The following is a 71,093-nucleotide window of genomic DNA, read 5'->3' as shown; positions in this document are numbered from 1 at the left end:
CACTGCTTTCAAAGCCGGAGTCAGGGGAACTTCTCCTCGTTTACCTCGATGTATCTGAAGTAGCTGTAAGCGCAGTCATGGTTCGAAAAGATAAAGGTACACAGTCTCCCATCTATTACATTAGCAAAACATTAATCGATGCCGAGACGAGGTACCCTCACCACGAAAAATTGGCCCTGGCCTTAGTCGTAGCTTCACGAAAGCTTAGACCATATTTCTAGTGCCACCCCATCTCGGTCGTCACGACTTTCCCCCTAAGGAGCATCTTACATAAAACCGAGTTGTCAGGAAGGTTGGCCAAATGGTCCATCTGTAAGGACCCGTAAAAATTTTAACCAAAATACTCGGGGTTTCGTGGTGCCAAGATAGATTCCTGCGTTTCGGACTTTTTGGATTGAACAGTACCCTACAGACTGAGAGGAAAATGTTTCGCAGAAGAACGCATTTCTGCAGCCCATTATGCGGCCGCATAATCACTCTGCGGACCGCATAATGGCCGCAGAGTGAAGCAGTAAGTTTGGCCAATTTGAGGTCAGTTTTGCGGTCGATTATGCGACTGCATAATCGATATGCGGATCGCATAATTGATATGCGAACCGCATATCGGTCGCATAATTTCTCTTGGGTTTCTGCGGAGGGAGTTCTGCGGTGTATTATGCGACCGCAGAACAAGTATGCAGACCGCATATTGGTTGCATACCTGAGCCGAAAGTTTAGGCCCTTGAGGGCCATTTCTGCGGTCACTTTGTGGACCGCATAACCATTATGCGGTCGCATATGCGACCGCAGACCTGTATCGGGGCACCATTTTTCTTAATTTAAAACCCGACCCCTATTCCGTTAAAACACCCCTTAGGTCTATTTTGAGCTCATTTTCTGATACTTCTAGAGTGTGAGAGAGGGTTCAAGAGGGAGGGCCTAAGTTTTCATCAAATTGATCTTCAATCATCACTCAAAGCCTTGGAAATATTCAAGTAGAGCACCAAAATTCTTCACCATAAAAGGTAAGGCTTCATCACCCCAGCTCTAAATTTCAAACATAGCTATAATTGGGTACTAGGGTAATACTTTATGAGTATGAGGGTGGTTTATCTTGCATGCATGTGTGATAAAGAGTGTGGGGAAAGAAAGTGAGTTAGAGCCATGAACGTTTTCCTAATTCTGGGTTCAATTTGTATATTGCTAAAATAGATTGAGGTTGTTAAGGGTTCCGGATTATTGTAGAGTCCAAAGAAGCGAAATTGAGGTATGTATGGCTAGCTCTATTCTTCTTAGAATCAAACTCCTGGTGTCCGAATAATTGGTGTAAGTTCTAACTTGATTATACTAGAATCATTTGCCTTAGTGTGTTTGATTGAAAGATTCATGTTCCCTAATTATTTTAGATGGTTACCATGTCATCATGCTATTTGAGAACGTAATTATGATTTTCCAAGCTCCTTCCCTTGTGTGTGAAATGCCTTATGTGATGGTACTTATCGACATGAATGATGATGTTATTCGAACAAATAAAAAAAAGAAAAGACTTGAATTGTAAAATGTGCCCAAGTGCCATGAACTACTTAATAAATGAGGTTGTTTGTGCCATGTAATGGAGATGGGAAAGAAATGTGAATTGAGTGGACAATTGAAAGAGGTTATGTCTCAAGTGAGATGGCTTAGCCGATCGGGTCGAGATCGGACGCTATGTTGTACACATGGTGGCATTTGTATTGGAATTATTGAATTACATTGTGGATATGGATATGTCTCACTTGAGATGGCTTAGCCGGTCGGGCCAAGACCGGACTCCGTGTAAAAACACGGTGGCATTGTGAGTTGTGGCTTTGGCACTAAAGATTATTAATCTAAGAAGATGGAAAGATTGAATTGGAAACTATGTAATCCTTACTCGGTGTTTTATTTGTATTTCTATGAAGTCTTATTGATTTTTATGACTGCCTTCTCTTTGTTTCACTGTTTATTCTACTAAGATTGGTGTTTGCCTTACATACTAGTACTATTCGACAGTACTAACGTCCCTTTTGCCGGGGGCGCTACATCTTTGAATGGATATAGGTGGCTCCATCGCAGATAGTGCCGATCGCAGATAGTCGTGCTCTCTTTCTCTCCTCACAGCAGTATTGGTGAGCCCCTTTTCTCCCAAGGGTCATGTAGTCCTTCTTTTGTATAAGTTTTCACATTTTGAGGTATAGCTGAGGCCTTGCCGGCATTGTCATGTTGCTCTTTTATATCCTTAGAGGCTCCGTAGACGTTTTTGTGGGTCATGTATGTATATTGGGGCTGTCGTTGGACCGAGTTGTATTTTGGAAACTCAACTATGGCATAATGTATATAAGGAAAACGAACTAGCAACGTTTATATATTTATATAATTGATATCTCCCCGGTTTTACAAATGGTGATGCGATCCCTTTTGGGTTATGAATGGGTTGGGTAGGAAAAGTTTAATAGGCTTGCTCGACCGGGTTCACTCGGTTGAGCGCCGGTCGCGCTCCCCGAGGTTAGGGCATGACACCATCGAACTGAGCGAGCACTATATCACATATCAACCGCGAACGACGATAAAGTCGTAATTTCTTAGTGACTTCGCCGCCGTCTTCAGCGCAAAAGTAATGCCCGAATTTGAAAGAGAAGCTGCCCACGCTTCTCTCCAAACACAGGACCTCTGGGTGCTGCACATTGACGGCGCGTCTAACGCATCAAGGTCCGGACTGGGACTCGTACTCGAAGTCCCAACTGGCAAAGTGATTCGCCAGTCCATAAGATGGCCAAATATGACTAACAACGAGGCCGAGTATGAGGTTGTCATTGCAGGGTTAAGGCTGGCACTCAAGTATGGAGCAAAACGGTTAAGACTACGATGCGATTCCCAACTCGTAGTCAACCAAGTCACAGGGACTTTCCAAATCAAGGAGCAAATGTTACAGAAATATCAAACCAAAATCTGCAAGTTGCTGTCCGAGTTCGATGAATGTCAACTCGACCAGATCCTACAAGCACAGAACGCTGAGGCGGACGGCCTTGCCAAACTAGTCGTAGCCACCAAAAACTTTGCACATGGATACAAAAGTGTAGTCCACCTTCTCAACTCATCGATAGACCAAATCGAGGTAAGAACCATAAACCTGACTTGGGACTGGCGCAATCGTATTGTTACATACTTGCATGACGGCGTACTCCCATGTGATAAAAAAAGAGACCAAGAAACTGAGAATGCAAGCATCCAGGTACAACATCATCCACAACGACCTGCATACGAGAACGTACGGTGGCCCTCTGGCGAAATGCTTGGGCCCAAATCAGATGTCGCGCATCCTCGAAGAGGTCCACGAAGGCCATTGTGGAGCTCATTCCGACAATCGGGCTTTAGTCAGATGCCTCAAACGAGCAGGGTATTACTGGCCCACCATGAAAAAAAGGGCGTGGACTTCGTGAGAAAATGTGAGCAATGCCAAAAGCACACCTCAATGATTCACCAAGCAGGCAAACACATCCACTCGGTCACCTCGCCTTGGCCATTCATCAAATGGGGGATAGACATCGTGGTCCCCCTCCCAGCAGGGCGAGGTAACATACGATTCCTTATATTTTTAACTGACTATTTCTCTAAGTGAGTGGAAGCAGGAGCGTTCGCCAAAATATGTGAACATGAAGTGATCACCTTTATGTGGAAAAACATCATATGCCATTTCGGCCTCCCCAAAGAGATCAATTGCGATAACGGACCCCAATTTATGGGGGAAAAGGTCCCTAAAGTTTTTGAGAAGTGGCGCATCAAAAGAATACTTTCGACACCATACCACCCCGCGGGCAACGGGAAAGCGGAGTCATCCAACAATTCGATACCGAACATCATGAAGAAGAAACTCGAAGACTCCAAGGGACAATGGCCGAAAATATTACCAGATGTATTGTGGGCCTACCGAACAATGCCAAAGACAAGCACACGAGAGATGCCCTACTCTTTATTCTATGGGACTGATGCAGTAACACCGATCGAGGTCAGAGAGACCAGTATGAGATACTAACACAAGAGCGGACCAAAGAACAATGAAAGCAAAAGGCAGGAACTCGATGAGGTCGAAGAACGAAGAGACATGGCCTACATAAGAATGATTGCCCAAAAAACAACAAGCAGAACGCTACTAAAACAAGAAGGCAAAGGTCAGGCCGCTCAAAGTCAGGGACTACGTGCTTAAAGCTAAAACACAAGCAAGCACAAATGCACGGGAAGGCAAACTAGGGATAAATTGGGACGGCCCGTATAAAATCACAGCAACATCGAACAAAGGGTCATTCCAACTAGAAACAATGGGAGGAAAGCTACTACCAAACAACTGAAATATTACCCATCTCAAGTACTTTAACTTATAAGAGATAAAGCGTCCCCCAAGTCGTAATCTTTTTCCCTCACTTGAGTTTTGTCCCAAATTGAGTTTTCTCAAGGAGGGTTTTAATGAGGCGACGAAGGGGACACTTCAAGTTGAAGTACGCAAAGATGAAGGCACATGACGGTCAGTTCATTGCCCGGCCTCTCAAGCCTTCTCCAGGTCGACCAATGAAGAGACTAGATAGACTGGGACTGGGACTGAAATACTAGCAAACGCATGAAAATTTGTAAATTTCTCCAAGTGTATGAACAAAGCAACAATGCATGAAATTTATTCCTATTTCACCAAATGCACAACCAAGGCAACAATGCTTAAGGTTTACGATGTCGACAAACTCCGCACCTAGAAACATATCTTTCTAAACATAGGTTATGTTCAACCTTGTTCGAATTAACACCTACTGGCCCTCAGCCACAATTAAACGTAGGTTATGTTCAACCTTGCTCGAACTAACACCTACAGGCCCTCAGCCACAATTAAACGTAGGTTAGGTTCGACCTTGCTCGAACTAACACCTACTAGCCTTCAGCCATAATTAAACGTAGGTTATGTTCGACCTTGCTCGAACTAACACATGCTGGCCCTAGACCATAATTAAATGTAAGTTATGTTGAACTTTGCTCGAACTAACGCCTACTGGCCCTCGACCATAATTAAACGTAGGTTATGTTCGACCTTACTCGAACTACCACCTACTGGCCCTCTGACATAATTAAACATAGGTTATGTTTGACCTTGTTTGAACTACCACCTACCGGCCCTCGGCTATAATTAAACGTAAGTTATGTTCGACGTTGTTCGAACTAACACCTATTGGCCCTCGTCCATAGTTAAACATGTGTTATGTTCGACCTTGTCTGAACTAACTCCTACTGATCCTTGACGATGATTAAACTTAGGATATGTTCGACCTTATTCGAACTAAGTGATTACAGCAAAAAAATACAAGTACGAACCACAAGAAGAAAATCAGATGCAAATAACAAAGTTGGCATTTCATACTTAGAACATCTTTACAAAAGCTCATGAAGATGCCACCATCTACACACAAAGATATACAGAAAAGACAAAATAGAAAACTACTTGCCACCGCCTTCATCACCTGCAACATCTTCGCCGAGTTGTCCTTCAACTACGTCACCCTCTCGACCTTCAACACCCTCGCCATCGCCGCCTTCGCCCTCAGGATACGCAGCATCATACCATGCGTTTTGCTCAAGCCGATCTATATCTTCATCTCCCTCGCCCTCGTCGGCTTCTAGCATAGCAGGATCATACCCGCAAGCGACTGGAGCTTCACGACCCTTGACACGAGCATCTTCAAGGGCAGCCTCAAAGACAGATCCCGCCGCATGTAGATCTCAGAACACATCCAACTGGGCCTCGGCATGAATCCATTCCTCGTATAATTCTCGAGGAACATTAGGAAAGTCTAAAGCATGAGAAGAGGAAGGTCACGTTAGTAAATGGGCCTTCTCAGCCTCAAGGGCAGCAACTCGGTCGTAGAGGTCAGAATTCTCTTTCTCCAACTCTCCGATCCTCTCATCAAGCCGCTACTATTTTAACCTCGTCGTTCTCCCACTCAGAACGGAGGGTCCGAATCACCACATCAAGGGCCTTTGTCTTCCTCAAAGCTCCCGACAGCGCTAACTCCACCCTATCCAGTTTGCTCTGCTTCTCGGTTATCTTGCCATAAAGAACCTCCATCTGTAGGAGACACTCATCCAATTGCCTTATGCCTCTCCGCCATTCGGGTGCATTCGATTTCCAAGATCACGATCTGCAATCACAAAAAGAAAGAGAGTCAAACACGAGAACGCCTATGCTGTCGAGAACAAAGCACTAAAACAAAGACAAAAATTCTGAACAAAGCAGACAAGAAAAAGAAGCCTTAAAAAGTTTACCCTGGGAGCGAGGCTGGCTATACTCCTCGATAAGGTGGCGTCATCTAACTCCGTAAGGGTTTCACCATCGACGTCGAAACAAAGGCAACCAAGGGCAGGGACCATGTTCTCTGTGTTTTTTAGCAGGTCACGATGGTCCGCGTAGACTCCTCCAGTCTCACTTCGAGGTGAGTAAATCCCTCTTCCACCATCCTCAGCACTGCAGCGTCAAGGTCTGAGTCTGTCTCGTAGCTATCCTCGGCCTTGCCTTTATCTCTCCCATTAGTCGGCGAAGGAGCACCGTCAAGTGGTCATGAAGTCGATGGCCCCTCTTGCCACAAAGTATCATAGACCCTTGCAGACGGCCCTTTAGTTTATGTCGTCGCAAAAGGAAGGGATACGCCCCTTACGGCCTTAGCTGATATCGGGACCTCAGACGCTAGCCCGACGTCGTCGTCAAGTACTATGGTCGCCATCTCGCGAATGATAAAATCATCCATCATGAGTCTACAGCCCGAGCAACCCCATCACTAACATCCACTGACCTTTTCTTGCAGGGTACCAAATTCCCATCGCTCGACGACGATTCCTCCTCATCGTCCACAAGACGCAATAAGGGTGAAGCCGGAAGCTCCGCTGTCAAAATATTTGCAGGCGAAGAAGAAATCGATGCTGAGGCAGCGGTATATAGGGCCGAAGACCGAGCAGGCCTAGCCGCGATCGAGGAAGGAACAAAAATAGAGGAGCGAGTAGGCCTAGCCACAGTCGTAGGAAATATATACACTGATGGGAGGCAGGTTTCCACTTACGGAATACATGAGGGGGAGCTTTCGGCCTCCTAAAAGATCCTTGGGATGGAAAAGAAAGAATTGAAAAAGGTAATCACTACCAGTAAAAGCAAACTATAAGAAATAAGCGACTAAGAGATTAAAACAAAATAGAGAAAAATAGACGAGCTCACCGGTCAAGGAAGGGGCAGGCCCAAACTTCTTAAAAAAAGTCGGCCACTCGCGAATCCTTATGATGTGAGGGAGAACCTGGCCAACCCAATCAGAAATATCCCCGACCAAAGGAGGGGGCGTAGTCTTGGCTGCATATACTAAGAAATGGGTCAGTCGAGGTCGACCTGAAAATAGCGAGGTTTGTGGTCGAGATGTCAACAACGGGCGAGTTCGAACACCATTTGCATAGTTGTAACGACTAGTTTTCAAAATGGGATATTAAAGAAAATATTTTGGTGGATATTCTCTGCATTTGTACTATTATAGTGTGTTAGGGGTATGTCTCGTATATATAGAAAAAGAGACAGTGATGAGGGCATGTGACATTAATTTGATAAGAACAGACTTTTGAGAAAATATTCTCTCTCTTTTATAAATATATAAACACTACCTTTTCATCAAAATTCTTATTCATATTATTTCACATTTTTTCATTAGATCCGAGAATAATTTGAACATTCGAGGATTTTATCTTTCATTCATCATTCTCAGGAGGGACAATTATCTAGTTCATCCTTTATTGGGTGAATCACTTTTCATATTTACTTAAATGTCATTTAATATTATTTATTGTTAGTTCTCCCCACATTATTGCTCACACTTTTCAGAACAATCAATGCATGTTATAATCAACACATTTTCAGATATGTCTAATGTTACTCGCGTTTTTTGAACTCACATATAGAAATATTATTTTTAATTAGGTTTAACCTATTATTATACAAACTCAACTATTTTAGCCCAAATTCATATTTTTTTTGTCAAACACCTTCTACAGAAAATTATTATATTTATAAGTCAAATATTATTTTTATATGCACATATACATGAATATAGATATATGTTTATATCGAACATACTTAATGATATTATATTCTTAGTTTTGCCACTGCATTACGGCTAGAAGTGAAGGAAAGTATGGAAATTTTATACAAATATTGGGACGCTAATTCAACAATATTACTTCATGACAAAGGTGGGAAACCAATGACATACATAACTTTAACTATTAGATTATGTGTAATCCTTCACAGTAATCTCTTACACGCATCTTTTTGTTGTTAAGCTCATATAAGATGTTAAAACTCATGCCAACCACGCCTGGATTGTTTGTTGAAAGTGTAAAATTATAATCCCCTTCATCAAATAAAGTCAAAGAAGTAAACATTTGTTATGAAATAAAAGCAATTTAGTAAAACATGAACAAGAAATAGAGATAGAGAGAAGGAAGAGATTTTCTTCTTCAATTATGTGTTTCTTCCTATCTATTACAAGGCCTTTATATAGACATAAAAAGTGAAGAAAAATATGTCATTGAATATGTCATTAAGCATAGAAATATATCATTAAACATTTGAGAAGATCATGGAGGAAGAGTAGACATCCACCCTAGGTCCATAATTTGATTTTTTTTTATAACACTCCCCCTTGGATGTCCATAGATAATGTGCCTCGTTAAAACCTTATTAGAAAAAAAAAACCTATGGGAAAAAAATCCTAGTGAAGGAAAAAGAATACACATGTCTAGAAATACGCCTTTTAGTTGCCTCGTTAAAAACCTTCAAGGAAAATCCAGTGGGACAAAACCTTGTAATGGAAAAAGAGTACTACGCATATTAATTTCCCCTGATGAGAGCATCAATTCACATCTTGAGCCTTCACATCCCAATCTTGTACACTAGTTTCTTGAAGGTTGACGTCGGTAGAGATTTGGTGAACAAATCAGCCATGTTATCAATTGAACGAATCTGTTGCATATTGATATCATCATTCTTTTGAAGATCATGTGTGAAAAATAACTTTGGTGAAATGTGCTTTGTCCCTATCTCCTTTTATGAATCCTCCCTTCAATTGGGCTATGTATGCTGCATTGTCTTCATACAAATTGTGGGTAGTTTTTCACACTTCAAACCACATTTGTCTCTAATAAAATGTATTATAGACCTCAACCATACCCATTATCAGCTTGCTTCATGAATAATAATTATCTCAGCATGATTAGATGAAATAGCCACGATTAATTGCTTAGTCGATCGCCAAGATATGACAGTGCCTCCACATGTAAACACATAGCCTGTTTGAGATCAAGCCTTGTGTGGGTCGGATAAATACCCATCATCGGCATAACCAACAAGATCGAGATTGCAATCATTACCATAAAATAAGCCCATATTAGTAGTCTCTTTTAGATTCCGCAATATGTGTTTGATTCCATTCAAATGTCTCCTTGTAGGAGCAGAGCTATATCTTGCTAAGACATTAACTGAAAAAGTTATGTCAGGCCTTATAGTGTTAACAAGATATATTAGTGCACCAATTGCACTGAGATATGGTACTTCAGGACCAAGAGACTCTTCATTATTTTCATGAGGTCGGAATGAATCTTTATTTATATCAAGTGATCTCACAACCATCGGGATACTCAATGGATGTGCTTTATCCATATAGAATCGCTTTAAAATCTTTTTAGTGTATGCTGATTGATGGACAAAAATTTCATCTTTCATATACTCAATTTGTAGACTAAGACAGAAATTTGTCTTTCCAAGATCTTTTATTTCAAATTCTTTCTTTAAACAGTCTACTACTTTAGGAAGCTCCCCAGGAGTTCTAATGATATTTAAATCATCAATATACACGGTGATTATAACAAATTCAGATCCAAGTCTTTTTTATAAAGACACAAGGACAAATTGAATCATTCTTGTACCCTTCTTTCAACAGGTACTCACACATGTGATTATACCACATGCGCCCTGATTGTTTCAATCCGTATAAGAATTTTTGAAGCTTTATTTAATAAATTTCTTGGAAACATTATATTCTTCAGAACAATTTAAATCCTTCAATGATTTCCATTATACGCATATCAAGTTTTTCATGTATTGCTAGATTAAAACCTTAAATGACTACATCCACCACAAGAGAACATGTCTCCATATAATCAATATGAGGGTATTTACTAATTTTTTTGTGCCACAAGTTGTCTTTATGTCTATCGACTTGAACTTTTCGTGCAAAAACACATTTATACCTCCATTGGCTTTATTCTTTTAGCTGTTGGGACTATCCATCCAACTTCACATTTTTCAGGTGAAGTCAATTTTTACTGCGTATTTTTCATTTGGCCAATCATTTATCTGTCCAAATTTCATGATAGATTTGAGCTCAAGATCCTCGTCAATATTAATAATATTGAGTGCTACATTATATTAACAATATCGTCGACGATCATTTTATATCGATTCTATTATTACCCAATAAATACATAACTTATTAAGATCTCTTTAACTCATTATTTTGAGATACCTGAGCCTCTTCCACGAGGTCTTATGAAGTGTTATGTCATGGTGCTCTTCTAGAGCACTTGCCTCCTTATTATGACCATCTTGAACATTTGCTCCTCTCCTTCTTCAAGGAGTTTTATCTTTGGAACCGATTAGTCTATTATGCTTCATGCATGCCATAGACTCTATTCATTATGAACTTTATTTTATTTGGAGCATTAGCAGCTGAATATGACATTTAGTTTTGGGTCATCAAATACGCATGGCAATATTTTGTAAATGAATTATCACTTGAACTTCAAGTTCACATTTTTTCGTACGAGGATCTAGATGTACTCATAATAATTTATTACATGCATTATTTTTTTTCACTGCCCGTTTTCTCCCTCTATTGTTGGGATCACCAACACATATCCCTAGCCTTATTTGAAGATCCATCTTTGTGCATTGTGGTGGAACAATTAAATTATATAGCACATTCATATTTATAGATGGAAATTATTTGGTTCCTGACCCTGAACCAATTGTGATAGGGAGAATTTATCATAACTTGGCTAGATGCATACAAGTGCTGCTGTATATTAAATAATACATCACATACCAAATTATATTAAATAATACATCACATACCAAATTTTATTTTGGCAGTTTTGTTCTCATAACCAATGGTTTAGCTATAATTGGAGGCATACAATTTCTGCTAAACCAACTTGGATTTAAACCAGTATTATCAAGATAAATAGTCATAATTTATATTTTGGAACTGTGCTTTAATAATTTGAGCAATCAATCTTGCAAAAGCCAAACTGCAATTTGATAACAAATGCACATGTGACCATAGAATAGATGCATCCATTAAAATCATATAATAGTAAATGGTCCACATGGCAGGTGACTGGGCCCATATATTTATCACCTTTTATTCATTCCAGAAATCAAAGGATTCAATCTCAACCTTAACTGGTATATCATTAGAACAAGCAGCACAAGAGAATTCTTGAAGAATCTTATGTTTCTTCAATATACGTCAATGTAATTCTCAATTAATTTTTAGCATCATAATTGAACCGAGATGGTCAACCGGTCATGCCAACTAATATTTGTTTCAGTAAACCTCTAGTTTACTTGTGACATATGATTCCATCATCATGCTTATATTTGTGTAGTACAAATAGAAAGAAAATCGGGTAATCTTTCATATTTACCCGTTATGATTATAGAAATATGAAGATATTCAATATATTCCTTTTATTTATAGTCTCAATATGCCAACCACTTTGACTTATACATTTGAAATTCAAAAAGTTTCTTTTGAAACTTTACAATATCAATATCGTGAATAATTTTATTCATCCGGGTAGTAACAAATTAATTTTTCCGGAGCTCTTAACAACTTTTGTACTACAAGATCTTTTATCACACAAACCTCCCTTAGAGGTGAGTTGTATGGTATTCAACCAATCATACATTGCATGTCTTTATTCATTACTTTTATCACATATTGCAACATTCACCTTTAGGAATGGGTCTGGATTCTCAATGCTTATCACAAGTCACATTCTCTTCAATGAATGAATCATAATCAGCGACGTGCTTTATTATTTTTCATACCAATTTGATGGTAAACACTGCTTTCACACTTTGAAGGACTATTTTGAGAACCCTTATTGTTCTCCTTTTATAATCATAATGATTATTATTATTATTTTGATCTTTGGAACGCCCACGTTCATTGTTCAACCACTTGTCTTCATTTAGACTTATTATGTGCCGCTACCAAATTCACTTCAAGAATGGAGCAAATTAAACGGGACAATCTTCATGTTTTTTCATGAAAAATATATTATTTTTCTTTAGTCATCATTATATCATCAATATGGTACAGTGAGACTCAAACCCAATGTCTTACCAATATAAAGGCATATTAGGCCATAGTGAATTGAGACTCAAACCCAACTCTTATCATCATGGAGCATCAGGACTTGATCCCGATGTCTTACCCTCATGGTGCATTGCGACTTGAACTTATTGAAGTTGATATTATTAATAGCAAAGGACAAAAATAATTTCAAATACAGAGAAAATACTTACTTCTTGAGTTAAACTCTTCATAATGTCATTTGGATATAATTCTCAACAATAGACTTTCGTTTACTCAAATCAGCTAAGTTTTTAGTGTCAAACAAATATATAAAAATACAAAATAATATTAAAAATTCACATGTGATCTTTGCTGCAATAAGCCTACTTTAAGATGAAAGTGATATGACCAGAACATTAAGAAAAATAATGTATAAAATAGAATAATAGTACTACTAGTTACCATGCACTTTTGTGAAAACTAAGTATTATGCTCTCTAGAAAAACAAAGAGATATAGCAAAACCTTTAAGTCAATCAGGGAATAAAAAAAATAGTGGAGAAATCTCTATCTACTACTATATGCTTTCCATATGGAAATGATTCAACATGTTAATTTGATAACAACTTTCATCAACGAAAAAGTTGGTGTAGTACGTACTTCTTGTTCTAATATTTTATCTTATTAAAATAAAATAGTTACGATTTTTTTATTTATTATTATATTATATTTGACAATAAACTAATATATAATCACTATACTAGGCATACTAAAATCGTATTATAAGGTAAAATCATAAGCATACATAATAAAGTATAATTTTAATTTTGTAGATTATTTAGTCTACCGCATGCCACCTATTATTTAGTTCATGAAAATTTAACAATACTATATTCATGAACAAGATGCTCAAGTTTATATTATGATGAAATATCACAACGAAACAAAAATGAAAGAACCAACATTCATTCGGCGGAATATACTTATATGTATATCTGATATCAAAATCTAAAAGAATTGTTAAGCTTGATAATTTCGACAAATAGATCATCGAGGTATACCTTACCAGAAGTGAAATTTAACCTTGAGGTTAGAGACTTCGTGCTGATAACGTGTTATGAAATAAAAACAATTTAGTAAAACATGAACAAGAAATAGAGATAGAGAGAAGGAAGAGATTTTCTTCTTCAATTATGTGTTTCTTCCTATCTATTACAAGGCCTTTATATAGGCATGAAAAGTGAAGAAAAATATGTCATTGAATATGTCATTAAGCATAGAAACATGTCATTAAGCATAGAAACATGTCATTAAGCATTTGAGAAGATCATGGAGGAAGATTAGACATCCACCATAATTTGATTTTTCTTATAACAACATTAATATTTTCATATACAATAATACAATATTGTTTGTATTTTTCTATTTTCAAAAAGTTTGCCTTAAAATTCCCATTCTTTCCTTCTATATCTTTTTTGGCAATGGCCTTACACTGAGTTACTCGAAGCCTAGAGGACAATTTTGGAAAGTAATTTTTTTTAACATATAGGGCCCTTTTTGTATGAAGACTCTGTCATTGACGGTGGGAAGTACAATTAATTTTGAGGGGGTCCAGTTTACGACAATAGGGGATTTGGATTACCTGAATTTTTACTATTTAATAAATGATTATCTCTTTGTTTCTCTTGTAACTTATAGACCTTTTAGGGTGCAGTCTAAAAATATTCCTTTTGAAAAAATTAAAAATCATATGAGAAAATGTTAGAGATGGTCTAATTGCAGATGTTAGACGATAATCTAATGTTTTATTGGTAAGGTGGAGAAAAGTATGAGCATAAATTAATGTCAGTCTAATATATATTATATTAAAAATACGAAAATCCTAATCGAAATGTCGTTCGCCTTATTTATCCTTTTAAAATAGTGTTCACACTAGACAAAATAGTCATTTGATTATTTTCCTAATATTTTGAAATAATTATTTAATTATTTTTCTAATATTTTGGAATATTTAATTAAGCATGTTTCTGTTATTTAAGACTTTACAGTCAGATAAATTTCAGTTGTTAAATCTCTCCTAAAATTTCGGGATTTAACATCAAAATTTTACTTATATAAATCTTCTCATTGTTTTAATTGTGTATAACAATATAAAATATTTCAAAGAGAATCTCATAATGAATAAATTTCTTCCGAAAAAGCATTCTAGGTTTGGCACGTCAGGTATGCATAGTGTTCAACTTATGTTAAAAGGTTATCGTTTCTACAAATTTGCCGTCTAATGCTTATTCTCGTTGCCATATAAAAATTGTTTTATTGTTAAAAGCATGTATACTATTATTTAGAAAATTAATTTTAATATTCTTTGCGATCTTTCATTACCATAAGTAATAACCACAATTCTTGATAACACATATTCATATTCAGACCAACCAAAAAAAAAATCTTTTTTGCTTACAAATAAACAAACGCACACATGAGAAACTAAGATGCACTATAAAAAATTTGATTTCTGCAATTTAGTAGTAATACAAGATATAAATTAATGACAAAAGATAAATTGGTAGCGCAAGAAAAGACTATGCAATGGGTAATTTAAGATGTAACTTACAATTGGCAATCTAAGATATGACATGCAATCTAATTTTTTTGATATTAATTCATGCTATTATTTTTCTTATATATTTATATTTTTAACATTATCAATTGGTACACGTTTGCATTTATTCCAAATGACAACTCCCTATATATTTTATATTAAATTATTTGTTATACAATATTGAGTTAATATTAATCATTTTAGACTTTACATTATCCATTAGTATCAATAACGCCAACCTCTTCATTCCAATTTATTACTCAAACATAATTTCTAATAATATTTATGTGACTTTTATAAACAATTTATTCACTGGAGCTAAAGTACGCGCGAGGCGCGTATCATAAGACTAGTTTGTCTAAAAGACTATATTCTCAAAGGGTTATATTGTGCAACTTATAAAAATAAGGATTAAAATTAAAAAAATAATTAACCTAAATAGCTCCTCATCCAACTACTTACAGAAAAAATTATCACTGAATATAAATAATATATATAATTAAGGCGGAATACATATACGACTACTTAAACTTGTCCTTTGTGACTTAGCTACCTCAAGTGAGGCTTCTACCTATTAAATACTTCAACTTTACTCAAAATGTGTCTATCAAACGCACAAGAGTGACATGGCAGAAAAGGTGCATTCCACTTCTCTTAGGGGTGAGACAAGCTCAAATTTCCAATTTTTCTTTTTTCCTTTTAATTTTTAAAACTATTTTTATAGAACCACCATATACACCATCACATCGCCACTGGTCCGCCATCGCAGTCCACCAAAAATCCTGCCACCGTTATTGTTTCATCTTCTCCCATCTTCCATTTTTCCATTTGATACTGGCCCAAGTTGAGATTTTCAGTAATTACTAACTAATTTTCAGGAAGAACAAGATAAAAAATGAAACAAAAACATACCGAATTAGCAACTAACAACTTGAATCTACCCAAATCAAGAAATACTCATCAAGTTTTTCGAAAAATTGTCTTAACGAGATATAACAAGATTTTTCTTATGATAAGAATCCACTAATAAAAATAATATATACCAAGAATGTAAACCCGATATCTTTGCCAAAAAATTACTTCCGGTCGGATCCGATTACTTCTCTGTCACTCTCGGTAAAGGAAACTATAAAAGGATGGACATAAGAGCTAAGAGATATGGCTGAGCCTTGGTTGAAGTCGATAGAGGAGGAGATGAATTGGTGAGAAGATGGATGTTGAAAAAGTGGTGACCGGATTTCGGCCAGTGGTCGCCGACGACGGATCTAACAAAAGAGAAGAGAGCAAGTAACCAAAATGTAATCTTTTCCTAAAACTACACCCCCAGCCGTGTCTGCCTACTTCTACAGTTAGGTTAAGAAGAAAGGTTTGTGGGGTTTTGGGGGGGGGGGGGGGGGGACGGCGCAGGCGGAGGGGCTTTATCTCTTAAAACAAATTTCTTTTTTTTAAAGGATTTTTCATTAACTTAAGTCAAAAGCTACGTGGCTTCTTTTTATTCGTTAAGTTCTGCCATGTCAGTATTTGTGAAATACACACATCATATTTGTTTTACTGATTAATTTTTTGGGTTTGATAGACATATATTGACTGAAGTTGAAGTATCTAATAGATACAAGCTTCACTTAATGTAGCTAAATGACAATATTGGATAAGTTTAAGTAGTGTTATATGTATCCCGTCTATAATTAATATATAATATACGTGTAATCTTATATAATTATTACATAATTTTTATATTGACTAGAAAAGATAAATGATAAATCCTATCGACTATTTGTTTAAAGATTTCAAAACTAGATGGTGACCTAAAAAGTGGATATTTGCGTAAATCAGCCTCGGGTTACATGATATGAGAGAGTGCCTTCTTATTTACGGCTTGGTTGGGCTTTGGAGACTTAAAAGGGCCCAAAAGCCCACATGATCCGAGTGGTGTAGCGCACGGCGTAGGAATAATTTTGGCGGGAATCCTAGAGCATAAGAGCGGCGGCTATATAGTTTTCCCGCCACATCCCTATTCCTCTCCGTATCTATTTTCTCTCTCTCTCTCTCTGAAACTTTCATTTCCTTATTGATCCTCCCTTGAGATATTAGAAGATAAAAAATGGACAGCTATGGCGGTGGGTACTTCGTCGACGAGAAAGCCGTTCGTGTCGAAAACATCTTTTTGGAGTTCCTTAAGAGGTTTCTTTCAATTTTATTTGTTTTTCACATTTTCTTCCTTTTTTTTTCCTTTCTGGATCTGACATCGTGCTATCAGTTTTCGAGTGGATGCCAACTCGCGTGAGTCATTTTACGAGTCGGAGATAGAAGCCATGAGACCTAATGAGTCCAATACCATGTTCATTGATTTCTCACATGTTCTGCGCTTCAATGATATTCTCCAAAAAGCCATCTCCGATGAATTTCTCAGGTTTTTTATTTTTTGTTTTTCCTTTTTTTTTTTTACTGTGTATCTTAAGTATAATAAAATAACATACTTCGAATTTCCTTGTAGATTCGAATCCTATCTGAAAAATGCGTGCAAGAGATTCGTGATGGAACGGAAGCCTACTTTCATCACAGATGATAACCCTAACAAGGACATCAACGTCGCCTTTTACAATCTCCCCTTGATTAAGAGGTTCACTCCAGTATAATTCTGTTCTCTTTTTGCGTGCTCTTGATTAATTGCATTTAGCTAATTTGGGGAAATTGGGCCCAGATTGAGAGAATTGACTACAGCAGAGATAGGGAAACTGGTGTCGGTAACTGGAGTGGTAACCCGTACCAGTGAGGTCCGACCAGAGCTTCTGCAGGGAACCTTCAAATGCTTGGACTGCGGAACTGTAATCAAGAATGTTGAACAGCAATTCAAATATACCGAGGTTTATTTCCTATTCGTTCATCTGTTTATAAGATTGTCATTTTTATTGCTGCTAGCAGTGACTGCAAGTTATACTACTTAATTAGGGTAAAAGCAATAATTTTTATGCATATTAAAATTTTTGAACCCCCTTTAACATACAGAAACAGGTTCAGATTCCAGATATTGCATTTTTGTATTTTCTTGAATACCCTAGTCGGAGTTTCTGCCTTTGCCATTGGTTGTTGTTAGTATGATATTTGACCCTGTTATTTGTGGATGCAATCAATGTTGGAGAGCTTATTTTTTTCTTTCCAAATGAAAAGCATAAATGAAATGAGTCTGTAGGTGTGACTTGAGTTAGGAGTGATTGCAAGTATGGGAGAAATGGAAACCCTCCCTAGGAGGCGTGCCATAGTCTTCCTGAAAGCTAAGATAGTTCTTTATAGGTGTCTTTCTTGACTTGTAGATAGATCAGCCGACTGAGTTTTGTCTTGCTGGATTTGTATAGCTTTGCTTGGTAACTAATAAGATTGTTCATAGTTACCACACAAAAAAGCATAATGGAAACTTATCTCATTCAATGAAAAAGAAAAGAAAAATTCCGATACCAAAATTTAATATCTCACAATAACAACATTACCAAGTTGAATATTGGCTGAAGTGATCAGAATAGGCTTTGTGACAAAGCACTGACTTATCCAGTGCTTATTCCTCCATGTCTACTGTTTTTACTAGTACTTGTTAACGTCTTTTGACTTTTTATTAACTTTTTCTTTGTCTATTTTTGTCTTTGTAGCCCATAATTTGCATGAATGCAACATGTCAAAACAAAGCAAGGTGGGCACTACTTAGACAAGAGAGCAAATTTGCAGACTGGCAGAGGGTTCGAATGCAGGAGACCTCCAAGGAGATACCAGCGGGGTCCCTTCCGAGATCACTTGATGTCATTCTACGCCATGACATTGTGGAACAAGCCAGGGCAGGTGATACGTAAGTACAATCACTCTATACCGGTACATTAACCTAGTACTTAAGTTGGACATGTTGCATTCTTATTGCTGAGCCTACTCTGTTGCAGGGTCATATTTACTGGTACTGTTGTAGTGATACCTGACCTACTTGCACTTGCCTCTCCTGGGGAAAGAGCTGAAAGTCGCCGAGATGCATCTCAGCGAAGGAATGCCACCGGTGGTCAAGAAGGTGTGAAGGGCCTTAGGGCCTTGGGTGTCAGGGACCTCTCATATCGATTAGCCTTTATTGCCAACTCAGTTCAGGTTAGTTGACACTTTGGAATTAGTTAATTTCTATTTCTGACTGGGACCCATACAGGAGCATCTCCTTGTTGATTATTAAATTTGGACCTATTTGAAGTTGATTGAGTGTACTATTTGTTTGCAAATGCAGTCCCTACTTCTAATCTTTACTACATCTAACATACTGATATTGGATGCATCTCCTTCACCCAGATATGTGATGGCCGAAGGGACAATGACATCAGAAATAGGAGGAGAGATGTTGATGAAGATGACAATCCAGAGTTCATGGTTGGTCTTTCATTTGTCATTTTCACTTTTCATCTATCAGAAAACATAAGTAGAGTATCTGGCATATATTTCAGTATGCATAGCTTTGCAGTTTTTATAGGGTTCATAAAGGCAATCACCATTGGGAAGACTATCCAAGTCTCCGTGCTCTAGAACTTTGCATATTTTTCGACACATCCGTAGTAAACACACACACATATATATGTGTGCGTGCGTGTTAGTCAGCCTCGTCCTTGTGCGAATAGGAGGCTGTGGCCGTCCATGAATATGTAACAACTGCATTGGAGTTTGAAAGCTCCATTTGCTTGTAGTCATGTGCATGTCAACGTTTTAGTATGCTTGGCTGAGTCAGCTTTGGTCGATCACTCTATTGGCAGGCTGAAGAGCTAGATGACATCCAACGAATGAGGAATACTCCGGATTTTTTCAATAAGCTTGTTGAGAGCATTGCTCCAACTGTTTTTGGTCACCCAGATATCAAGAGGGCAATACTGCTCATGCTTTTGGGTGGTGTTCACAAGTTTACTCACGAAGGCATTAATTTAAGAGGGGACATCAATGTTTGCATTGTTGGGGATCCTAGCTGTGCAAAATCTCAGTTCCTCAAGTGTGCTTTCTTCTCTTCCTTTTTTTTTCTTTTTCCTTGTCTCCTGGCAAAGGACTAACTTCTGCTACTTCATCTATTGCCTAGATACACATCAGGTCTGGTTCCTCGGTCTGTCTATACATCAGGGAAATCCTCGTCTGCTGCTGGGTTGACAGCAACAGTGGCCAAAGAACCCGAAACTGGAGAATTCTGTATTGAGGTAGTATGCAACTTTTTACTTTGTCGCAAAGTTGGATAATTTATTGTAGAGAGCATAATATAAGCTAGATGCATTGAGAAGTCTAAAACGATGTCACCTGTAGTGACATGGAACATTGGCCTGTGACTATGTTATCTGCAGTCCAAGTGCAAGAAGCTCATCTAGATTCTGATGTTGGCGTGATGAGATCTATTGACTTCCTAGAATCCAAGCTATTGATGTATCTGAGTTTATTTTGTTCTACACTTAATCAATGTGAATTTCTTCCTTTTTTGGGAGGGGGAGGGGAGGGAGGAGAAGTCAATGCAAATTAATATCCGGAAGTGAGTTATTCTCTCTAGACAGAACACTTTGAGTTAATTCTTCTTCCATTTTTCTTTATTTAGATTCCCTTTCAGTTTATTTTTTATTATCTTGTATTTCTACCCCATATCCTAATAAATCGGCTTTTATGATTTTAGGCTGGTGCACTGATGCTTGCAGACAATGGTATCTGTTGTATTGATGAATTTGACAAGATGGATGTTAGAGATCAGGTATTTAATCATCGTGCTATTTCTTCAGCATTTCTGTTTACTTTTCAGCAAGTTTGCCTCTGATGCTTTCTCAAACACTCTGCCATTTTAAGGTTGCCATTCATGAAGCAATGGAACAACAGACAATAAGCATAACTAAAGCTGGTATACAAGCAACATTGAATGCCCGGACTTCAATTTTAGCTGCAGCAAACCCCACTGGTGGGCGCTATGATAAGACAAAACCTCTGAAGGTGGCTATTATTGTGCTTGCTACTAACATTTCCTCCTGCTGCTGGGTTTTGTCATCATTCTTACATGTTTCATTCGTCATGTCTATTTGTCTAATGATGTTGTTTGCTTGTACAGTATAATGTTGCTCTACCTCCTGCCATCCTTTCAAGGTTTGATTTGGTATATGTTATGATTGATGACCCTGACGATCAAACAGACTACAATATTGCTCATCACATTGTGAGAGTTCACCAAAAGCGGGAAAATGCAGTTGATCCTCCCTTTAGCACTGCACAAGTGAAGCGTTACATAACATATGCAAAAACACTGAAACCTAAGGTCTGTTATGCACCTTTGTCTATCAAGGTTGTACATTCTGATATCTTTTGGTTGTATTGAAAAGAATTTTGTATTACCCAGCTAACTGCTGAAGCTAGAGAGTTATTGGTGGATTCATATGTTGCCTTACGTCGAGGTGACACTGCTCCAGGGAGTAGAGTTGCCTACCGCATGACTGTAAGACAGTTGGAGGCATTGATCAGACTTTCGGAGGCTATTGCTCGAAGTCATTTAGATATTCAGGTGCGAGAAGTGCTGAATTTTCTTGTTGGTTGCTAGTAAATCATTGTATATATGCACTGAACTGTGTATTCTGGGATAGGTGCAACCACGTCACGTACGAATTGCAGTGAGATTGTTAAAGACGTCAATAATCAGGTATGTAGGAATGCGTAGTACCTCACAATGAAATGTAAAACTGGATGTATGCACCAAATGGCTATGAACCAAAATATGCAATTTTGCGTAGATAACTGGACAATTCAATTTTTTATGCAGTGTGGAGTCAAGTGAAATTGATCTTTCTGAGTTCCAAGATGAGAATCGCGAGGATGGTGTTGGTAATACTGAAAATGGTACTGGTCAAGGGGAAAATCAACCAACTGGGGCTCCGACTGAGTCAGTATCTGGGAATGCAGGTATGTAACATCCAATTGGTCGTGTGCATTTATTTTGGGGATCTTTTTCTCATGATGCAGAGAGTATCTTGATTTGGTTATCCTTTGTAGAAAATGATGCTGGAACTACAAGCAAGCAAGGAAAGAAACTAATCATCAGCGACGAGTATTTCCAGAGAGTCACCCGTGCTCTTGTTCTGAGACTGAGGCAGCATGAAGAGACTGTATCGCGAGAAGGTAAATCAGCTCACAAAAAATTTACTGAATGTTTTGCTTAGAGTTGCCAGCAAAATTTGGGTTGTAGTGTTAGATTGCATTAAATTTTCATTGTGACATGATATAATGGGAAAGAATGAAAAGGAAACAAGAAATAACAGCAGGATGAAGTAATAAAAGCTTGAAAAGCATCGATTCAGTTATATTCCGAGTCATAAGCATTTTACTTATGTTGAATCTGGAATGCTCAACGTCATTTACACCTGCAGGGACTGGGTTAGCTGGAATGAGGCAGAAAGATCTTATACAGTGGTATGTGAGTCAGCAGAACGAGAAGAACAACTACAGCTCCATGGAAGAGGCAGCAGCTGAAGTCACAAAAGTGAAAGCTATTATAGAGGTAACACTTCAGATATTTATGCAGTACAATGGTCTTCTTGATTAGTATTTTTCTTATGCTCAACTGATATCTGGAACATATGTATGTTGTTGACAGAGCTTGGTACGAAGAGAAGGCCATTTGATAGTTGTGGATGATGGTAGACAAGCAGGCGAGGAAAGTGGAAGGCAAACATCATCCAGAAATGACAGGATTTTGGCCGTCGCTCCCAATTATGTTGTAGATTGATGATTTGGAATTCTTGTCAACTTCTGAAAGTCTGGAACCATCATATGAGCTCAAAAGCCTATATGCTCAAGTCATTTACACTATTAGGACGGGGAAATTGTGTTTTCTATTGTAAAAGCTGAGGCCTTGCACCCTTTGTGGAAATGGGCGATTATAGGAGCCTAACTAATTTCAGTTAAATTAGTTGTTGGTACTTGAGTTTGAGAATGTTGTTAAGGGATATTGGTTTCTGTACTATATTATTTATGTTTGTTTACGCTTGTATTATTCAGAATATATTGACTGACGTGCGACAGGCAAACATGAATTCAAAAAATCAATCTGCTTTGATATTAACTCTAACCAACTCATGGATTTGTTGCTATGACTTTTTTAAAAAAATATTTTTTTATTACATCGGGGAAGGAACATAAGAAATGGGTTAATGAATATTTCTTTTTGAGCGTAATAAATCTTTTACTACTTAATTTAGTTTAACAATTAGTAATAAAGCGGATGTCCTTTTATTCATTTGATCGTAAAGAGAGAAAAGTAGCTTTGGGGAATATTAAATTAAGGAGAACACAAAAATATTACCTCAACTATTAACCGAGGCTATATTTAAATCATTTTGCAAAGTACAAGAGCAAATTTGACCTTTTTCCTTTCTTATTTATTAGTAATAACTTTTAGGAGCAGTAGTGATAACAGCAATAGATTATCAGCTGAATGTTCTACTCAACAAGAAGTTTTCTCACATAAATATTATATTTCCATTTGCTGAGTTGTAAATAAGGGACACATGTGAAAAGGTATATTTCCGTTTGCTGAGTTGGAAATAAGGGACATATGTTAAAAACAAAACTTTTGACAGAGGTTATGGATAATTTCAAAGGTATTTTTGGAACTTTTTCTTTTCCTCTTTTAGAATTTGAACCTAGGGGAATCCTCCCTTTCGCCCTGTCATATATAAAACTGCATAAAGCCGCCATCGCTTCTTCACACCTAACAAATTTCGGCCATCATCTTCTCTTACCATTCCCAGTTCTTCTCATTCTCTGCCTTCTTATATTTCGCTCATTCTCTTTCTGTCTCAGCTAAGGTTAAGTTTTGGACTCAATCGGAGAAGTTGCTAGCGGGTAAACCTCAACAGCACCTTAGTAGGTAAGCTAATTGCCATATATTGACTTGCCATATACTACTAATTTGTCTAAGACGCAAAACGTTACATTTTTCGGCGTGTGCATTTTGTTCGCCGAGAACAGTTGCTAAATAGTGTTATTGTTCATTGAATTCCACTAATAGGATTGAGGAGGTGAATAATCAGAGATGAAATACGTGTTGGTAACTGGAGGAGTGGTTAGTGGGCTTGGCAAAGGAGTCACCGCCAGCAGTATTGGTCTCATCCTTAAGGCTTGCGGTCTTCGGGTTACTTCCATTAAAATTGGTCTCTGCTCACACTACCTTCTGCCTTCTTCTTTTATATAATGCATTTTTTACCTTTTCAACTAGTTATGAAATGCATATTTTACTTTGTTGTTGTTGTTGTTGTTGTTGTTGTTTTTGAGCATACGTCTTTTTTTCGTTTGTTGGAAATGAAGTTATATAAACTGTCCGCTTATGTCCTCATTTTTCACCGTATTACCCCTGTTCAGATCCTTATTTGAACACTGATGCTGGAACAATGTCTCCCTTCGAGCACGGAGAAGTATTCGTCTTGGATGATGGTGGAGAGGTTAGACAAGAATCTCTAGTATTAACAACTCATTAAACCTTGTTTCCCCTCTAAATCTCAGTAGAGGTGAGACAATATGGTCAGAGCTGGAACAAGTTCTTCAAACTTTTAACTTATTAATGTACTTACCTGTTCAAAAAGTAAAACGTCTGAACTTTTTAATGATATGGACTTTTTAGAGTTAAGCTAAACATGTTAGTTAATTTTCTGATGGCAAGTGAATGCTCTCATTGTGTTTCCCGTAGCTTGTATTCTGTGTTGAGGGGCAAAACTTCCAGAGTTCACAAATTTTGGTGGGAAGTTGCTCCTTTATATTTAGAGCAAACCATAGGCGGATCCAGGATTTGATGGCTACGGGTGCCACTATATTTAATGCAAATCTGCCACTAGCCAAGGAAATTGAATTAGAGTATACATTTGGTCGGTTAGCTCTTTCTTGAATTACTTCGGTTCGGGTCTATTTTAAATTGTTTTTTCGTTCAACAAGATTTTTGGTGCATAATTAAATATACGATAACCAAACTGAAGATATTCGGTCCTTTTTTTTTTGAAATCAAGGGAAAACTAACATTAGACGATAAAAATATATATAATTAAAATCATATTCAAATAAGAAAAGGTCTAGAAAAAGAAAACGGAAGCAAATATATATTTTTAAAGTATAATAAAAATGGGGTTGTACAAAGAGCCGAAAGACAAAGATGAAGAAAATAAAAAAAATTTAGAAAAAAGAGAAGAATTGGAAAAAATGGAAAAAGGAAAGTAGCGCTAAGAGGGAAAACAAAATTGAATTTACATTAGTGGGGCGATCTTGGGTGTTGTGCTTGAAAAAGTGAGTCCCTGACCATGGAACCTCCGTTCATTTAGTTACTTCGGGTGCGTTCATTTAGTTACTTCGGGTGCCAAGCCTTAGATACATAATATTTTCCTCAAGATAGTACTGTATACTTGAAATTTTTACCCGAGCTTGCGGGTGGCGTACCACCCCCTCTGCCTTACATAGATCCGCCCCTGGAGCAAACAACATTATTGATTTAACATGCAGGAAGGATAAAGTGGAATTATTAGTATTGATGCCATTAAGATCATGGTTTTTTTTTTCCTTTGCTTTTATAGGTAGACCTAGACCTTGGAAACTACGAGCGTTTTCTGGATATTAAGTTGACACGTGACAACAATATAACTACTGGAAAAATTTACCAGGTATGTTGTCAAAAATCAGAAAAGTTCTCCCATTGAGATGATTGATTCATGCTTTATCAAAATTCATGTAATGAAATCCATGAATGAAAAATGTTAAGTTTGAGAAACTGCTTGAATTTTGGTTTTCAGTCTGTTACTGATAAGGAGAGAAAAGGAGATTATTTGGGGAAGACAGTTCAGGTTTGTCACTGTTCCAGAATACGCATTTTCGTCTCTACCTTTAGTTACCGTCTTACTATCTGCCCACTTGTTTAGGTTGTCCCTCACATTACAGATGCCATTCAAGAGTGGATTGAACGTGTGGCTGTCATACCAGTTGATGGAGAGGATGGTCCAGCTGATGTTTGTGTCATAGAACTGGGTGGAACTATAGGTATGCTCAAATGATGTTTGGCAACTGGCAGGATAAGTTGTTTGTGAATCAGTTTTCTCAAAGTAATTGACCCTGGTGCAGGAGATATTGAATCTATGCCATTCATTGAAGCTTTAGGACAATTCTCATATCGTGTAGGTAAGGTTGCAAGTCCGAGTTTAACTTCTTCAGATCACACATAATTAATTCTCTTTTGTGCCCTAGGAAAATGCAAATGTTGAGCTTAGCACTCTAATGCTATCAACATCTTTCAATTTTTTGCTTCTTAGGTGCTGGAAATTTTTGCTTGATACATGTCAGCCTTGTGCCCGTCTTGAATGTAGTTGGTGAGCAGGTAGCTTCTAATCAAAGTGTTTATATTAACCTTTCCCATTAAAGTAACTAGTAGGGTGAGTACTTAAGCTGTTTTTGATATTCAGAAAACAAAGCCAACTCAACACAGTGTAAGGGGTTTGAGAAGCCTGGGACTGACACCAAATATTATAGCCTGCCGTAGCACAACGGTCTCTCTCTCTCTCTCTCTCTCTCTCTCTCTCTCTCTCTCTCTCTTTATATATATATATATATATATATATATATATAAGGCTTTTCATCATCTATCTATCCATGTATTTATTTATTAGTTCAGGTTTGTCAAGTTCAGCTTTTGAAGTTCGTTATCTTATTCAGGCACTTGATGATAATGTGAAGGAGAAACTTTCCCGTTTTTGTCATGTTCCGGTATTATTATTATGCTTTAAAATCTGTATCTTCATACACCCAAATCTTATTTGGGCCACCAAATTTATTATTCCATGGTGCTAAGGTTCTGTGTGCCTTGGTTTCCAGGTAGATAATATCATCACTCTTTACGATGTCTCGAACATTTGGCGCGTGCCTTTGCTTTTAAGAGTGAGTGGTGTTGGTACTCTTATTTTGATGTATTTGCTAAAATTCACTCTGAGTTTCAAGACGAATTACTTTTCTTCGTTGGACCAGGATCAGAAGGCCCATGAAGCGATTCTGAAAGTCCTGAACCTTGATGGGTTAGTCTAATGAGATCCACTCCAAGTGTCTTTCATTTCTGTTATGTACATTGATGGCCTGTAATCTTCGACCAGTTTTCTGCATCATCATTTTGTGACATTTCTTATATAGTTGTATGGTAAAATATTTGATTTTTCATTGATAGAGTTGCTAGGGAGCCTGCCTTGGGAGAATGGACATCTCGGGCCGAACTTTGTGACATGCTACATGAGCCAGTAGGTTCTAGGACATATATATTATGTTTCTTTTCCTTTTGGAGTTTGTCTTTCTATCATCCTTAAACCTTTCATAATTTGTCATCCATACAGGTTCGAGTTGCCATGGTGGGGAAATACACAGGCCTTTCAGATTCCTATCTCTCTGTACTGAAGGTGATATCTCATCTAAACCGTTCTCAAGTCAAATATAGATCAACTGGAACTTTTTTACTTGCACTTATGTACTCATGTGGCTGTTTTTAAATTTGATATTGTTAACCCTTCAAGTACCTTCGACTTTTCCAGCGCACAATAAAGTTGTTCTTCAATGGATCATAATCGACATATATCCTCTGCTTTAGTGCCCTTCTCGTTTCAATTTTGCCACACGTTTTATGATATTGCTGTTTGTTTGACGTATGTCTTTTAAAATCATTTTCTTTCTCTCATAGAGTTAATAACTGTCTGTTTGATATATAATCTGCCCTTTCAGGCTCTTTTGCATTCCTCTGTAGCTTGCCGCAGGAAACTTATTGTAGATTGGGTTCCAGCCAGTGACCTCGAAGATGAAACTGCCAAAGAGGTAATTTCGTGTCCATCTTTGTTTCCTTGCTTTATTTCTTGTATGTCGAAAGCTGAGACTTATATTCTTCATTGCAGAATCCTGAAAATTATAGAAGTTCTTGGAATTTGTTGAAGGTCTGTATGGTGTAATTTCTCAAGATCATATGATAGGCAAACTCACTCTTTAGTGCCCCTACTTAATCTCATAGATATGATTCTGACAAAGTCGTCATGTTGATAGGGGGCTGATGCTGTACTAGTTCCCGGAGGATTTGGTGATAGAGGTGTGGAGGGTAAAATACTTGCTGCCAAATATGCCCGTGAAAACAGAATTCCTTTCCTTGGCATATGTCTAGGCATGCAAATTGCTGTTATCGAGTATGCTAGATCCATTCTTGGGTTGCAAGATGCGAACAGTACAGAGTTTGATCCCAACACTCAGAATCCGTGTGTAATATTTATGCCGGAGGTTAAGTTCTGATACTTCCCTTTCATCATGGTTTTCCTATATTTTTGGTTTAATTTTAGTTGCGGCAATAGTAATCTGTAAACCATGTTTGCAGGGTTCAAAAACACATATGGGTGGTACCATGCGTCTTGGATCAAGAAGAACGTATTTTCAAGTCAGAGATTCTAAATCTGCAAAATTGTAAGTTCTTCCTTTCCTCCAACCTCACTGCATAGGCAGGAGAATGGAACTAGTAGTTTTAATTGACCTGCCGGAAAGTGATACTTTTAGTACATGCAAAAGAAAGATAAGCAGTAGCACCACGGAACAATCTCTTAAAAGATAAGCAGATGAGCACCACAGAACAATTTCTTAACATGCTGATATTTGTGTCTATGTTTAACTTGGTGGAGCTATGCGTTGTTTCCATTTGGGGTGTAGAAGTTGAAACTTGAAAATTAGATATTTAATAAACTGGGAGGAAGTTCGAGTTCTTCTTGATATAATGTTTTTCTCAACTGGCCATATGTGATCTGTACTGAAATAGGACATTCAATTCTAAAAGATTACTAAAGTTAGCATCAATTCCATATCATCCTTTATTATGTATTCCATGCCAATTTTCTGGTGTATATTTAAATGGAAATAGGGTTTAAGAAGGAAAACAGGAGCTTTGACACATAAGCTATGCGTAAAATACCCAAAGAGTACCCTTGGTAATAATGTATATGTTTGGTAGTTAGCAGGCCTTCAACAAGTCATGTCAACAGCAAAATGGAAATGTAAAATTAAATATTTTCTAATTGTAGAAAAATCTCAATCTTTTGGGATTGTCAAACGAAGGGAGGAGTGCCAAACAAATTGGGACAGAGGGAATACTTTTTCTAGAGAAGGTAACAGAATTTTATATGTAAAATTAAATATTTTCTAATTATAGAAAAATCTCATTCCTTTGGGATTGTCAAACGAAGGGAGGAGTGCCAAACAATTTGAAGGCCCGAGATGTATGTTGCATTTGTAATGTAATGTTTGAGATAAAATATTCCAACATGGTTCCGGCATTTCCCACCAAATGATCTTCCAATAGCACATGAATTTACGTGTTTATACTAATTACTTTGTGCATGTTTAGCTTTATGTGTGCTCTCCCCTCCTGAAGAGTGATTGCTCATTCACAGTCAATTGTGACGTCACCTTTTTGAATATTTTTATTTTAACTTGTAAAGATTAGACTGCCTGTTGATCTTCTATAAGAAAAACCTGCAAAGGAAGCTGGTTTTGTCCCCCTTCTTTTTTTGATTCTTTTTGGAGAAGGGATCTTTTTAATTTACACATAATGACGGACTTTGCTATTTTATGATCTGAAGCCACTCCGGAGGACTTTTCCTATTTATATTACCAAGTGGCTAAACTATATCTTTCTCAGATATGGCAACCAGAGCTTTTTAGATGAGAGGCACCGGCATAGATATGAGGTTTGATGCTTTTTTTTCTTCTAAGCTTTGGAACTATGGTGTAGCTATAGCACACCTAGGTGGAGTGCTATAATTATATGTGGACCATAAGATGTGATATCATTATTTCGTATGTATGCTAAAAACTTGTCTTCTGCTACTTAGGTGAATCCTGATATGGTGCAGCAATTTGAAGATGCTGGTCTTTCTTTCACTGGCAAAGATGAAAGTGGTCGCCGCATGGAGGTGAACCTTTGTATAATTGAATTATGAAGTCATGATAGATACTTGTATTATTGTTGTTGGTTTAATTTTCTATTTCCTCTACAGATTGTTGAGCTGCCTAATCACCCTTACTTTATTGGCATCCAATTTCATCCTGAATTTAAATCAAGGCCAGGAAAACCGTCTGCCGTGTTCTTAGGTATTCCTTCCTCCTTTAAACTTCTGTTCATAGCCAGCAAAATAACTCATGCTCGCATTGGAACTTTTGAAGTAGCATTTTAATATTTGGACTTGCATTTCACATTTTATCTGGCTGGCTTTTAGTTGATCCAAAAAAGTCATTGTTCACGTCTTAGATTGGTACTTTGTTTGAAGACATTAAGTGAATGAAGATTTTTCTGGTGGTGCAAGTTCAACAACTAATGTTATGAGTAGTCTTCCTTTTCTTATGAAAATCTCGAGAGTCGTCTTTTGTTTTTATTGGTCTTGACTCTTGGGAGACACATTAGAACCTTCTGACCTTGCTGCACTACATCGGTCAAGTCAGTTCTAGTTTGCTTTCTTTAACTAGTTGACTTCATGAATCGTGTTCTTCTATATGTCAGTTGCATTCAGCAGCATCAGCTTTGTTGAAAAGATAGAACTTTGACCAATTTTTATAACTGCATGGTTGTTCATCCTTACAGAACAAAAGTAGTTTGCATGGGAGCTGCTTTTGTGTAGAGCATCTGGTTGTGTACTCGTTTAATAAGATGAATTATGACCGACCCCTATGCCACTAGATTTTGGAGAAAAAAACTAGTTTCTTCAACTTATAGGTTCTATGTTGAGTATGCTGTCCACAACTAGCAATCTTGCAAGCCTCATTCTTTTCGTGAAGGCTGTAATTGTATTTCCCAAGTCTAGAAGTCTCAGATCAAACAGAAAATTACACCTTAAAGTCCAGGTTTTGCCTGAATCTGTAGTTAAATAAACAAATTTCGACCTTGGAGTGAGAAATATCCACGACATTTTGGTTTCTACTTCAAAGAAAGAGTTAGTTTTGCCGGTTTACTTTCTTGCTGATCACTAGTTATTGGCTCCTCATTATGATCTAATTCTTATTTTTCTGAACAGGGCTTATAGCAGCAGCATGTGGGCAGCTCGAATCTCTTTTGAAGAAGGGTGAAGCAGTGACTAATGGATTTACCAATGGTACATCAGTGGAAAATGTTCATCAAGTTGGAAATGGAACAACTGCTAATGGTAATGGATCTTTTGATGGGATTTATTGCAACGGGAATGGTGTACATGTCTAAGGAAACAGTACCACACTTTGCTGATTGATGGCCTTGTGATCTTTATCAATCAAATTTTGCTAGTGCCGTTCTTTCATTCGATATGTATAGCCACGCGAGTGCATTAGGTTTTACAGCTTCTCTAGTTAAGGTTAGTTAGAAATAGAGCTGGGTTCCAGTCTTTTATACGGAGTTGTAGCGGCAGCAAGTTAAATTTTAGGCATCAATTTTGAAAGGTAAAAGTTGTTTCTCTAGAACTGCAGAAAAAGTGTACTGTGAACAATTCCTTTATGTATTTAATGGTATTTTGAAGATCAGAAGAAACCAACAGGTTTTTGATATTCCATATAACAATTATATCGCACAAATTTGAACAAATAGACCTTTAAAATTTTGAGGCTGGAAACTTGTTAAATTCTCTCCCCCAAAATTACATGTTTCTTCCAAACAAATGTCACAGTGAATCAGCTTGTTGGAGCAAGATTAAGCTTTTATCAGAGTTTTCAATTCCTTTAATCTTCTTCTATGTTCTTGTTATTCATATGACCTTTAAGCGTAAGTGTTTCTTCACATGATGCAAATTATTGCTTCCTTCAAATCATCCCTAGCACTAAAAGAGCCCTTTAACAGATGCGGCCACGCAAAATCTCATTCTATATACGAATTAGACAAAATTAGCAATGATTACACTTGACACACTATGTAAGTGACACAGTGAAAAATAACTGTTAATGTACTTCCAAAGGAAAAGTGTAGATCAAAACTCATGAAGAGAGAAATTGTGTCAACAAAACTTGCAATCATTTAGAATCAGTACAAGGAAGAATCTGATTCAGTAGAACAAACTAGTCATATAGGCTAATACCAATTTTGTTGAGATTGAGATATATAGTAGTTATTATTGCACATTTACATTAGGATCAATGTTTGGCATGCGTATTTTTAATTTAGTTAAAATTACTACTTATATATCAGTGTAGGAATAAATTGAGAATTATAGAACCATACTTTATAGAACCTTTAATTCTATCCTAAAAGACATTAACAAATACAAAATGAAATGATTTTTGAAGATTCACATAACTAACCGTTGATGTTTTTTCCTTGTAGTAGTAGTATTATACTCGGGGGCGAATTTATAGGAAGATTTTGGGGAAGGTGAACCCTATTCTCTCCTCAAAATAAGATAATAAATGTTGGCCTTGGCACTCATTTCCTCATCTATATCTATATATTATTAAAAGGAGGGGAAACAATCCTCTCCTTATGCCAAGTGGAAGCTTAGGAAAAAGCCACATGGCTTAAGTAGTTAATAATTAGTTATTGGTTATTATTTTTGAATTTAAATATCTATAAAATAATAAAATAAAATATTTTATAATAAAAAACGAAAACTGAAACAATACTATATATTATTAAAAGGAGGGGAAACAATCCTCTCCTTATGCCAAGTGGAAGCTTAGGAAAAAGCCACATGGCTTAAGTAGTTAATAATTAGTTATTGGTTATTATTTTTGAATTTAAATATCTATAAAATAATAAAATAAAATATTTTATAATAAAAAATAAAAACTGAAACAATACTGTCCATTTAAATTGGAGTAGTTTCAAGTTAGAGTTTTTAAATTATTTTAAAATAAAAAACAAAAAATTACAAAAAATAAAAAACTGTCACATGGCTTAAGTAGTTAATAATTAGTTATTGGTTATTATTTTTGAATTTAAATATCTATAAAATAATAAAATAAAATATTTTATAATAAAAAATAAAAACTGAAACAATACTGTCCATTTAAATTGGAGTAGTTTCAAGTTAGAGTTCTTAAATTATTTTTAACATAAAAAACAAAAAATTACAAAAAATAAAAAACTGTCAATTCAAAATTTCTTTGTTTTTTTAATAATTTTTCTTTTTCTTTTTAAAAATAAAAAGTTTATTTATTCAGAAAATATTATTGAGAATAATAGAATAATATAAAAAATAAAAAAATATATCTTCTATTATATTATAAAAAGAAAGTAGCATACAAAAATATTAATTAAGTAATATGCTAATAAAAGTTTCTATTAACAATGCAATAATACTAAATATTTGATAATATAATAAATAAATATACCGAACAATCCTATTATTCGATCCCTATATAAGTGTCATTAATTTAATAGAGATTTTATTCATTAAAATTCAGAAAATATTATTGAGAACAATAGGATAAAATTAAAATAAAAAAATATGTCAAGAGTAAAAAAAGAAAATTGAAACAAATTTGTTCTTTTAAATTGGAGAGTAGTTTCAAGTTGGAGTTTTAAAATTATTTTAAAATAAAAAACAAAAATTACAAAAAATATAATACTGCCAATTCAAATTTTCTTTGTTTTTTTAAATAATTTATTTTCAAAAATAAAAAGTTTATTTATTCATTAAATACTATTGAGAATAATAGAATAAAATAAAAAATAAAAAAATCTTCTATTATATTATAAAAAGAAAGTAGCATACAAAAATTTAAATAAAGTAATATGCTAATAAAAATTTCTATTAACAATGTAATAATACTAAATATTGGATAATATAATAAAGAAAAATACCTAACAAGCCTATTATTCGATGCCTATATAAGTGTCATTAATTTAATAGAGATTTTATTCATTAAAATTCAGAAAATATTATTGAGAACAATAGGATAAAATTAAAATTAAAATTAAAAAATATTTTAAGAGTAATAAAATATATATCTTCTATTATATTATAAATATTAAACAAAGTAATATGCTAATAAAAATTTCTATTAACAATGTAATAATACTAAATATTGGATAATATAATAAAAAAAATTTATTACTAAAAGGTTATTCAATGACTATACAACTCTCTATAATTTAATAGAGATTTTATTCATTAAAATTCGGATGATATTATTGAGAACAATAGGATAAAAAAAATTTAAAAAATATTTCAAGAGTAATAAAATATATATCTTCTATTATATTACAAAAAGAAAGTAATAAACAAAAATATTAAATAAAAAGTTTATTTATTCATTAAATACTATTGAGAATAATAGAATAAAATAAAAAATAAAAAAATCTTCTATTGTATTATAAAAAAAATTAGCATACAAAAATTTAAATAAGGTAATATGCTAATAAAAGTTTCTATTAACAATGCAATAATAGTAAATACTAGATAATATAATAAAGAAAAATTCCTAACAAGCCTATTATTCGATGCCTATATAAGTGTCATTAATTTAATAGAGATTTTATTCATTAACATTCAGAAAATATTATTGAGAACAATAGGATAAAATTAAAATAAAAAAATATATTTCAAGAGTAATAAAATATATATCTTCTATTATATTATAAAAAGAGAAAATATTAAACAAAGTAATATGCTAATAAAAGTTTCTATTAACAATGCAATAATGCTAAATATTGGATAATATAATAAGAAAAAATATATAACAAAAAAGTTAATTCAACGACTATACAACTCTCTTTAATTTAATAGAGAAATATATTCATTAAAATTCAGATGATATTATTGAGAACAATAAGATAAAAAAAATTTAAAAAATATTTCAAGAGTAATAAAATATATATCTTCTATTATATTACAAAAAAGAAAGCAATAGACAAAAATATTAAACAAAGTAATATGCCAATACAAATTTCTATTAACAATGTAAAAATACTAAATATTGGATAAGTATAATAAAGAAAAATACAGAAAAAAAAGTTATTCAATGACTATACAACTCTCTTTAATTTAATAGAGATTTTATGCATTAAAATTCAGATGATATTATTGAGAACAATAGGATAAAATTTGAAATAAAAAAATATTTCAAGAGTAATTAAATATATATATCTTTTATTATATTACAAAAATAAAGTAGTAGACAAAAATATTAAATAAAGTAATATGCCAATACAAATTTCTATTAATAATGTAAAAATACTAAATATTGGATAAGTATAATAAAGAAAAATACATAACAAAAAATTTATTCGATGACTATATAAGTCCCTTTAATTTAATAGAGATTTTATTCATTAAAATTCAGATAATATTATTGATAACAACAGAACAAAATTTAAAATAAAAAATATTTCAAGATTAATAAAATATATATCTTCTCTTATATTATATAAAAAAAAAAAGCAAGCAGTCAAAAATATTAAACAAAGTAATATACTAATAAGAATTTCTATTAACAATATAAAAATATTAAACATTTGATAATAGAATAAAGAAAAATATAGAACAAAAAAGTTATTCAATGACTATATAAGCCCCTTTAATTTAATAGAGATTTTATTATTGGGTATATCATATTGACAAATAAAATGACAATTAAAATTTTTTAATGCAATACGTTCTAATATGTTCAAACAAGCCTGATCATAATTTAATTTAATTAATATTTTTTAATATTGACCGTGACTACTGGTTTTGTTTAATAGTGCACCCTTTTGTGCTATTACTTGAGTCAAAACTTACTCCTACCCTGTATTTACTGCAGGTTACAATCACTTGTATGGTGGGTCCTTCGAAGGTAAATCTAAGGTTAGGAGCTATTTGATTGCGTGGGGATAAATATAAGAGTAGCACTGTTCATCACAGGAAGTGATAAGCATTGACCATGTCGCTCGCAATTCCAACTCTTCAATCTCAGCTTTTCAGGACTTCACCATCCATTAGAGCTGAGTCACGCACGGCGGATCTTTATCTACCGCTCCCTACTACTCCTTTCGCTTGTGCTCTTCGGTTCTCCAACAATCCCACTATCTCAATTGCTACCGGAAACCAGGCCGGACGGTTAAGATCTGTTTGTTGTCTATCTGGTAAATGGATTCTTAATTTCTTAGAATAGTAATTTATTAGGGTTTTTAAATCTGTGTAGGTATTTCTCAATAAAATTACTCTCTTTATGTGTTTATTTCTTCTGTGTTTGTTTGTGTAGTTGAGTGAATTTGTGTATAAGCGTCTGATTTTTAATGGTGTTGGAAGTAAGTACATGGTAATGTCAGATTATTGAGAATTTTCTGGTGAAACTTAGATACTAAATCAAGAGGGCAAATCTATGCCTCTTTCTGGCAGATTGCCTTTTGTGACTTGAATTAATTGCGTTTTAATTAGTAGTAAGTTATAGTATCTGTTTATTGGCTTGTCTAAACCATGATCTTATGCACAATTTGGGATCGTTTTGTTTTCTAAAGAATGACTTGTTAGATTTTTTTTTTCTAAAGAATGACTTTTTAGATTCAAATAGCTGTTAATGATGTAATTCTTATCATTAATGCAAACAAAGTAAATAGCTTAGTGAAAAAGTCACTCATTTTTATAAGCATTCATAGATCGAGATCCCAAGTATAAATACTTGGCCAATCGATTTAAGTTCTTACCAGTCCTGCGAGGTGGGGAGGTTAGTCTCAGAGGTGGAGAGAGCTTGAAAGTTTTGTGCAAGGTATATTAAATACCAACAAGGTTGTTAGTATTCTCTTTGTTGGTAGAAGCTCACTTAGTAGAAGATCCTTGATTGCTAGCAGAGGCAATTCGTGAAGCAAGATCTAGATGAAAGTAGATATTATTCGAGGATATTGTACGTCCTCTGTATTGGCATTGTTTGTAGGTTATTGAGAAGAGTTTTGATGTTAAGGATGGTCTTGTTGAAAAGAAACCTTTGGTGAATGACATCCTTTCAATCAGGCTTTGGCGGAATAGATGCTTGCTTGATGCTTTTTAGTAAAGCATCCAGATAAGATTTACAATTTTCGATTTATGCCTGCAAATAAGTGTCATAGAGAAACCTGTTATCATCCGACCTTTTGGCTGCTCCAGGTTGTGTGCATCTTTTTTCTTGTAAACTTCTGATATACACAAGGGAGTCCTTTTGCTCATTTAGCCTTTGTCTATCATTTTATGTTTTTATATTTCTCTCTGCTTATACTTGGAATTTATCAATTCGTCTGTGTATTCTTTAATTTGTTAGCTGCAAAGAATTAAGAATTGCTGACATGTGTTTGGATGCACCTTCATGCTCCTGTAGCTCTGAATCCTAACTTGAAGGATACGCTGGATAAGGTTGTCACATCACAAAAAATTGTGCTGTTCATGAAGGGTACCAAGGACTTTCCACAATGCGGATTCTCAAATACCGTTGTACAGATATTAAAATCGCTAAATGCACCCTTCGAGACAATAAATATCCTTGAAAATGAAGCACTTCGTCAAGGATTGAAGGAGTATTCCAGTTGGCCAACTTTTCCACAACTCTACATTGATGGGGAGTTCTTTGGTGGCTGTGACATCACTGTAGGTAGGTATACAAATTGATACTTTGATATGCATAAAAGAAAAATTATTTTTGAACATGCGTTCTCCTCGACTATTCTACTGTGTACAAGCTTCGCACTAGCACAAGTATCAAGTAACATTGCCCATGCTTAGGCAAATGGGAAGAAATTACCTAGTTGTTTTTGTGTTTGCCGGGATTCAGACCTTAGTCTCTCACGAAGGAATTTCTTGTTTCCTTTTAGATTTTATTGACAAACTTGTAGGTTTAGTGAATAATTCTTACTTTCCTGGTTGTTTGCTATTTTGATGAACTACTGTTAAGTTGGAATTTTGTTCACGATATGGTGAATTATCATAATTCTTGAACTCTGGGATTGGGCACTTGTTGCTGTGAAGATCAAACATAACTACCACAAAATAGTTTGGAGAGAATGTAAGAATCCTCTACACTCATATTCAATTCAACCTCCTATGCCAAATAGTTCACCTTGTTGATCATGTCTTCTCTTCCCCAACACTCAACTGCTAAGGTAGTTCTTTTCCAGTCATTCAGATCTCTTGAAGTCTTTTTAAATTGTTTTCTTTTCGATTCTTTTGAAACTATGGTTTAATATGGGTAAGGATATCTTTGCTATCTCTTGAGTCTTGCATTTCTATTACTAACCTTGTCATACTTTTATCAAATTGCTCTCTTACTTTCAAGTCCCTCAATTTAAGATCTCAAACTTGTAATCTGTCTAAATTAACTCTAATTGAGAATGAAATAAAGGGATTCTATCCCCGTGTTCCCAAAATTTGTTTACTGCCTTTCCAACTGGGAACCTTTTCCATATGGATGGGCACTCAAGAATTGTCTCTACACAACCCATTCACTGCAGACGTCTAAACATATTCTCGATATCTTTAGCTACCTCACAGTGTTGAAAATGTTATTCACTGATTTTACCCAAGGCATGAACATGTAGTTTCCGTTGCTCCACATATTCTCCCTTTTCGTTAAATAATCTTGAGTATGACAACTTCCATCCTATTGTCTGCCCAAAGGAGGCTACCTCTATGGCAGGCTTTGTCTTCCAGATGATATTTCCATGTATATTGGACATCTTCCATCCTGCCTCTACAGTCTATCCAATTAAACGTAGAAGGATTCCACTGGGAAGACCACTTTTCCTTCTGTCAAGATCAGTGCGTTTAGTTCCAAGGTTATGACATAGATCAGTGCATTAAATTCCAAGATTATTACTTAGAAAACCTGCAACCTGACCATGAGTTGTTTGACCATTTGGATCCCTAGTCACTGCAATCTGTAAGGAATCTCAAACACAAGCAGCAGTTCTGATTTATAAGAGTGATGGCTTGAACAATTAGAATTTGGATGTGAGGCTAATCTGAACAAATCAGGGAATTCTTCCTGTGGTGAATAAGATTGATTGGTATTGTCGTAACACTGATGGTTAGTTTTCTCAGTATACAATTGCTAGCATTGTGAAATTAATCCCTCCTGGAGTTCCCCTTCATTCTCCAGTTCTCGATCATCAATATATATTATTTCAATCAAATCGTAACTTGCATGTGCATTTACCATTCTATTAAAACAACATGTATTATTATCTCATGTATTATTATTTCTATTAAACCACAAGAGGGGTTGCTCTGATGGTAAGCAACCTCCACTTTCAACCAAGAGGTTGTGAGTTCGAGTCACCCCAAGAGCAAGGTAGGTAGTTCTTGGAGGGAAGGATGCCGAGGGTCTATTGGAAACAGCCTCTCTACCTCATGGTAGGGGTAAGGTCTGCGTACACACTACCCTCCCCAGACCCCACTAGTGGGATTATACTGGGTTGTTGTTGTTGTTGTTGTTGACTTTATCTCCCTTTTTCATCACCTCATATTTTGTGCCTGTGTCACACCTCCTATAATCTATACTGTACTACTAGTGATTTTTTTGACTTGACCTTGAATTCCTTCTTTTGAGCTCCTCCTCCTTCAATAGTATCCCTCCCATCTCTTTTCTTTCCAGAACCTGTAAGAAAGGTTGCTATGTTGATCTCCATTCTACTGAAGACCTCCCTGTTCCATCTTATCAATCACCCTTCAACGTTGATATTTGTTGGCTGTCTAAGCATGTAACTGGGGTAAACTTCTTTACACTTTGACTGTAGACCACTTGCTTATTAATCATAACAAGCGTCTAGGTATTATACTATCTTTTGGAATTTACTGCAGCTTTCATCTCTTCAGCGCAAAGACAAATTTTGAGCACTCAATGCTGCTGCCTTCATCATGGTTTGCCTCAAGTTCTGATTCGTGCTGATTGGAGTCTAACAAGTTACAATTTTTTTTTGTTATTACAGAGGCATACAAGAGCGGAGAGTTGCAAGAATTGCTAGAAAGGACGTTGTGCTCCTGATGGATTCAGATGTAATAAACCCATTCTTGAATAGTTATGGACGATCATGTGTATGTTTTATCTTACTGCAGATGATAAGTATATACTTTATGTTTGTTTCCTGATCAAGGACTGGACTTTAAGAGATGAATACATTTTGGAAAATACGGTTTTCTATTGCATCCATTAAGTAAGAATTGCAGGGTGCTTGAGATGTGAAGTTATATAATTTACTTTTTCAACGCAATAAATGACAGGAACAAACATCGCATGAGACCATGCGTTTTACGATGAGCAGAATGCTTGTCCAATATGAAATACTCCAGGAGTCAAAGGTATGACTACAGAGTGGAAACTTTAACTACTAATCCTCACTTCAATTCAAACTCCCTGCACTACGATGTTATATTTTCTTCCTATTCCTCTCGGAAGAGAGCGTTCTACTACCAACATTTTCCTCACAAGTCACCCCAAAAGGAAAGAAACCAGAAACTAATTCACGAGTTTCGACAATCATATATCTTTATTTGTGATGGACTCAGGTTGTGCGCACTCGATTATGAGGTTGTCGAAGCTCCCTTGCTTTTATTTCCATGTGGCTCGCGAGTATATTTGAAAATCAATTTCATGTAACACGGGGGCGGATCTTTAGTGTTAATTATAGGGCACGTGAATCAATGGTTCCTCTACCAAACTAGATATTTTATGTAAGTATTTTCTAGAATTGGTCAAATATTATGTATTGGCACCCATGCTTTATATATGTTGAATGATGCACTTGGTTCAATACTTAATTATTTACTCAAAGAAACATGGATCAATTCCCAGTAAGTATTATTTTTCCTCCTTTCTTTAATAGTGCACCCATGTTCTAGAAATTTTAAATTCACCTCTCATGTAACATACACTGTCTCCCAGTTTGTGACTATCTAAAAATGAAATGAATAACCTCCTATTCAACAAATAGAACACAGAATGAGGAACGTTAGAGGCAGCCCTCACGTTACATACAAAATGTCATTTCCTAAAGCCACTACCAGAAGCTATTCTAAGGCATGTGTGACGTTCGACCATAGACAATCAACTGCGAGTTCAATTGTCATTGTTTTTCTTTTTAAGGAATTTTTTGGCGCCCAAAAAAATTATAATTGAGTAAATTTAACATGAGTGTATTGTGACTCAACTGACGGGGTAAATAAAGATTATTTAATTTCAAGTTATTTCAAACTAGCAATTGGTTTCATGGTGTAGTGGTTAGCACTCTGGACTTTGAATCCAGCGACCTGGGTTCGAATCCCGGTGAGACCTTACAGTTCTTATTCTGCATCATTTGTGGCTTCTTTTTATACTTGTTCCCCCATCCTCCACGTGTTATGGATACAATGTTTGTTGTGGCGTAGGCGTAGTTTGAGATTGCAACTGGAAGTGGGAGCATGTTTGCGAAGAAGAGAAAAAGATTCGGGCAGTCAATGGTGCCGGAGGAGTTGTTTACTGACAAGGGTTTGATGGAGAATAGGCTTCTACCCTATCAGTATTTGAAGTTGATACGAATCTTTCGCAACACGACCCCTGATGATATTGATATTATGATATCTGCCGGGTACCAGGCCAGGAAGTTGGAGAATATTGCTAATACTAGTTGGGATAAGTGGTTGAGGTTTTTGGACTGGTTGACAACAGAGGATTGCCAGAAATTTGTTGCAATGAAGAGGCGTGTTAGTGGTGATGTCTTTGATGTTCCCGATGTGAATAGGTTAGCCAACTTTGAGCTGCAGAGGAACGAGATGCTTAAGGGGTGAAGGAGATTAGGACAGTTGCTGAGGAGGAGATCGTCGCTATTGAAGAACAAATCAATATGCGGCATGAGAAGATGAAGAGTGATATTGCTGAGCATGGGAAGCATTTCAAGCCAGTGTGTGATTAGCAACCAGAAGTTGAATGAGAAGTGCTGGGAGTATTATAAGAAAGCCGACAATGAAACAGATGAAGGAGGCGTTTGATATGTTTTCTGAGGTGGTAGTCAAGGAGAAACGTATTGAGTTTCTGGGACATGGGAATAGGGATAAGAAGTTGAGGAAGTTCATTGAGAAGAAGATATTGGGTTTTCGAGACAATGGAGACCGCAAGCAGGCAAGGAGGCTACAGAGACAACTTGATGCAATGGGATATAAGGGAGATTCCCATTGCATGTCAGTAGCAAGTCCGTAATCAAAAGTATGTGTTGAATTAGATTGGAGCAAGTTTGATAGGAGATTCCAGTTGAAGATTTGGAGTTCATGTCATGATAGATGTTATTCCTGTTAAGATGAGTTTATAGAAATAGGCTAGCTTGCTTTTACTTTCTATTTATGTGTATCAAGTGTTCAGCTTTCTGTTGTAATCTAAAGTTAGCACTAGGTGGGTGTAATTCCATTGTTAGGGTAGCTAATAACACCGAAGGAAAAAACGTGTATAACGGCTTTTTGGTGGATCAACATTTTCATGCAGCAATTAAGTCACATGGGAGCAAAATTGTCTACAATCTCTCAATATCATTACAAACATCCGAAAAGCATAACACAATGTAAGTAAAAGATTTATATAGACAATACCAACAAAGGGCAGCCTGGTGAGGGATAGCATCCCAGGAGGTGTTGTAGACAACCTTTAGCAAAGCTAAAGATGTGTATATCAATAGAAAATCATAAAGAAAGATTAATATTTTTTTTTTAAAAAAGACCAAAGTTATTGAATATTAGAATGAAGATCCAAATTCATACAGCCGATTTCAAATATTTTAGAATTTGGCATTAATGCCACTGTTAGTAATTTAAATTCAGTAAAACTCCAGGTATTTAAGATCTGTTCCAACCATTCGGAAATACAACAGCATTCGACATGCATCAGCTCAAGTAGTGCACAATCAATTGGAAAAAAATAAATCAATGCCAAAAATAAAATCAGCATGACCAGGAGAAATCCCCAATGAATATAACTAGCAACATATCTAAATTAATGGAACGGTAAGCACAAATTGCTTCCTTGAACTACAGAAAGAGTGTAGCTGATTGTCATCAAATGTCCCAAAACCAGAAAGGCGGATGCCATATGCTTCCATTCTGTGTACATCCCGTGGAATAGGTGACTGCCAAAGTCCATCCCACCATGCAGGCGGAAGAATAGGAGTATGAGCACATTGCTTAGATTGGTTGTGGCAGCTTAACGTACCAGCAAATCGGTTCCATACGTGCCCCCAACCAATCTGATTCTTTAGACCTTCTGCAAGCAAGTTACTCTGGAAGCTACTGAGGAAGGTGAAGTTTGATCCAGCAGAGGATCTATCATCTGAGTAAGATATATTTGAGTGAGAAACATAAAAAAAGAGACATATTCACTAAAGGGTGGGATTAAACCTCTGTGAAGTTACAAAAGTTACCAAGGCTGTTAGCTGCAGCCAACGCTGCAACCAGCTGAGCAAACGTGGTCCCAACACGCCGGTGAGCCCCAGAGACAACTGCATGTTTTGCACGTGAAGCAAGAAAAAAATCAACAAATGCAACCCATCTTGGTGCTGTACCCCAATCCTTCGTTCTAAAATTGAGAGTATGAACATGTGAGTTGCCAGATATATTTCCTTTAAAGCTTTTGAAATCGAAGTGAAGGACCTAGCAAAACCAAATAAAAGCATGTCAACAACCCAGTTCCATTAGATTGTGAAGTCGGAGCACTACAAGTTGGATCTCTGATAACTAGTGCTTCCTGTTATCTTAAAAGATTAAGCAGCAACAAGGGAATTGGAAAAACCAGCTTACTTCTGCAAACTGATTCAAGTCTGGAGCAATATCTTTGACCAGAGAAGGATTATCTGAAACTAAAACTACTCTGGGCTTGGACGTCAATTTTAGATTTTCCACAGATTTTCTGATGCAAGAGAAAGCTGCTTGAACTGCTCTAACGGACCTGAGAAAATATAAAGGATGAAAGTTGATAATTAACTGCAGAGTACGGGCTCATGTTAATTCTTTCTGACAATCTACTGAAAATCGTTTACTGCAAAAACAGCAAATATACACAACATCAACTGTCCCCGCTACATGTATGATCCAAATGCAGTGGAAAGGTACAGCATCAAATCTTTTTCTACAAGCTCTGTTATGGAAAGGTATCACTGTAATAAACTGCAAGTATTCCAAGGCAGGATAAATTAATTTCATCTAGAAAATTTTCTCCCAATTTTACTTTCTTTCTGATAGACACAAAAAAAAGAGGAAAATGAACAGGAAAACCCCACGCAAGTCAGTGAACTATTGATATCATCTAACCAAAGTGGAAGTGGGGTCATATTTACCTAGATCCTGAGGTCTCGAAAAATCACACATAGCATAAGGTCTGGATAGGTAAAGGCATTAAATGCTCTATTTTTCCCTTCAAGCATTCACAATTCAAAATGAAGATACAATTTGGAACAATAACTTAACCAAGTAAAGTAATAAGAAAATCAACAATGCTATCTTGAGCTCCATTTGTTGTTGAAAGAAAAACTAATCCTTAGTTTTAGAAGGAGCAAAAGAAATATCACAAAGAAGCAAGAGAAATGAAAGAAAGTTATTTTCTTTTCTTTCTTCGGTTTAGAAAATAATTTTCTCTCATTTTCTTGCTCTTCCTTCATCCAAACCAGACAATGGGAAAAAAATTTCAAGCTTCCCCTCCCTTTCTCTCCTTTTCCCTTCACTAGTTTCCAAACATCTTGTAAAAGATTATATGCTGTGCAACTTATCAAAAGAAGATTATCTACTGCAATCACACTAATATCAGAAAGAATGCACTGGAGGACAAATAATCTCTGTTCATTCATGCATTGGGAAAGATAATGGGAAGAAGATGTAGAATTACGATAGCCTATTGCTTCATATTGACTTTATGCACAGAAAGAAACTGGAGCTTCTACGATTAAAAGAACCAGCTTTGAATTTGGAGCTTAAATATCTTAGGAGACTAGTTTTGTGGTATATAGAATAGTATAAGCAAGAGCTTGTGCAATTTTTGACTCATTTCTTTTCTGGATTTATTTAAACCCAACAAAATTTGCTTTTATCCTATTATAGAACACTGGTAAGAGACCAACCAAACTATTCAACTTTTTTCACATTATCTTAATCTAACTGAGACTTTGTTACTTCAGCTACTAGTTTTTACCAGCAACCTTCAACTTCAGCAAGTGTTTTTTTTCTTTTACAAAAGAAAAAAAACTCAGAAAGTTATATAGTAATAACCTATTATATGCAGAGGCAAGAATAAACTTTCAGTTACACTACCTATTCATAAGCATCCGCATGTGTAGAGCAATATCAGGGTCAGCACCACCACTTAGTGCCCAGTTCACAGCATGTTGAATATTCTCTGACGGAGATATGAGAAGTCTCATTAGCTCCCCAAACACATTAGGCCTATGGTGAAGGTCATCTGGTTTTCCAAACAAATTAGAAGCAGCTATCCTCATCTCATCATGTACATTCTTCAAGAAAAATTGAGCAGCCACAGCATCTGTTGTATTCTGGAACCTGTACCAACAAAGTCAGCATCGAAATGATTACTCTTTCTTTTGTAAAATTTTAGGAAGAGTGGAGAGAACAATAATGTGAATGATATTCTCATTTACCAGATAATAGGCTGTTCCCAAACCCTCCAATTGCTACATAGAACATTTGTTCGTGCTGGCTTCTGGAAGTCATCAATTCTGATAACGAGATGCCTCCCATATTTGGTCAGACAACCATTCTGTCTCCAAAGGTGCTTGATTTCTTTCAATGTGAAGGAAATATTGGAGTAAGAGATGAAATCCTCAAAAGGATATCTACCCCTGAAATTTTGGAAATGCAAAAATTAGACAATAAAGAAGATATTTCCAGAGTACTAGGCCACTACAACTATGCATAATCCGTAGTATTATTTATTATGAAGAAAAAGAACTTCACTTATATACGAGAAATAGTTAAGAAATATGGAATCCGAAACTAGATATGTACAAATAGAAAGGCTTGAGAGAGAACCAATATATGCCTGGTTTGCCCAATTATCAACGACCGGTTCAACATCACGCTCAATGCTGCCGCAGTTAAGATTTTGTACATCTCATTACCAAAACCTGCTTCTGATGCTTTCCCCAACACAAAACCATGCCTGCAGAACTCCTCTGGCGGCAGAGCTCGGACTCTCGAAGCACCTAGAAAGGAGACAGTATGAAATGATTTCCGTTGATAGTCCCATGCAAAATGGTAATTAAATTTTCAGCAATTTATGTTCTATGCACTCATGATGTAAAAATAATATTTACACAATCAGGTCATTTACGAGATAATTAACAGGTAGCACTATTAATTAGCATTGGTAACTTGTCATAACAGGTAAAATTACACTGATTGATTGCAATGTCGGTGTATATAACTTAACTAACTTTCCGAAATTGTAACAGTTCTTCCAGCAATTTGATAAAAAATTAAGCATAGCTGTGGTTCACAAATCCAATAGATAATAGTAAAATGAAATGAAATGAAGTTAGTTAATAAGTACCATTAATAGCAAAGTGATTTTGGATGATATTCCTGACTCTGTAACTTTCCTCTGAGAACTCACGGCTAAAGGCCTCGCCCATCTCCTCAACCGTTGCGCATGTTTTGAGTGATTGAGCTGAATCAGAGCGAAGATTTGTAATATCAGCTGGGTTAGCATCTCGGTTTTCAGAGTCAGAGGTGGTGATTGGGAGGTGGGTAGATGGATCGACGGACCTCAATGTTAGGACCAATAGGCCAATGACTGTGAAAATTGCAGTGGCGACGAGTGCGCGGTGGAGAGACAGTCGCCTCCGGCGAGATCCCAGCTGGATCCTCATTTCTTCACCGTGTGAATACTGAATACCTTACTTCTCCCCTGGCCAGCTTTTAGCCTTAAACTTTTCACCCCGAACCTAGGATCCAGTCTTTCTTTTTCCTTTATTTATCTCCCACAATGTTATGTTATACAGTTAAAGTATCTAGTAGTACTTCCATTTTTATTTTATATGAATATTTTTGGAAACTATTTGACTGACACGTATTTAAGATTTTAAAAAAAAATGATGTTTGCATGACTATAAATTAATTATGTTAAATATAAATAATAATAATTATTTTTTATGTGCTAAAAGATATAAAATAGAATAGAGAAAGTAGTAGATACATTTGGGGTTCGTTTGACTTAATAGACAAATTATGCAAGGATTAACAATGCGTAAATTGGCATTGCACAGATTGTAGTACAAGAATTACCATTGCAGGGATTAGTAATATAAAGAATGCATAATGCAGATATTATTTCTTGTTGAATGTTTTGTTGATATATTACATATTAGTATACGATGTATAATGTAATGTATTTATTTAAAAATTACATAAAATATATATATATATATATATATATATATATATATATATATATATATATATATATATATATATATATATATATATATATTTACTATTATGAGGGTTAGTTTGATCCTCGAATTTTAAAACTATGTATTACTAATACTCGCATTTTTGTTTCACATTATGTTCCAGGTTACTTATGCCAGTATCATTTATGAGTAGCCAAACGTTGTACTCCCTCGGGTCCATTTTAATTGATTTTTTGACCTTTTTTTTGTGGTCTATAATATTTGATTTTTTCATATATTAAGAAGTAATTAACTTTTTTATTTTCAAAGTTTCCATTGAAGTAAAGAGCATAGGAGTATTACTATATTTCTAATGAACAAATTAAGGTTAATAAGGTCATTTTTATTGTTAATTAATGCTAAAAGATAAATTCCTTAATACATATAAAAATATCCAAAAAAAATTAATTAAAGTGGATCGGAGTAAGTATTAGTCAGTACTGATTTTCTCATGAAGATTAAATCTCCCCGAAGTCAAATTAAGAGCCCGTTTGGACATACAAATTTTTTCCTTTTTTCCAAATTTTTTTTTGAAAATAATGTTTGGTTATCCCATTCTTACCAAATTTTCCAATTTCAGTTGAAAATGAGAATTTGCTAGTTTTTAGTGTTATAATTTTACCCTATATTTTTAAAATTTATAAAATAACCCCAGCAGTTGTTCATATTTATGTTGTTTTTGGCTTAAATACCTTCTTTGTGTATTAGTAGAATTAGAAAATGTGATATTGATTTTGCATCTTATGTGTATTGCAGTAAAGCAGAATATGATAACAGTTAAACAATAGCATTTTGATTGTTTATTTCAAGTAAGATAATCAAATTGGGATGGTTTTGATATTTTTTATAAGTTGTGGGTATAAATCATGTTTTATGGTTTTGAAAAAAAAGACATCCAAATATGTTGCAAAAATTATAACCAAACACAACTTCATCTTCAATTGAAATTTTAGTGAAATTTCAAATTCAATTTTTTTTTTTGGAATGCATGTCCAAACACCAACTAAATATTGTATAAGCTTGTGCTTGTTTTTATGTGGGTATTACCACGGTACATCCATTCATTAAAATGTAATGTTAGATACGTTGCTGAATCTTTATAAATACCAATTTACATGTAGAAATTTATTACTTGACGTTTTGTATCCTTTGATCTTTTTATTATTTCACTTTCTTCTGCGGTCTCATATCAGCTCATTATAAAATTATTTTTATGAGCACATTTTCCTACAAAAGCTCTCGAGAGATTTAAGAATTTTGTAGAACTTTTTTTAAAGTGCACATTAGAAAATTCTTCAGTGATTCGTTATCTCACGAGTAGAATATCACATTGCCATTTACACTTGATAACGTGCCTTGAATCGATTTTTCCTATCCAAAAAAACTCTTTCTCGTATTGTTAACTATTTGGTCTTGTTTGCTCATTATTTGTTCTTCTTAATGTTGCCATCTCTAATTACTTTCCAATAATACTTATACTCTTATAATTACACAAATCTAAACCTAATAATAATTATTTCGTGGTGTATAAATAAAAGAAAAAAGGCCGGAGAATGATACCCCTTAGTCATGACTCATGAGTACCTTTAAATTTCTCGAGTCCGGAACCAAAATGTGGTTCTTTTGAACTCAAAGAACCAAAATGTGGTTCTTTTAAACTCAAAGAACCAAAATATGTGGGAAAAAAACACAGTGATCTTTTTATATATAGCGCCCTTTTAAAGGGTGCTATAACTTAACGGCCGTTTGCCCGCTAAGATATAACGCCCTTTAAAAAGACACTATAATTGAATCCACATGGCGCAGGAAAAGTAGATAAATAAAATTTAATGTATCAAAAGAGGAGTAGAGTGCTAAGTGGTGCAATGGTTTAAGGCTAGGTATGGAGTTGTTTTTGGTCTTGAGGTCCAGGTTCCATTCCTTCCATCAGCATAATTTTGATTTCCTATTTTATTTTCATTTTTCTTTTCTTTTCATTATTTGGTTTAAGTATTTAGATATAAATACTTTAATATTTATAATTACTTTTCAATGTAATTAAAATAATTTAATATTTATCAGAAAATTATGATTTTTGAATTCATTTAAAGTAAAAAAAAGAAGATAAAGCCTTTTATTATTTCGTTAAAAAATCTACCGACATTTTTAATAGTTGTTATTTTGTATTATACGTAAAAAAAATTATTTTTTTTTCTTTTATTTTCAAATTAGAATTATGAGTTTTATTTTATAGTTAAAATTTTCATAAGAGAATAATATATATAATTTAATCTATTGCTTGAATATTTTTATTTTTTGATATCTTTCTTTTTAAATTTAGTTATTAAAATTTTAGTTATATTTACACTATATGAATTTTATTAATCAAAATTCTAATTATAAATCTTATAACTTTTTTATTATTAAATATAAATTATTATAACTATTTAATCGTTAAAATTATAATCGAAGAATTATTATTATCTAAGTAATGGATTATGATTTTCATATTCTTATAAGGACAATTAATTAAATGATTGTTCATAAACTAAATGGTTATAATACAGTTTAGTTTATGAAAATTTAGTATAAAAAAATTAATTAAATATTTTTTCATAAATTAAATGGTTATATTTAGTTTAGTTTAGGATAATTTTTATTAGAAAAAATTTAGTCTATGAGCAACTATTTAATTAGTTTTCCTAATAAGAATATAAGAATTATATTCCATTACTTAGCTAATAATAATCCTAATGGATTATAAGAACAACCATATTCTTATTTAAAAATTTTAAATGGATAATACAATTACAATAGCCAAGGAATAAAAGGAGAAATAAAAAATATATTTAAGAAAAAATATAAAAAATATAATTAGAATTTTGATTAATAACTAAATTTAAAAAGAAAAATCTTAAAAAATAAAAGATTTCCAAGTAATAGATTAAACTGTATATATTAATTAAATTTTTCTTATGAAAATTTTAACTATAAAATAAAACTCATAATTCTAATTTAAAAATAAAAGGAGAAAAAAATAATTTTGTTTTACGTATAATACAAAAGAACAACTATTAAAAATGTCGGTAGATTTTTTAACGAAATAATAAAAGGCTTCTCTTTTTTTTTTTTTACTTTTAATGAATTCAAAAATCATAATTTTTTAATAAATATTAAATTATTTTAATTACATTGAAAAGTAATTATAAATATTAAAGTATTTATATCTAAATACTTAAACCAAATAATGAAAAGAAAAGAAAAATGAAAAAAAAATAGGAAAACAAAATAATGCTGGTGGAAGAAATTGAACCTTGGACCTCAAGGCCAAAACCAATTTCATACCATGCCTTTAACCATTGCACCACCAAGCACTCTACTCCTCTTTCAATACATTAAATTCTATTTATCTGCTTTTCCTGTGCCATGTGGATATCTTAAGGGATGGTTTGGTAAATAGGTATTAGAAAAAATAATGCAAACATTAGCTTTATGCATTACTAATAACTTGTTTGGTATATTTTTTCAACCTGTGTGTATTAGTTATACATCATACTTTGTATTATCGTATGCATAAGTAATGCATAGAAAACCATGGCATTAGTAATACGAAGGCTACTAATGCATGCATTAGGTTGGTTAAAGACAAAATTATCCTTAAAGTCCCTAAAAGCTTGAGAATATGGAGGGCATTTTTGTAAACAATTATTTTTCTTAAAAATTATGCAATGCATTATAATTTTAATACACCACACCAAACAATAGATAAAAATTAATATCTGCATAACTAATGTTTGCGTTACTAACCCATGCATTACTAATCTATGCATTACTAATACACCTTATTTCGCATTATTCTTATACACCCTACCAAACGACCCCTAACGGTATATCGCCCTTTAAAAGGGCGTTATATATAAAAATGTCACTATATTTTTTTTCCATATATTTTGGTTCTTTGAGTCAAAAAAATAAGGAAGAAAAATCTAAAAACCATAGACGGTAACCCTGAGAATCACTGATTAGATACTTAACGCGGAATCTCACTTTCCCAACTCCAAAACGGAAAAGTGATTGAAGAGCACTTCCAAAAAAGGTAAAAAATAAAGAAAAAACCCGATTGCATAACATACGCAGCATATATACGTACATATACATATACTATAGTCATAGATACGTAACTGTCACATACATAATTAAGATATCCTCATACCCTCGATCGACTTCAGTCACATACTCTCTTTTCTTTCACGTTCGCTCTAGGGTTCCCCAATTTCATCTCTTTTTATTTTAGCTTTCTTACTGTAATTCGTTTGGTCCAGCTTCAATTCAATGCAATCAAGCTGAATAATACTTCAATTTTCTATAACCTTTGCTCTCTAGATACTGGTATTTATTATTTAGGTTTGGGAGGTGAAAAAAAGTAAAGAAGAAAGAGGGTGGTGGACGATTGCAAATGCCGGAGGAGGACTTGTTAGAAGTTAAGTTTCGGTTGTTCGATGGATCAGACGTGGGTCCGTTTCGCTTCTCACCGGCTTCCACGATAGCTATGCTTAAAGAGAGAATTGTCGCCGAATGGCCCAAAGGTCAGTATATACAGTTACTTCTTTCATGCTCTTCAAATTTGGAGGGCTAGCTTAGTATGATCGAAACGCTTTTCCTAGAAATATCTCATTGTTGCTGGAAGCTGGAAAACATGGTCCAAATAGAAACGCTAGAATACTCATAAATCTAATGATACAAGCACAGTAACAATCAGTATTCCAAATAACTGTTCGAAAGTTTTTTTTATGGGTTTCCATTTAATTGTTGCTGGTGATGATTTTGATTCCTTTTTTACAATTAAACCATTGATTTTGTGTGACATTTTAATTGATAAGGCTAATGTGCAAATGGCCTAAAGTTCACATCAATTAGCTGAAATGTTGCTCATGAATCTGTTTCCTTTTTTTTTTTTTTTTTTTTTTTGGTTTCACATTATGATGCATGCTTAATTCATCTAGGTTCGTCTTTCTATATTTGTAGTTTGTCCGGGAACATGAAGAGTGCCCCAATAGTATTGTAGCTTCATCTTCAGGAAAAGGAAAAAAAGGAAGTTGAAGAGAGAATATTCTTCTCTTGTTTGGAGTCCCAATAGAAAGTTCTTGTATTTATTTGGTCACAGATCTTCTCAATTTCTCTTCCGTTGCGAATTCTCCACTAACAAATATGAGATTTTCACAGAGGAAGTCTCTCCTATCCCTCTATTTCTTTCATGTACTCCAGTTCTCCACTGGCAGAATAATCTGAATTAACCATGTGAACACAAGACATGTTAAGGAGTCAATGCATATGTTGATATGCTACTGTACTATAAACGAATTGGATTGGTTCAACTAATGGGTCGAGATGCTAAACCAATATGGGAAATGAGTCACATGCTTTATAATAGTTGTTGAGAAAGCTGCTGATTAACCTTGTATATCATCTTGATTAGAAGAAAAATAAATCATCTTGCTAGTATAATTTTGCATCCTTCATTTAATCAACAAATGCTCAATTTTGTGAAATTTTACAAATTACATGCTAACATTCTTTTTATGGAGGTCTTAATGATTTTTACACATGATATATTAAGTAACATACTAGTGACTGCATTATTGGTATTTTCTCTACTAGTTGTATTATATGGAGAAAGTAGAAACGGATGCCAACTCATTGACTTTTCTCAGCCAAATATCATAGTAAAACATGTTCACCTGTATTTTGTTCTTTTTTTGATGAAGTAATTTAGGTCGAGTATGTGTGATGTAAGATTTAGGACCCTGATTTGGTCAATCGATTGTCCTGTTTTTGCCTTTAATGTGAATAGAAGATTCTCTAAACTTGTGACTTCCGAATCAAATTATTCGCTTAAGTTTCATTTGTTCTGGGCTCATAGTTGTCAAATTGGGATATTAGAATGTGTCGGTGGCATGAATCAAGCCTTCTATTTTATAAAAGAAACAAAAAAAAAAAAAATGCAACATTTGAGCTCATTACCCAAAGATAGAGAACCCAAGTCAGCCAATAAGGGAACCGATCAATGTACTTAAAGAAGGGTTTTTAGAACTATTTTGAGACTAGTAATGCCAGATGATTGAATGCTGCACGTCTAAAACCCAACATATTGCAAAGATGAATGTTGTAGAAATGCGAATATTAAGATGCATGCACGGATATACAAAATTTTGGAAGATTAAAGATCATTACATATGAGGCCAAATATATCAATATTGACAATAAGATGAACGTAGGTTATACAAGATTGGACAAGATTAGAAATTATCACATTTGAGTCCTACCATATCCCAAGATGAATGTCATGCAGATATTAAGATGAACGTGTGGCGATACAAGATTAGACAAAATTAATGATGACCTTGTCTAACAGAAGGTGCAAGTAGCATATAGAGTAAAATGAGAGAAGGTCATGAGATGGTTTGGCCTAGAGTTGTTAGATGTTTGATGAACACTCAAGCCCTGAAGCTAGGTGAAGCCTAGGTTTTGCACTTTGCCTCACTTAGGTGACGCTTTAATGTAGGCACCAATGGGCTAATCTTGCGTGTTATCACCTATGAGCTCCGTCTTTGAGAGGGTAACACTAGATGATAAATATAAATATATAATTGTCAAAGTGATCATTAATTGTTAACAAAAGGTCATGCAAGGAATCTTTTAGTGATAACAAAAATTTTAGGTTCATATTGAAAAACTACTCGGTCAACATTTAAAACTGCGTCTACATCTAAATTGAAAATCTATAACGTTTTTTGAATTTAATTGACAGGATTTTTAGTTATCAAAGGAACAAAAAGGATTTAAAATCACTTGGAGGAAGCTGTCTCAAAAGATTAAAATCTCTTGGAATCAATATGGATTTAGTTATGAAAGGAACATGATGGAAGCAAGAATATATAGGAGATACTAGGTAATTGGGATTAAAGTTCAGTTGTTACTATATTATGCCCGGTGTTCCTCAAAAGTTTCTTATTCTGGTAAGATATTTGTATCCGTGTAGAGATAGGTGTTCGATTTAGAGAACGTCTTAAAGAATTATTTGGTATTGTAATAAATTGGACCTAAATAGAGATGGATGAAGAGGATTTATATAGCCGACCCTAACTAACTTGAGATTGAAGCATAGCTGGTTGATATTAAAAAATTTTAAAAAAGGAGTTTTAGTTCAGTATTTAAGTCTACCAAAATGGGACCTAAATCCATGTCTTTTGGAAACCCAACCCTCACTGGACGGCAAAATGATCAAATCAGTATAAGAATTTTGGTTGAGATGAATTGGTTATAACCTGCAATTTGGCTATCCCTATTTCGCTTTTTGTCATGCAAGAAAGTATATTGATGTCAAAATCTTTTATAACCTACAATGTTTGGAAAATTTCATTCTATTAGCTTACTATTATCAATATAAGTTGGGACTGGCATAACGCCCTTTTTAAGATACACACACACATATAATAAAGAAACACACACACACACACACAGGTTCTTGTTACCTTTGTCTATCTGAACTCTGTTTTGCTGAGATATAGTTGTCATGCTTTCCTGGCAGATAAAAGAATTGCACCCAAGGCAGCAAATGATGTAAAGTTGATAAGTGCTGGGAAAATTTTGGAAAACAACAAGACTGTTGGTCAATGTAAAACACCTTTCGGCGAGCTACCTAATGGTGTGATTACCATGCATGCTGTTGTACAGCCATCTGTAGGTAAATCAAAATCAGGTAGGTTCCTCTTACTAGATTTGTAGACAATATGTACTGGTTTTTCCCTTTTGTGTATGATGTGTTTGTTTTTTAGGATATTGGTGATTCTGTTATCTAACCTAACTAAATATTTGCTTTCAGAAAAATAGAGGAAAAAAAATTTCTTCTGTCTCCTTTTCAATATCTTGAATGTTTAGCAATATAGTAAGTTCTACATACCATATTTTTAACATATTGCTGTTTAATGGTTCTCGCCTAATTACTTTATAAGAAAATGTCTATGGTACTTGCCAAAATTGATGATTGCTATGGCTCTTGCCGTGGAGTAAGATTTTCAAATATGTAGTTTTGGTTGCAGTCTTTCATATGGAGTACTGAAATTTTTTGCATTTGGAACAGAGAAAATGAAATTAGAACCTCATTGCAACCATCATAGATACAATACTTAATTAATTTTTCAAATGATGGAGACTCAATCACTGATCTTTTACGTTTAAGCTTGCATGGTATTTCTTCATTTTAAAAGAGGTCAAATGCGTTTACTACAAATTGAACTGTATATTCGTAAGCTGCTTGACCTGAGGATCTAGTTGAAAACCTAAATCTAGCTTATGTCATACAGTATAGTGTTTCATATGCCTCCAACTTCAAGTGATTCATACAATCCACATATGCAAGAGTTGCTCCATACCAACTTACCAAGCGGTCCAAGCCTACCTTAAATTTAAAGCAACTAGGGAAATCTCCTACAGAATATTAATTATGGTTGCGTATCATGACATAGTTGGAATTACTATTAGCTTACAATTAAGAGCATGCGTAATCAAGTCTAATTTCACCTAATTCAATAAATGCTACATGTAGGAAAAAACATTATTTCTTCGGTTCTAATTTACATGAATTGTGGCGATGCTTGTATAGAACAACAAGAACAAACAAAATTAGAATTGATATTCACCAAAAAAGGTTTAAAAAATGATATGGTCCAGGAAACTTGCCAAAACACCACTAGACACTATATTGGGGAGACTCAGGAGGTTAGGTCATCTATGTAAAGCATCTCTTACTTTATTAATTATTTTTACTGAGACATTCCATGTTATTATCATATTCATGAGCCTGCAAGAATAGAAATATTTTTATATAGATTGAGATGACTGTTTTTTGCTATTGGGTTTAGTCAATAATTTGTTTATCTTAGTCTCATTTCTTTTTACCACCATCAGGTGGGCAATGGTAGCTTCGGATGTTAGCTTGGTGGGTGGGGTATTAAAGAGAGTAAAGTTAAAAGTATATTAAAGGAATCAACATAAGTGTATACTATGCTGGAGCTAACTACTAAGAAGGAAACACATTGATAAATGACCTTCATTAATGCATGTTTGTGGTATATCTTTATGTTTCTCGTTCTTCTTACGTCCAAAGAGGTAAGTCCTGTTGGTTGTTTGTGGTTGGCCTGATTGCTGAATTTTCTGAAGATCTAAATGTGCTAACAGATTGACCTTTCCTGTTGAAGTGTGGTTGCTTATATATTCATGTCAAGGTGCTTAACTGAATCCTATCCCAGTGGGTTTTTGTTTTTGAAAATTACTCTCGAGTTAGCTCTTTCATTAATACCCTCCAGTAATGTTTCGCGGATGTCTATTTTTGTCTAATGCTAAGTTCTGGTACTCAGAAAAAACTTGTCTCTCGTGTATCTTAGGCTTCAATAGCTGTACTTTAAAGAAGATTTGCACCTTCTGATCTTGACATGAACCCACTTTGTTCTAATGCTTAGTTGAGGATCATCCTTGACCCCTAGCCGTGCATCTTTTGTTGTAAAGTTTATCTATTTGCAGATACGTATAAGTCCAATCCTATGCCTGTTTTCATATACTTGACAAGTATTTACAGTCAGGATTGTGGTGTTAAAAATTCATATATTTGCTTTTTTAGTTGCTGAAACTTTTCTTTATGTAACAGAAAAGAAGATGGACGAGACTCCAAAGAAAAGCGTCTGCGCGTGTGCCATATTGTGAGTTTGTAAGTGATTCGGTTTAATTTTGTGATATTCTTGGGTTTACACCGCTGCTGTGATGTTCAGTTAAGAGAGTCAATAATTGAAACAGTTTGATAGCTCATTATTACTTGTTTGTTGAACAGCATTTCAGTGTAACAGCGTCTATTTGTTTTCATGAATTTGGTAGGTGTAAATTTTGTAATTGCAGATTTTTATACACAAATACAGAGCAAGGCTGGATTACATGCAGAAGGATTCTAGCCAGTTCTTGTTGTTCAACTCCGGGTCAATTATTATTTGACGTAGACCGTTTAATGGTTGCGGTTAAAACACTTCAGAACTTATTCTGCCTCCTAGACTAGGATAGTTTTTAGTGTATTTCAAATAATTCATCGTAAAAAGCAGTTTAACATGCTCCATTTGTCCCCACACAAATGCTAAAAAAAGTTTATTTTCCAATGAAAGTGCTTACTAACTGACCGAATGAGCTACAGGCCTTTATTGAGAACCACCTATAAAAGAAGCCTTCTCAAGAAACTTCATACTGTAGTAAACAGCTAGAGGAACGACAAAAAGAGGTGAAAACTTTAGCTTTCATATTGTTTCAGTACCATATATTTTCACAAGCTGCAATCCCATGATGCTGTACATCCTTTGTTCAGCATTTGGATCAGCTCTTTTGCATCGGACATTAATTGTCCTATTTGTCATCGCTTCAGCAATCAAACCCACAAACTGAATTGGGACTTTATGGCCGTGAAACATCGCATCCGAGGAACTAATTGCCACAATAGCAACACGTGCTTCCTTTACTGCACATTAAGCCCTTCATTTGTAAAGAAATTACCTTTTGATTTTGATAAAGTTTAGTAAGACTATTCATGTCAAGCTCCATCTAAATACCCATTATTCTAACATTCAGCATTAAAGCATTAGGCATTCCAATTTCCATCCTTTAAATTCCCAAGTTGATACCATATTTTCCCGATCGCTAGGATTTTGATATAAATATTCAACTTCTTAAAGGTTTATTAAAAAAGAAAAGGTATAAAGGACCTGCTTTTGCACTTGGGAACTTGCAGTTTCACGAGTTATTTATTTATGTTGCATTCGCCCATATTTGGTTTCTAAGTACCAAGTAGTGTTAGGCTTTTAATAAAGACAATGTAATATGTGAAAGGACTTAATAGAAATGTATAAACTTATATGTATTATATATTAAGAGTAATTGAGCTCTTACAATAGAGCTTAAAATAATGGAAGGTATCCAAATTGTGATATTTTACTCCCTTTAGGCATATGTTCTATTGATCTGTTTTGATTGAGAAATTGGAAACAAATGAAAGGAGTAGTTTAGGAGGGAATCTATTACTTATTGAGTTTATGATTATTTCTAGGAAGAGGAAGGAGGGGAATGAAAGTGAATAACAGCAACTTTTGTCTCTGCCAGTGAAACATTTTTTTTATAAAATATTGGGAAATTGATTTCTAAATTTCGCTCATTAGCAAAATGATGGAATTCCTCTAATTGTTGAAGACATAAAGGTCAAAGTGCAAAAATTAATGGGCTGAAAAATAATTCAGGGAGTGCAAAAATAATGGGCAAAGATAACTTTTAGTCCGTGACAGAAATTATTTATATTCAGTAGCCGCCAAAATGAATAAAATTCATATATTTTTATATATATTATACAGAATATATACATATATTTTTATTTTTTCGTTTATTATTTTAAGAGCGGTTTTATAGTTTTATTTTTCAAAAAATATAAAAAATTCTCACTTCGTGAACCAAAAGAAATTAGAAACAAAGGTACCAAAAGTGTTGAATGCCTATCAAACGGTGTCAATCTTTCTTTATACAAAAACAAGATAGTTCTTGATTCTCTCAATACCGAAGTACCATAGAATCAGTGAATCCCTTTTTTTCTCACCTCAGAAGGTTGAGAAAGGAAGGAAAAAAAAAGAGGAACTAGTTTGGAACTTACATTCCTCCTGACACGAAGACTAATGGCGAAATCAGAAAATTCAATAATTCTTTGTCAGTGGGATATGCAAGGGTGTTCAAAATTTATTTTTTAATCAATAACAACAAATATTTTACCTTATACGTAGTATAATTTTTCGGCGAAGGGTATTCAGTTGACCACCTTTGGGCCAACATAGCTTCACCCTGGCTAAATCAAGTCAATTGACAACAAATATAAAAGCTTGATCCATGACAATACTAGATTCTGAACATTTGCTTCACTAGTTATTCTGATAAGCTACACCAATTAGCATTTATGACTTCTCGTCCCTCCAAGGAAAATATGGCCAAAATCTGCCTGTCAATATGCACATTGTGAAACATTTGTTAAAGAAATAATCACATTGTAGGCTAAAGGCATTAGATATTGTAACATATCATGACTTTACAAAAAGTTCATTTTCTTAGATTCCTCAATATGTTAGAAACACTATCCACAACCTAAATATGTGTCATCAGCCTGAGAAACTGAGCACACTAATTACAGCGCGTGCTGGGAGAAAAATCACTTGAGCATGTCAAAAGAAAAAATGTTAGTAAACCTGCTTGACACTTCTGCAAGAAGTAGCTAAAAAAGAGAATGTTTAAAGTTTGTTAATGGAGAAGATTTATCTATTTCATGACAAGGGTAGATATAAAATGCCATGTGATAAGCTCATCATATTCAAGCCAAACCAAGGCAAAAAGCCCTTTACATAATAGCCGTTTGATTAACAAGCCTTCCTATACTCAATCATAGCTGTAAAAACAACATAAATATATAGTCGACTCAAGGGCAGCCCCGTGCACAAAGCTATTCTGCGTTCACACAGGATCCGGGGGAAGGGCCGCACCCCAAAGGGGTATGATGTAGACAGCCTACCCTGATGCAAGCATCAATGTCTGATTTCATGCCTCGAATCCGTGACCTATATGTCACACGGAGACAACTTGACCATCGTTCCAAGGCTCGCCTCTCAAAGTACTTTAATTTTATCTGGAGAAAAATGCTCTGCAACTGGGATTTAGTCCTTGAATGGGTCATGATCTTAAATCTGTAATATTCCCTACTTGTTTGTTGGAAATGCATTTCGATTCCAACAACTCTTTTACCTTTTGGCCCCTTTAGAAACAGATGCATCTGTTTCGCTTACTCCTAATCCACCATAGCAGCATGTAGAAGCAAGTCTAAACATTGGTAGGACGACTGTGAATAACAGCAGGCAGAAACTTCTTGTTCTTATCAAATGCGATGATTGAATAAAGATATCAAAATGAACTTCCTTCCACAAGTCAGTATTTTTTCTCAAAAAGTTGATACTGCGTTTCAAGAATTGATACTTTCTGAAGACAGTACTCCATAAACAATAACTATGAAGGGCAAAATGAATATCCACACACCAGATAGACTGCTTCCAGATTTCCAAAATAGACCAACAACATCAGGCTCAATAAATATCCATACTACACTCATGCATAGAGCTGCTTTAAGACAAACAAACAAACACTAAAAGTGTCAATAGAATCACAGGAATTTTCTTTTCGCACTAAAGGCTGAGCACAGCACAGTTCCGAAAGATAATTTTCTGTTGTGAAGCAAAGGGTCATTACGGGAACACCAACTAAGATGCAGAAAAGCTTCTCACCACTTGAAGAAGGAATGGCAGCAATCAGATGCATAACACTTGTAGGAAAAGCACCAACTTTCTCTCTTTTCTTTTCCCAAAGTAGAAAGTGACAATCTGTTACTGCTGCTCCTCAAGAAGATTGAATTGAATAGAGGATTGTCTACTTCCTCATTGGATTCTTTTTACAGCATTTAAGGGTACTTATTCTGCATCTTACAGTTATATAACATCCCTATTTTTGACAGCTCTATTTACATTGACGTAATACAAGCCATTTATGGAGCTATCCATACACAAAAGGGCTGATTTTTCTGGCCATCAGCTGTCATCATAGCAGCAGTGTTATGGTTTTCTTGAATCATGTGATGAATTGGCCGAATAAAAGATTGAAAAGCTCTACTTCACCCTCCCTTCAACCCCCAACCAGAAGAAACTAGAGCAGAATTTTGGGATCTCCTTAGGCTGGATATATTGAAATTGCAATTGACGGCCGGAAATTCCTTACTTGTACAAACACAAAGACGTGAATTAATCCGAAGCCTTAAATACTAGTAGAAGAGAAAATTGTGCATGTTTATGTGATTATCATGTCTATTTCAGCAAACAAGATATAAGCACACCACTCAGATAAAGGGCAAATGAATAATAAAAAGATGGCTTTTAGTAACTTATATTCGATAGACGTCCTAAAATAACTGAAAACTATTCAGCAAAAACCTAGCTGAGCTCTTTTATCTGAAAGTTGTACTAGTGTCCCGATCCTTGAGAATCTTCCGGGGGAGATAGATGCTGTTGTTGTTGCTGATTTTGCTGGTGCTGCTGTTGATTGTGAATTCTAGCCTGGTATATCTGGCTCAAGGCTTGAGAGTTCAAAACCCCTATATGACCCCTATCTTGAGATAATCCAAGTTCCAAACCTGGCAATTGCTGGTTATTACTGGAACCCAAAATTGAAGTAAAACTCATATTAGTGGCTGCAGGCAGATCAAATCCAGGAAAGCCAATCTTTTGTAGGTAATAATTGGAACTTTCACTACCCAAATTGGTGCTTGAACTAGTGAAAACAGGAGAAGGTGCGGGCCATATTCCTGCTGTGGCCAAATGGGGTCTTCCAAAATTCCCACACATCATTGGCCAACTGGTCCTAGTACTACTACTACTACTACTAAAACTAGCGGACCCGACTGTGTTCGCTCCCAATTCATCCATTTTTTGATGCAAACCAGCGGATACAGAGGTCCCCTGTTGGGAAACAGAGGGGCCAGCGGCTGCTGCAGCTAAAGCCGAGGCAGGGATGGTTCCAGTACCAGTAGCGGCAAATATGGAGGGCTCGGCTTGCTGCAGCAGCCACTGGATTGTCTCTCCATCAGATTTATGACCTAATTCGCGGGTGAGTTGGAAAATCCTAGCAGCGCAAAGAGCAGGCATACGTATCCTCCTCCCTCTGCCTTCAACTTTTGTGTGCCTATCTTTTCTTTTAGGAACCAATTGCTGCAGCTTCTTGGTTTCATCATCTTTTATTTGATCATGAACAGGCTTATTGTACTCAACCATAATATTGTTGTTGCTGTTGTTAATATTGATAGCGTTAGACTGCGCTGCCGGCTGCTTGGGATCCATGAACAAACTCGATGGGTATAACTATTTAAAAGATGTTTGTTTCCTACTAAAAGGAAAAGGCAGATATGTTTGATATTTTCAGAGTGTTGTTTGTGTGTCTTGTTTGAGATGAGAGAAGAAGGTAACCTCACAAAACAGACAAAAAAGGAAAAGAAAGGAAAGTCCCAATGTTCTGATCATTTCAGGAGGTTTTCACTGTCAATCAGTGAGAAAAAGTGAAAGACTGAAACTTTGCTCTTTCAATTCTTAAAAAATATTTTTTGCTCAACCAATTTTTTAAAATTTTTTTTTGCTCATCCACTTCCTCGGTCAAATTCCATGGAAAGACGGCAATTTTGGCAATTTCTGTAGGTAGGTAATATTGTAAATATCAAGAAGAATGTATACTTATGCTGCGGTTTTGTCTACTTCAATTATTAAAGCCCTAACGCGCATAACTACATCGCATTATGATAGTTGACATTCTAGTATACTAATACTTAGTTACGTGGAATAATCCGAAGTGGATCCGGTATTTAAATTTGATAAACTCAACTTTTAAGATTTTTAGTACTGAACTCATTATATTTTTAATTTTAATAAATTTTTAAATGTAAATTTTTGTTCTGCATCAAAAATTATAGATCTAATTGAACAATTACTTCAACACTACATTCGCCCCTTGGGAATAATAGAATGCGTGATTTGACGTGCACACATCATGCACATACATGTGTAGGGTGGAGATGCCTGGGTTTATTTTTAGAATATGGTTGCTTTTGATCCACTCCTATGCAGTCCCATTCATATCATTATTATTAATTAATTATACCCTTACTTACTCCCACATTTATACACAAGATTGTCAAAAAAAAAAATTTCAATCACAAAATTTTAATTTTTTCCCAAGTAAAATGCATGGACAAACACAACTTCAACTTTCAAAAATTATTTTTAAATACGACTTCAAAAATTATTTTTTTCAAGTTTCAACCAAAATCTATGTCCAAACGCCAGCAAAGACAATGGACTTCTCTTGAACACTCCATGTCAAAATTAGATGCCCGAATTTTTATGATACTAGTATCTATAAACGTGCGTTGCACGTTAATAATGACACATGATGATTTAAATATTTATTTATATGAAGGAACAATAAATTTAATTAATGAGAGAAATTTTATATATAATACTACAACATTTATCTAAATGCCGAAAAATATTTTTAGATTAGCATAATACGTGAATTCAAAATGAAAGAATATCATCATAACTTACATAAATGATCAATTTTAGTCATGTTAAGTAGATAATTATGTATTGTAGTTTAAAGGTATATAATATGATAGTATCTTATAGAATACTTCTTTATAGACGGTGTTTTTTTGTATATGTTTTCTTCTAATGCTTTGGTTACTCTGCGATAACCAGAACTCTTGTTGTCATTATTGATATCTCTCTTGAAAGTGCAACATATAGTTATTCATATAAGAAAACATATTGTGGTAAATATAGTTCAATATTTAGGATGTTCCTTGTGCTTTATTTATTATAACTATAAAAATATAAACATACTGAAAATTATTTTCACACAAATTTGAAAGGATATTCTTTAGTTTATGAAGACGAAAGTTGAATTCGGGGATAAACACATACTTGAAAACACATTGATCAGTATCATAAGTTCTGCATGTATGGCGTTATTGTCAAAACTTCTATATACTATATGTGTACTATTACATAAGCTATTTGTCACGACCCAAATCCGCGTGACCGGCACCCGGCACACTATCCGACCCGAGCGAACCAACCCATATGATGCACCCAAACCACATGCATGAAAAACTAATTTAACTACGGAAGCTCTTTTTGAAAATTTTATATATTTTCAAGTTAAACCATGGAATAATTTTCCAACTCAAAATCATACCTGGAGCCTCTCATAATCATAACAATGAGAGTAAGTAAAGTAAATATATTTTCATGTATGTCGCGTACAATTCCATTACTACAACTTTTCACAACTATCTACAGAGCCTTTATACCCAGGAATAGAACTAAACACTTGGGCTAATGTCCGACTAACATAAATTAAGAAATAACATGATAGCTACCACAAAATAGGAGTGGTGCCTTGCCATATACCTCAGGAAGAGAGTCATCCTAGCCATGTCCGTATGCCACGTACCGTACCTCGTCCTGAAACATGTAAAGTAAGTAGGGCCTTGGAGGGAGGGGGACTAAGGTCTGAGTACACCACAACGGTACTCAATAAGTGTCATAGACTCTCTCTAACTCAAGTTTCTGGGACAAGATTTTACAAAAACAGTGCAACCAATATTGGACATAAAGTGATAAATAATTATATAAAGCACGCTCTTTATCATTTTAGATAAAAGACAAGTGAAATGTAAGCCATACTATAAAGTTTTAAAACATCTCTATCAACCCAAGATTTTAATAGAAATCATATAAAACCATTTCAATCTCATTAAATCATTGAAATCATTTTTGGCTCCTTAGGCCTAAACATAAGAAAGAACTATTTTACCTTTCACCGGGAGTACTATACTGACACCGACTTAATAAACAACTACTAGGTGATCGACCTAGTAACAAGTATTTGACCCTACTTGTCTGGGCGGCTTCCCGTAGTGCCGTACAAGTCGACTTAATCTCATTACTTTATGTAATGATCATTTGCCCACTCAATTGGGGACTTTATCTCACAAACCTCGGCTTAGCATTGGAATGTGTCCCTACACTGGCACGTGTAGTTCCATGGTAACGAACTCGGCATTCGAACCGATCTCGGTGGTCTCCACTAGTAACTCCCAAAATATTTGATATTTCAAAAATAGATTCATAGCATAATTGCCTCAAAGGATCTATTATTACCAAATCATGATTTTCATAGTCAATCCAAACCATTTGAATAAAATCAAATGAATAATCTTTTTTCATGTTAAAGCCTTTAGTAATTAACGTAAACCTTAAGATACAACAAGTGCTTCCTTTGGTGAAATTTCAAAAGATAATCTTTTTCATGAAAGCATATATTTAGCAGTCAAGCATTTTATACTCTTATCAATAAATAAGTTTTAATAAAACTTATAAGAATTTCCTTAAGTGTCATTTTGCCAACAAATTTTGAAAATAAAACTTTTATAAAATCTCATGAAACTTCATAAGAAACAATTTAGAAACACATAGTGACATTTTTCTCACTTGTACCTACACGTATGGATGTACATTTACAAACCAACTCACGTAATAACTCAAATATGATTTTAGAGAAAATCCCTCAAGAAGAGTAAGTATTAATCAACTTACCTCAAACTTCAAGCTCCGAAAATAATACAATGCTCCAATTGATTAAAATGTCCAAATATCACCCACAATTCAATACCTACCATTAGATATCCCAACTACATTAAAACAAATACGAAAAGATTCATAAATACCCATTTAGGCTTCACAATTCGGCAACAAACCTTCAACCATCCCAAATTATCCAATAGGCTCATCCATTAGCTTATTGAATTCAATTATTATCATTTAATACTCATTTGGAGTCATTAATAATACCATGTTAGTTACCCAACATCATCAAGTCACTATTTATTGCCTTCTCCAACAAAAGTCTAGGTTCAAGAACATCCATTTCAAGAACTAATGTTGTATCTTATCCAAATAGTGATTCCCAATTAAATTCGTGCATCAATTAAGTTATCAAGTTTATTGGAATTATTAGAAACTCAAGACATATATATTTATATCAATTCATCACTATTCATCTTCTTCTTTACCCAAAAATGGCATTCTCAAGACCCACTCTTAGGGTTCATACAATATCCCATTATAACTTCAAATAAAACTCATAAACATACTACCCATACTCCAATATGACATATATATGAAGATCAAGTGAAGGGATTACCTCTTGGCGGAAGAATATAACTTTTTCTCTTTTTGGTGTTCTTGAAGATTTAACCCATTTTCTATGGATTTGATCCATAATAATGTTAGTGTTATCACTAAATGATGTTATATAATTATCCTTGTACCAAAATAACTTACCTTGGAGTGTATCCATGGTGGAAGAGCTCCTCCTTCTCTCTAGAAATCAATTCCAAGTTGAAGAACTAATATTTTCTCTCTCTAAACCCCTTGTTTCAGCCCCTTTAAAATGACCCTTGGAGCTGCGTAGCCTCCTGCGTAGGCTACGCACAATGGCTACGCATGATGGACTTCTATTCCCCTTCATTTTGGAAGTTTCTGGATTTGCCTACGCAATGGTGCGCAGGCTACGCTGTTATGGTGCGTAGACTACGCTGCTATGTTGCATAGGCTGCGCAGACTCGCATAGCTGTTCTATCACTCTTTAGTAAAAAGGTCATAACTTCTTGTAGGAATCTCCAAATCACAAACGGTTTAAAACATTAGAAACTAGACACATATACCTTTCATTTAATAGGTTATACACCATATAACTCTTCATATATTGAGAGGTATGCTCGTTTGAAGTTAGGTCTTATGCGAACTCACTTGAAACTTTATCCCATCATATAATTTTCAACTTGACTTAGCCTTAGGTATCTTATTAGACCATAAGCCATTCTTAATACACCTCATACATATATTATCATGATCAAATGATATAATTTAAATTATTAGTCATGTTCATACCCGAATTAATATAATTAGCACATGCCAATCTTCTTAATGGTCTTAAAACACTTCGAAATCTTTTTCGGGGTGTTACACTATTTATCGGATCAATGTTTTCAGTAGCATGACATGCATATTTTTCTTCAAAATCAGCCTATATACAATGGAAGATCAATTTTAACTTAGTCTATTATATATATGGTGACACTAACATACATAAGAAATAATGAACTTGACAACAAATATGTATAATAGAAGGCCATTTGGTATTAAAGTATTTAAGTATTCTTCTTGGTAGTTGTTGTTAGTATCATCTTCTGCTGAGTCAAAACTGAAAAATATTTTATTTTTACCATAAAACTTAGCAATCAATCTTTTAGTTGATCAACATATTCATTTCTACTAGCTAAGATAGCTCTTTAATTTCTATCATGTTATTTGCACAAATTGCATTTTAATCTAATAATGAAAATATTTTCCTTATTAAATGTACTACTATTACTATTGGGGTTGATAACCAAGTGTTCTAGAAGAACCAAATTAGTTTTTATTGGATGCTCTTCTTCGTTTCTGACACAAAGCAAGCAGTCACTGAATGCTGGATTTGTTCTTACTTTTATATTTATTTTTCATTTGAGGTCATAAGTATAATTTTGACAAGCTAGCTTTTATAGTTTCTGCTTTGGTCAATTTTAGAATTGCTGATCATACTTGATAGAAATCACCTCCCAAACTCTCACTTTTCCACCAAACGGTTCATCGATATCCAATATATCTCTAAAACTCTGAGCGATTATTTCGATCGTTTGACGCTTAGCCAAAAGCGCTTCATCCCATATTATCACTTTTGATTTCCTTATAAATTTAGCACTATTGCTCTGATTTGATATATTTGTGATGGTTATTTCAGTTATTTGAAGAGGTATATCAAATCTAAAGTGAGTTGTACGACCTCATAATAAAATCATTGTTGGTACACCACTTGTTCTTGTTTTTAATAATATCATGACTCTTGATATGATATTTACAAGTAATGCATGACATATGAATATTATTTCGATTCCGCCGAAGGAATCTACAAAGGATAATCCTGCTATACGAGAGTCGATTTTTTATAATATAGTTTTGAAAACTTATTCTTGTTCAGGATTTAGCTTTGATTGTGCTTTCTCAAACACTTGTATGGCCTTCTTAATATCATACTAATCTTTTTTACTTTGTAATCTATTTTTTTAAATATGTAACACTCTTTTTATGGAATAAATTTATGCACCCGATGATTTTTTTTTTTAACTTAAAAAATAATTTTACTCATATGATGAATTTTAAAAATAATTTAATTGAATTCTCTTGCTAAATAATTAATTAAAAGATTTGATTATTTGGTTTTAATATAAAATATAATTTATTTTCTATTGATTTAGATTCTTAATATTAGTTCATATCATGTTTGAATATTTAACCGTGATTATAATTTTATCCACCATAAATTTATTTTTAAAGAGTAAAAAGATCGATGACATGTGTCACGACCCGAAATTGCCCACCGACGGGACAATGATGATGTATAACATTTCACTTGCTAGGCAAGCCAACGTTAGAGAATCATTAAATCAATTTCTTATTTCCATTAAGTAAATAACAATAATTAACTAAGATGAAATATAATAAGTGCGGAATATTATAAAACTGTATTAATTACTACCACCTGGATCTGGAGTCATAATTCACGAGCATTCTAGAATTTACTACAAGTAATAGTCTGAAAGAAATACATTGTCTGAATGAAAAAAACAGTAGAACATAAAAGATAGACGGGGACTTCAAGGTTTGTAAACGCCGACAAATCTACCTTGAGTCTCCAGAACCCTGTAACTTAAAAAGAAGTAGAATCTTGAACCCATAAGCTTCAAATCATGGCTCTGCCTACATGTGTTAATTTTATGTTACACTTTCAAGAGAGATATTAATATCGACCAACAAGAGTCTTAATCATGAAAGAAATTAATCGAAACGGGTGAAAGCAAATTACATTAAGAATATCATCTATAAGGAAATATCAGTTGAGATACGCTTCATTATATGTTTGTACCTTATAAAATCAAAATTGTCACGGCCCAAAATCCCAACCTGTCGTGATGGCGCCTAGCTCGATACTAGGCAATCCGATAATATCCATAATCCACAATTTCTCTCAAGTTTGAAAATAAAATAATTAAATACAGCGGAAGAAATCTCAAAATTTTAAATATATTACTCCCAAAACCCATGTCACTAAGTACATGAGCATCTAATCTAAATAAAAGTCTGGAAAATACGGTCTATAATAGTCTGAGACCAAATACAGTAAACAAGGAGATAGGGAAGGAGAGGCAAGGTCTGCGAAACACGGCAGCTACCTCTGAATCTCCGAAAAATCAACTGTACGAGAGAATAAATACCCGCTATGTCCAGGAATACCTGGATCTGCACACGAAGTGCATGGTGTAGTATGAGTACAACCAACTCAGCAAGTAACAATAATAAATAAGAAACTGAAGATAGTTACGGGCTATACAATTATAATTCATTTTCAGTAATTCCAGCAAAGAATAGACATGCTTTCAAATCCGGCAGTTTAAGTTAAATCATTTTTTATATAATTCAAGTTCATTTAATCCGGATATAGAATCTTTCAAAACTTTCACCACAATAACAGATAGCAACTAAGTGCATCAACCAATGAAAAACAAGTACAACCTCTCATGACAACAATCACTCACTCGGCTCTCAACCCTCAGCACTCACACTCAATGGGTACCCCGCTCACTGGGGGTGTACAGATTTCGGAGGGGCTCCTACAACCCAAGCGCTATAATCAGCACAAACAACTCACGTGCCATAATATAAATATCTGGATCCGCACGGTCAACTTACGTGATGCACAGCCAACTCACGTGCTATAGTATAATATAAGGATCCGCACGGCCAACTCACGTGCTATAGTATAATAGAAGGATTTGCACGGCCAACTCACGTGTTGCACGGACAACCCACGTGCTATAGTATAATATAAGGATCCGCACGGCCAACTCACGTGTTGCACGGACAACTCACGTGCTATGGTATCAATATCTCACAATCAGGCCTTCGGCCTCACTCAGTCATAAATCTCTCCAGTCTCTCGGGCTCTCAATAATCATGAAATCAGCCCAAACAACAATGATATGATGTATCAATAATAATAAACAAAGATTGAGATAAAATGTGCAAGTAAAAACTGAGACTGAGTACATATAGCATTTAACAGGCAATTCAACAAGTACGCAACCTCTGTGGGTCCCAACAGTACTATCGCATAGCCTAAGCATAATTTGTAACATGATTTATAGTCAAATTTTATCAACACATAGAGAGCATATAGCTAACAATAAATTATTCAACTTTGTAGTTTCCCGGGACGGACCAAGTCACAATCCCTTCGATGCACGCCCACACGACCGTCACCTAGCATGTGCGTCACCTCCAAAATAATCACATGATACCAAAATTCGGGGTTTCATACCCTCAGGACCAGATTTAAAACTGTTACTTACCTCAGAGCGTGAAATTCTTTGCTTTGCTATGCCTTTGCCTCGCAAATCGGCCTCCCATTTTCAAAACATAAACTCTCTGCCCAGACATTTGCTCTATACGATCGCGAACATTCCCACGCGATCGCGAAGAACAATTTTCCATCGCCCAGATTTTACTCTATGCGATTGCGGACTTTCCCACGCAATTGCGAAGCACAACATCACAGACCTACGCGATCACGGACTCGTAGACACGATCACAAAACGTGTGACTTCTATTTCCGCTCCACTTACTCTACGCGAACGCGACTTTCTTCACGCGTTCGCGAGTTACAAAATCCCAGAGCTACGCGATCGCGTCCCACTTCACGCGATCGCGAAACACAAAATGCCACTACCTTACATTAACCCTACACGATCGCAGATATCTACACGTGATCGCATAGAACAAAAACCCCTCACTGACCAACTAAGCTTACGCGATCGCAGACGCATTTACGTGATCGCGTAGAAGGAAAACATC

The 71,093-nt window shown here is 34.9% G+C and overlaps 6 protein-coding genes, 1 long non-coding RNA gene and 1 other non-coding gene across 12 annotated transcripts; 5 read left to right on the top strand and 3 right to left on the bottom strand.

Moving 5' to 3' along the window:
* Positions 1–15,500: 15,500 nt before the first annotated feature.
* LOC142171412 (uncharacterized) lies at positions 15,501–16,390 on the bottom strand. Its single transcript, XR_012700976.1, has 2 exons — positions 16,067–16,390; positions 15,501–15,857 (listed from the first exon to the last, which is right to left on the bottom strand). It is a non-coding gene; the product is annotated as an uncharacterized LOC142171412 (long non-coding RNA).
* Positions 16,391–17,008: 618 nt separating this feature from the next.
* Positions 17,009–23,052, top strand: LOC107805416 (DNA replication licensing factor MCM6). The gene is made up of 18 exons (XM_016629453.2): positions 17,009–17,204; positions 17,281–17,433; positions 17,518–17,643; positions 17,725–17,887; positions 18,665–18,858; positions 18,947–19,142; positions 19,335–19,412; positions 19,790–20,019; positions 20,104–20,218; positions 20,680–20,754; positions 20,847–20,987; positions 21,103–21,306; positions 21,388–21,549; positions 21,629–21,684; positions 21,805–21,944; positions 22,035–22,160; positions 22,409–22,539; positions 22,636–23,052. Exons 1-18 carry the CDS (start codon positions 17,125–17,127, stop codon positions 22,765–22,767), a joined length of 2,502 nt encoding a protein of 833 aa, XP_016484939.1. The 5' UTR covers positions 17,009–17,124; the 3' UTR covers positions 22,768–23,052.
* A 569-nt stretch (positions 23,053–23,621) lies between these two features.
* LOC107805414 (uncharacterized) lies at positions 23,622–31,599 on the top strand. 2 transcript variants are annotated; one of them, XM_016629448.2, is made up of 22 exons: positions 23,622–23,910; positions 24,052–24,193; positions 24,402–24,481; positions 25,598–25,684; positions 25,814–25,864; positions 25,940–26,057; positions 26,139–26,195; positions 26,327–26,391; positions 26,477–26,560; positions 26,727–26,777; positions 26,886–26,948; positions 27,036–27,082; positions 27,229–27,298; positions 27,392–27,454; positions 27,774–27,863; positions 27,941–27,979; positions 28,086–28,313; positions 28,408–28,493; positions 29,719–29,767; positions 29,912–29,992; positions 30,077–30,170; positions 31,088–31,599. In XM_016629448.2, the coding sequence occupies exons 2-22, from the start codon at positions 24,076–24,078 to the stop codon at positions 31,267–31,269; spliced, it is 1,803 nt and encodes a 600-aa protein (XP_016484934.1). In that variant the 5' UTR covers positions 23,622–23,910; positions 24,052–24,075; the 3' UTR covers positions 31,270–31,599. The 2 variants fall into 2 exon arrangements, with proteins under 2 accessions (XP_016484934.1, XP_016484935.1); XM_016629449.2 differs by lacking the exons at positions 29,719–29,767; positions 29,912–29,992; positions 30,077–30,170; positions 31,088–31,599 and adding an exon at positions 29,102–29,310 and having other exon boundaries at positions 23,632–23,910.
* Positions 31,600–35,850: 4,251 nt separating this feature from the next.
* Positions 35,851–40,106, top strand: LOC107805413 (uncharacterized). Its single transcript, XM_016629447.2, has 3 exons — positions 35,851–36,099; positions 37,305–37,574; positions 39,907–40,106. The coding sequence occupies exons 1-3, from the start codon at positions 35,898–35,900 to the stop codon at positions 39,960–39,962; spliced, it is 528 nt and encodes a 175-aa protein (XP_016484933.1). The 5' UTR covers positions 35,851–35,897; the 3' UTR covers positions 39,963–40,106.
* A 1,071-nt stretch (positions 40,107–41,177) lies between these two features.
* Positions 41,178–41,249, top strand: TRNAQ-UUG (transfer RNA glutamine (anticodon UUG)). Its single transcript has one exon. It is a non-coding gene; the product is annotated as a tRNA-Gln (tRNA).
* Positions 41,250–42,693: 1,444 nt separating this feature from the next.
* On the bottom strand, positions 42,694–46,928 carry LOC107805418 (uncharacterized). Of its 2 annotated transcripts, none has more exons than XM_016629455.2 (7): positions 46,491–46,923; positions 45,981–46,143; positions 45,580–45,780; positions 45,236–45,481; positions 43,733–43,880; positions 43,357–43,585; positions 42,694–43,265 (listed from the first exon to the last, which is right to left on the bottom strand). In XM_016629455.2, exons 1-7 carry the CDS (start codon positions 46,807–46,809, stop codon positions 42,928–42,930), a joined length of 1,644 nt encoding a protein of 547 aa, XP_016484941.1. In that variant the 5' UTR covers positions 46,810–46,923; the 3' UTR covers positions 42,694–42,927. The 2 variants fall into 2 exon arrangements, with proteins under 2 accessions (XP_016484941.1, XP_075090559.1); XM_075234458.1 differs by having other exon boundaries at positions 43,042–43,265; positions 43,334–43,585; positions 46,491–46,928.
* Positions 46,929–51,485: 4,557 nt separating this feature from the next.
* LOC107805415 (membrane-anchored ubiquitin-fold protein 3) lies at positions 51,486–57,389 on the top strand. Of its 3 annotated transcripts, none has more exons than XM_016629452.2 (4): positions 51,486–51,956; positions 54,959–55,129; positions 57,074–57,133; positions 57,319–57,389. In XM_016629452.2, exons 1-3 carry the CDS (start codon positions 51,827–51,829, stop codon positions 57,127–57,129), a joined length of 357 nt encoding a protein of 118 aa, XP_016484938.1. In that variant the 5' UTR covers positions 51,486–51,826; the 3' UTR covers positions 57,130–57,133; positions 57,319–57,389. The 3 variants fall into 3 exon arrangements, with proteins under 3 accessions (XP_016484938.1, XP_016484937.1, XP_016484936.1); XM_016629451.2 differs by having other exon boundaries at positions 57,298–57,389; XM_016629450.2 differs by having other exon boundaries at positions 51,496–51,956; positions 57,074–57,389.
* A 2,386-nt stretch (positions 57,390–59,775) lies between these two features.
* LOC107805417 (transcription factor TCP20-like) lies at positions 59,776–62,707 on the bottom strand. Its single transcript, XM_016629454.2, has one exon. It carries the CDS (start codon positions 62,364–62,366, stop codon positions 61,494–61,496), a length of 873 nt encoding a protein of 290 aa, XP_016484940.2. The 5' UTR covers positions 62,367–62,707; the 3' UTR covers positions 59,776–61,493.
* Positions 62,708–71,093: the final 8,386 nt, after the last annotated feature.

The sequence above is a fragment of the Nicotiana tabacum genome, chromosome 17 (assembly GCF_000715075.1).
Source record: "Nicotiana tabacum cultivar K326 chromosome 17, ASM71507v2, whole genome shotgun sequence".
NCBI classification, from domain to species: Eukaryota; Viridiplantae; Streptophyta; class Magnoliopsida; order Solanales; family Solanaceae; genus Nicotiana; species Nicotiana tabacum.
This window is presented reverse-complemented; position numbering and strand designations above follow the sequence as displayed.

Bases quoted from the DNA above. Each gene is read 5' to 3' on its own strand.
- LOC107805416 (XM_016629453.2), top strand. From the start codon at position 17,125: ATGGACAGCTATGGCGGTGGGTACTTCGTCGACGAGAAAGCCGTTCGT. The intron at 17,205-17,280 runs GTTTCTTTCAAT...TCGTGCTATCAG, and splicing joins TTTTTGGAGTTCCTTAAGAG to TTTTCGAGTGGATGCCAACT. The intron at 22,540-22,635 runs GTAACACTTCAG...TGTTGTTGACAG, and splicing joins AAGTGAAAGCTATTATAGAG to AGCTTGGTACGAAGAGAAGG.
- LOC107805413 (XM_016629447.2), top strand. From the start codon at position 35,898: ATGTCGCTCGCAATTCCAACTCTTCAATCTCAGCTTTTCAGGACTTCA. The intron at 36,100-37,304 runs GTAAATGGATTC...ATGCTCCTGTAG, and splicing joins ATCTGTTTGTTGTCTATCTG to CTCTGAATCCTAACTTGAAG. The intron at 37,575-39,906 runs GTAGGTATACAA...TTGTTATTACAG, and splicing joins TGGCTGTGACATCACTGTAG to AGGCATACAAGAGCGGAGAG.
- LOC107805417 (XM_016629454.2), bottom strand. From the start codon at position 62,366: ATGGATCCCAAGCAGCCGGCAGCGCAGTCTAACGCTATCAATATTAAC.
- LOC107805415 (XM_016629452.2), top strand. From the start codon at position 51,827: ATGCCGGAGGAGGACTTGTTAGAAGTTAAGTTTCGGTTGTTCGATGGA. The intron at 51,957-54,958 runs GTCAGTATATAC...CTTTCCTGGCAG, and splicing joins TGTCGCCGAATGGCCCAAAG to ATAAAAGAATTGCACCCAAG. The intron at 55,130-57,073 runs GTAGGTTCCTCT...TTTATGTAACAG, and splicing joins TGTAGGTAAATCAAAATCAG to AAAAGAAGATGGACGAGACT.
- LOC107805414 (XM_016629448.2), top strand. From the start codon at position 24,076: ATGAAATACGTGTTGGTAACTGGAGGAGTGGTTAGTGGGCTTGGCAAA. The intron at 24,194-24,401 runs GTCTCTGCTCAC...ACCCCTGTTCAG, and splicing joins GGTTACTTCCATTAAAATTG to ATCCTTATTTGAACACTGAT. The intron at 24,482-25,597 runs GTTAGACAAGAA...TTGCTTTTATAG, and splicing joins TCTTGGATGATGGTGGAGAG to GTAGACCTAGACCTTGGAAA.
- LOC107805418 (XM_016629455.2), bottom strand. From the start codon at position 46,809: ATGAGGATCCAGCTGGGATCTCGCCGGAGGCGACTGTCTCTCCACCGC. The intron at 43,586-43,732 runs GTAAGCTGGTTT...TGGTTTTGCTAG, and splicing joins ACTTGAATCAGTTTGCAGAA to GTCCTTCACTTCGATTTCAA. The intron at 43,266-43,356 runs GTAACTTTTGTA...TATCTTACTCAG, and splicing joins GGCTGCAGCTAACAGCCTTG to ATGATAGATCCTCTGCTGGA.